Here is a 72,089-nt window from a genome sequence, read left to right as displayed (position 1 = left end):
TTTATAGTACTAGGTTTTTGTGGGAATGACCTAATATTCCCCTTACATGATTGGCTGGGGAATGGGAGAAGGACACGTGTCCTTTCTCCTTACAATTCTCTGATCCCCTGTAGCAATAGTGGGCTATTTGGGCCTATTGTGCTTAGTAATTCACTTGGGATACATACTAATTAAGCCCTTTTCCAGGTATAGGTTTTATACGTACATTTATACATACTTAAATACATATATTGTAGATACCTAGATTAACACTCATGCCCCGGAGTAGACTTTGCATGATTTCTGCTTAGGGGGCGCAATACGTGCCAGGTGTCACATCTTCATTGGTGCACGAAGGCATGGTAATTTTGCCCACAACATTTGCCCCTCAAGAAGGGCATTTCTGGAAACACTTTCCGGGTATCGCTTCTTGATCTTTGATTTGCATCTTCATCTTTGGGTCAGGTGTTGAGGGGGTGACACGTGTCACCTTTCTCTATTTTGCCCCTCCCTATATATAGAGGGGGGGGGGTAAATTTCATTTTTTTTTACATTTCGTTTTCACAGAGCTCTCATAGGCGATTTCCGGCGTGTTCCTACCACCATCAGGCGATTTCCGGCCACCACGAGACTCATCCTTTTCCTCATCAAACTCATCCTGTTCTTCGCGAAATTCATCCCGTTCTTCGCGATACTCATCCTGTTCTTCACCAAGTACTTCGCAGATCTTTCAAGGTTAGTTTTCGCCTTTCTTGTTTTTGTTATCCTCTCGTCATTTTTCTCTTTGTTAGCGGCCGACCTCTTAGTACTAGGTAAGGGTTTAAAGGTTTTATTTAAGATTTTTCCGCCGTTCATCTTTTGTCGGGGCGGACGTCCAATCGCGTCTTTTTCTTCATTGTTGGTCACCCCTAAGCCGTGCTTCGTTCACTATGCAGAAGGCATGGCTAGAACCAAGCAAACGGCAGATCCTACGCGCCTGCGCTTGCGGGAAGGAGCATCGACACCTCCTAGGGAGAGATATTCTTCCACCGCCTCGGCAGTCGACGAAGAATTTGCCGAACTCTTTCAAGAGATCGACGAGTACGTCGAGGCGGGGGAGCAGGCGGCAAGCTCGTCGGAGGGTACAGCGAGCCAGGCAGTGGGGGAGCCAAGCGTCGCTCCATTGTCATCGGCCGCCGAGGAGCAAGAAGCTGCTCCCCAGCTTATTAGGCCCCGAGGACGGGAGGAGGCCCAATTGCTTCCGTCAGAAATTCACCCAGACGTGGGCTGGATGCGGTGGCTAGACAGGCACGGAGCCAAGATGAGGGATGACCTCTGCGTGGGGGAAGGGTACCAAATGCGCGTGCCGGCCGGTCTGGACTCGACCGTCAGCCTGCTTGCCGAGGGAGAATTCCCTGTGTATGCCGCGTCAATCAAACTTGGCATGAGATTCCCTCCACACCCCTTCGTTGTGGAGGTGTTAGATGGTTTTAATATTGGGGTGGCCCAGCTGACCCCCAACTCATGGGCGGATATCTTTGGCTACATTGCCAAATGTGCGCTGAACGACGTGGAGCCGTCCTTCAACGCCTTTCTGCATCTGGTCTCCCTCTCTCGTTCCCCCAGTGCCGCCAAAGGGTGGTTTAACCTGAGCAGCCGTGGTACCTACCAGACAGTGGTCGGCAAGCTCAGCAAGTGGCATATGTGGAGGAAGAGGTGGGTCGTGTTTTACACGGACGACCAGGAGATGTATGAGCGAATGAGCCGTTGGAACTGCAACGCCAACTTCATGGATCGTGACGAGCCCCTTCCACCCCTTACTGCCGAAGAGTGGGATCAGATAATGGTCCTGTTCAGGGCCAACACTTACCACTTAACAGTGGATAAGAGTTTCCATGTGCCGGCCGAGTGGTTGCCGCACATTAGCCAGTTTCGGAACGAGGCTTTTCTAGCGGCCGTAGGCTTAGGATATTCCATGACTCGAGGTTGTATGCCAATTTATGTGCCGCTCTGCCTTGGTCTTATTCATTTTTCTAACTTTGGATTTCTTTTGTTCTCAGAGGAAGGAATGAGCAAGTTGTCGGCGGCGGATACCGGGAAAGGCGATATGACCGATTGGATGGCGGACATCTATGAGGCCAAGATGCAGAAAGCCAAGGCCGAGTTGGAGGAGAAGGTGAGTATTCTTTTAGGTTGTTTTTTGCAAGTTAAGCTTCCTCCGTCCATTGTCTATAGTGGACGTCTATTTAGTGACGAGCCGATATCCTGACATGTGACCCATGTTTGCTAATGTTGGCCTCGTCACTTTTTAATGACGGGCCCCTTTGTGAGTGTTTTTCCTGTGGTTGCCAAGGTGCGCCTCGTCACCTTTTAAGACGGGCCACCTTCACCCCTTTTTTACAAGTGACTCGTGGTTGATAGGGTACGCCTCGTCATTTTTGAGATGGGCGTCCTTTTTAATGACGAACCACTGTTCTGTGAGTGACTTGTGATTGATGAGGTACGCCTCGTCATTTTTGAGATGGGCGTCCTTTTTAATGACGAGCCACTACATGGTGGGTGACTTGTGATTGATAAGGTACGCCCCGTCATTTTTAAGATGGGCGTCCTTTTTAATGACGAGCCACTACATGGTGAGTGACTTGTGATTGATGAAGTACGCCTCGTCATTTTTGAGATGGGCGTCCTTTTTAATGACGAGCCACTACATGGTGAGTGACTTGTGATTGATGAGGTACGCCTCGTCATTCTTGAGATGGGCGTCCTTTTTAATGACGAGCCACTACATGGTGAGTGACTTGCGATAGATGACGAGGCCTAATTTTTGACTGTCCTTTCTTTTTTAGCAAGCTAAGGACGCGGCTAGGGCGTCAGGGAAGAAGAAGGGGACGACTCTGTCCCAGCTGAAGAAGAGAGCTGTGCCGGCTGGCTCGGAGACTCCGAGTACCTTCAAGAAGCCAAAACCCCTACCTCGCCGTCTCGTGAAGAAAGACGAGTCGAAGGTTGCTGAGGGGGGAAGCCCTGATGACGAAGAGATGGGCGTGGACAAGCCGTCTCTGGTGGTGGAATTGGTGTCCAAATCGAGGTCCGGTGGGCATCCGGACGAGCTGGAGGACCCTCTTTCGGGAATCCCGGCCGACGTCCGCTCTCAGATACCGGCGGAGGTGGCCCGCCGAGCTAGGTCTTCGGGCGGTAAGTATTATTCAAACGTCGTTCAGACGTATCGAGCCTCCTCTGGCAGTTCTTCTTACTCTCCGCGTCATCCTAAGGCCGTTGTTTTTCCTATAGCCAAAGACAAAGGGAAGGATGCAGCTGCTGCCGAGGACGAGAACGTACCTGCTACTCCCCACTATTCGTCAAAGGATAGGGTGGCTATATGCCGCAAAGTTTTTAAGGCCGTCCCCGCAGAGTATGTTGCTTCTCTTCCTGGCCGCAAGACTGACGCCCAGTTTGGTGCGATCCAGGCCACTCTTCTCGACGTAAGTCTATTTCCAACTTGCTTGTACTTGTCTTCTCTTTTAGAGTCATTTACTAATATGTAGCTTCTTTTGCAGTTGTTCTGCCGCATGGAATTCTGCAAGAGTTGGAAGACCCGCACTGCTGAGGAGCTCAAAGCTCAGGTGGCTGAGTCCACCCACCATGGCGACTATGCGTTCAAGTCCATTGAAGAGGTCCGCCTGCAGATGCAGACGACCATAGACCTTTAAGCGAAGGAGGTGGCTGCGTTGAGATCTGACAAGGCCGAGCTGCTTAAGAAGATCTTGGCGCAGGACAAGGACATGGTGGCAATGGTCGAGGAGGCCAAGACGGCGGCGGCGGAAATACGGGCGCTTCAGGACCAGTTGCGGGAGTACCCTCAGGTCAAAGAGGCGGCTGAGGAAGCCGAGCATCTTCGTGGGGAGCTGGAGACGGCCAGATCGCAAGTTCGCACCTTGCGTGAGCGTCTTCTGGAATCCTATGATCAGGGGGAACAAGCGACCAAGGACGCTGTTAAGCACGCCTGGGAGAGCCACATGTCAGAGTATGATCTTGGGTGGTTCCAGCGGCGAATGGAGCACAGTGCCGCTGTGTTGGCTGCTGAACGTCTTGGTCAGCCGCCCCCTGAGTTTGTATCATCTGATGACGAGGACGATGCGGCCGCTCCCTGATTTGCTTCCTTTCCTGCTTTTTTTTAAAACTTTATTCAAGCGTTCCCGTGCCTAAGGGCAAAAACAATTATGTTGTAAAGTTTTGGCGCTGATGGCGTCTTGTATCATTGTGGCTGCTGAGCACACAACAATTTTCTTTCTTTTTTCTGGTCAAGAATTCTGAGCTACTTTTACACGCCTTTCTACGGGCGTTGTTTTATAAGTAAATAGGTTTTTTGATGCTTCTCTTATCTCGCATTTACTTGCTCTTCATAATTTGATTATTCCTTAATCAATAGGCTTAATCAATAGGTATGATTGCCAAGGTGCAACCGAGTGTACACTAAGCACGTTGATGCCGCAGGCAACTGAGTATGCGCTAGGCCCTACTTTGGTCGTCACTTTCTTTGGCGAGCGTGTCTATAACGATATTGATTGACGCAAGTCAATCAATAGGTATGATTGCCGCTAGACATGCTCGTCAAATGGACTGTACGGCCAAACGTTCGTGCCGCCTAACTTTGAACAAACAACCTTTGTTTCGAGGTTAATCGTGCCGCTGAACTTTTGAGCGGACAACCTTTGTTTCCAAGTGGTTGGTGCCGCTGGCAACTGAGCATGTGCTAGGCCCTACTTTGGTCGTCACTTTCTTTGGCGAGTGTGTCTATAACGATATTGATTGACGCAAGTCAATCAATAGGTATGATTGCCGCTAGACATGCTCGTCAAATGGACTGTACGGCCAAACGTTCGTGCCGCCTAACTTTGAACAAACAACCTTTGTTTCGAAGTTAATCGTGCCGCTGAACTTTTGAGCGGACAACCTTTGTTTCGAAGTGGTTGGTGCCGCTGGCAACTGAGTATGCGCTAGGCCCTACTTTGGTCGTCACTTTCTTTGGCGAGCGTGTCTATAACGATATTGATTGACGCAAGTCAATCAATAGGTGTGATTGCCGCTAGACATGCTCGTCAAATGGACTGTACGGCCAAACGTTCGTGCCGCCTAACTTTGAACAAACAACCTTTGTTTCGAAGTTAATCGTGCCGCTGAACTTTTGAGCGGACAACCTTTGTTTCCAAGTGGTTGGTGCCGCTGGCAACTGAGCATGTGCTAGGCCCTACTTTGGTCGTCACTTTCTTTGGCGAGCGTGTCTATAACGATATTGATTGACGCAAGTCAATCAATAGGTATGATTGCCGCTAGACATGCTCGTCAAATGGGCTGGACGGCCATATTTTCGTGCCGCCGCACTTTTGAGCAAACAACCTATGTTTCAAAGTTGTTCATGCCGCTGGGCTTTTGAGCGAACAACCTATGTTTCAAAGTTGTTCATGCCGCTGGGCTTTTGAACAAATAACTTACGATTTAAGTTTATTCGTGCCGCTGGCGCTTATTATGCTGTACTGGACGGCCAGCGGCTTGCTTATATTGGGAGGGGAGTTGGATAGGTGATCAGCCTACAACTTGGTGCTAATCTGGGCCACTTCTTAGGCTTTAAACAATTAGTCTTGCTGAGTTTTTGCTAATCTGGGCCACTTCTCAGGCCGTCATACAATTAGGCTTTGGTTATGCATAGGAGTGTATATTTTTATATTCATTGTGCGAGCAATAAATATTACGAGACAAATAGAGTAGTATTATTTATAACTTTGCAAGGCGAATTTAGCCGGTTACAAAAGTAATTACTACCCTACTATGACCATTAGAGGCCGCCCCTTGGGCAATGGATCGTGGTAAGTAAGACAAGGCTTAGCACATATCTAGAAGAAATATTTCTTGAGATTGTCGGCATTCCAAGTGCGCGAAATAGGGCGGCCTTGCATGTCTTGAATGCGGTAGGTTCCATCTCTAACTTCATCATAGATCTCGTAAGGTCCCTCCCAAGTGGGCGTCAGCTTACCGTGTTCATTTGCTCGTCCTGTGGACTCCATTTTTCTGAGGACAAAATCTCCCACTTTGAGCACTCTATTAGAGACTCTCTTGTTGTATTCTCTTGCCATCCTTATCTTGTACAGCTGTTGTCTGAGCGCTGCATTTCCTCTAACCTCGGGCAGAAAGTCCAAGGCTGCTTTCATTGTCTCCCAGTTAGCATTTTCGTCATACAGCATGACTCTCAACGTTGGCTCACACATTTCTATGGGTAGGACAGCCTCGGCGCCGTAGGCTAGCAAGAAGGGTGTTTCACCGGTTGAATTCTTAGCCGTGGTGCGGATGGACCATAAGACATTTGGCAGCTCATCCGCCCACAGACCTTTGGCTTCGTCAAGCTTCTTTTTCATTCCTTCGGAGATAATTTTGTTGAACGCCTCAACCTGACCATTGGCTTGGGGTCGTCCGACTGATGCAAAACAAGTGTGTATACCGTGATCTGCCAGCCACTCTCTCAGCTTAGGCGTCTCAAACTGGGGCCCATTATCAAAGACGATAGCCTGTGGAATCCCAAAGCGAGTCATGATGTTCTTCCAAATGAATGCTCTCACATCAGTAGTTTTTATGTTTTTGAGCGCTTCTGCCTCCACCCATTTGGTGAAGTAATCAACAGCAACGATGACATAACGCCTTCCTCCTGGTGCGGTCGTAAATGGGCCTAGAAGATCCATCCCCCATTTAGCGAATGGAATTGGGCTTGTAATGGGCGTCAGAACTCGTGCTGGTTGGTGTATTAGGTGAGAAAAGCGCTGGCATTTGTCACACCTCTTGACCAGTGAGATTGCGTCCTCCTTAAGAGTCGGCCAGTAATAGCCGGTTCGAAGTGCCTTTTCAGCCAAAGCCCTTCCACCAATATGCGAGCTGCACAACCCCTGATGAAGGTCTTCTAGAATTTCCTGCCCCTTCTCAGGTGTTACACATCTTAACAAAGGACGGGAGTAGGCCTTTTTATAGAGGGTGCCGTTCCACATTTCAAACCAAGAACATTTCTTTTGAAGTTTTGCCGCTTCCCTTGAGTCTTCGGGCAAGACTCCATTCATTTTGAAGTTCACTATGTCATCCATCCATGTGGACGTTCTGTCAAGAGTTTCCACCTCCATTTGCTCAACACTTTTGTGCTCTTTTACCTCCCAAAACACGTGCCGAGGGGTATCACAAGACGCGGAACTTGCCAACTTTGACAGGGCATCAGCTTGGTTATTTTCCGAGCGAGGGACTTGCCTTACTTCAAAACTTTTCAGTGGTTCTACTTCCTGACGGACGGCCTGCATGTATTTGACCATAGTCGGATCCCTAGCTTCGTAGGTCCCATTAACTTGGCTCACAATCATTTGGGAGTCAGATAGTGCTACAATCTCCTCGGCGCCTGCCGCCTTACACATTTTAATGCCACAAAGCAGGGCTTCATATTCGGCTTCATTATTTGACGCCTGGAAGTTAAATCGCATAGCATATTCAAAAGTATCTCCTTCTGGGGAGTGACAGATTATCCCTGCTCCACATCCATTCTGTGTGGATGAGCCGTCTACATACACTGTCCACACTGTGCTTGTATTCTTGGCAAAGTCTGGCCTCGTCATTTCAACAATGAAGTCGGCACATGCCTGCCCCTTGACAGCTTTCCTCGGCTCATAGGTGATATCAAAGGCGTTCAGCTCTATTGCCCAATTCAGCATTCGTCCTGACGCCTCCAGCTTTGTGAAGGGCAGTTTGAGCGGCTGATCGGTGTAGATCACTATTTTGTGAGCTAAGAAATAAGGACGGAGCTTTTTGCTGGCCATGAACAGAGCTAAGCAAAACTTTTCCACTGTAGGATATCTAACTTCAGCGTTTTGAAGAACATGACTGACAAAGTATACCGGCATCTGTATTCCCTCCCTCTCTGTCAGTAGAACGGCACTCAACGAGTGCTCGGACACGGCGAGATACATGTACAAAGTCTCTCCTAGCAAGGGACTAACAAGACGAGGCAAGGTATGCAAGTGCTCCTTTAATCTGACCAATGCCGCCTCGGCCTCGTCCGACCATTCAAACTTGGCCTTCTTTCTGACAGACCTAAAAAAGTAGTGGCACTTGTCTCCAGCCCTGGAAAGGAATCTGCCCAGGGCGGCCAAGCAACCTGTGAGCCGCTGGACCTCCTTCACTGTCTTTGGTGAGCTCATATCAATTACTGCATGGATTTTGTCTGGGTTGGCTTCAATTCCTCTTTCATCAATCAAGAAACCTAAGAATTTGCCTGCCGTCACCCCGAACACACACTTCTTAGGATTCAACCTCATGTTGTAAGCTCGAATAGTCTCAAATGTCTCTCTGAGATCAGTTATGTGCGCCGCCCTCAGCTTACTTTTTACGATCATATCGTCAATGTAAGCTTCAATATTCCTGCCGAGCTGCTTAATGAACACAGTGTTAATAAGACGCTGAAAGGTGGCCGGTGCATTTTTTAACCCAAACGGCATCACCTTGTAGCAGTAAAGGCCTTGTTCAGTAACAAATGACGTTTTTTCCTGGTCGTCAGGCCACAACGGAATCTGGTGAAACCCTGAGTAGGCATCCATAAAGCTCATCATGGCATGCCCCGCTGTAGAGTCGACGAGCCGGTCAATCTTGGGCAATGGGAAACTGTCCTTTGGACATGCCTTATTGAGGTTGGTGTAATCAACACACATTCTCCAGGTACCATTAGGTTTTTTGACGAGGACCACGTTAGCAACCCAGTCGGGGTACTGACTAGGCCTGACGAACCCAGCCTCCATCAACTTCTGTATTTCCGCGGCTGCCGCCTGATTTCTATCTTCCCCATGGTTCCTTTTCTTCTGACGAACCGGTTTAAAGTTTGGGTCCACATTCAGCTTATGGACGGCCACAGCAGGGTCAATACCCGGCATTTCATCCACCGTGAAAGCAAAGATATCTTCAAATTCTCTCAAAAGGTGGACCAGCTCTGCCGCCAGCGGGTCGTCAGGAGAAATCCCGATGGGCACTACTCTGTCAGGTTTGTCTGTGTTTAAAACCACATTGAAATGGGCCCCAACAGGCTCTGGGCGTCTCTCTTCCATGTGCCCTGCTGAGATAGTTAATGTTTCTTTGACGACCTTGGGTTGCGTGTCGCCACATTTTCGTTTGTTGCTCGACGTCCCTTTCTCTTCACCCGTCCCCCATGCTTCTGGACTCAAGGTGGTTAGGTAGCAATCTCTAGCTTGTTGCTGGTCACCATGTATAGTGCTGACGCTCCCATCGTCACAAATGAACTTAAGAAGCATCAGATGAGTCACAATGACAGCCTTTGCCCTGTTCAACGTGGGACGCCCCAAGATGATGTTATATGCCGTCAGATCTTTCACTATGAGAAAACGGACATCCATTTGCCGAGATTCCTTTTTATTTCCCATCCTCAGAGGAAGGGTAATTATGCCGACTGGGTGGATGACACTACCTCCGAAGCCTATAATGGGATAGTGGATTTTCTCAATTTTTGAGGGATCATGTTGCAGCCGATTCAAGCACTCTAGACTAATTATGTCCGACGAACTTCCTGTATCAACCAAAATACGCCTAACCCTTAGGTTAGCAACTTTTAACTCAATTACCAAAGGATCGTCATGCGGGGTGGAGATTTTCCCACGGTCGGCCTCGCCGATTTCAACTTTTGGAAACGGGTCAACTGTGGCCTTGCCGGACAGCATCACTTGCCCCAATCGCTTGGCATAATCCTTCTGGCCCCTCATGGTCGGCCCGCCGGCGGCCAATCCTCCTGAGATGACTGCCACGCACTCTGGGTCGGTACGATTCCCATCTTCCTCCGAGGGAGGGGATTTGTTTTTCTTGTAGAAGGGTTTGCCAGAACCTCCCGTGTTCCTGCTGATATAACTTTTTAAGAACCCCTTGGTGGCTAGGCCGTCCAATGCCCTTTTCAAGCTCTTACATTCATTGGTGTCATGCCCAATGTCACTGTGAAAGTGACAGTACAGTTTGGGGTCCCTACTTTCTGGTGGTGACTTCATGGGAAATGGACGATCAATGTCATATTTGGACCCGACGTCCATCAGGATTGTGTACATGTCTGTGTTATACTCGAAACGCTCCCGATCATAAGTTCTGGGCCGTTTCTGACCTGCCGCTCCGGGGGCCCTGTCTGATTCTTTTGCAATAGCCCACGTCCCGTTAGGCCGATTCTTCTTTTCAAATTTCTCCTTTTTTGCCGCTAGCTCGGCGGTATCACTTCCTCTGGGGTCTTTCGGGACGCTGCAAATCTCTGTTGCATGAATGAAGGCCTCCGCCTCATCCAGCACTTCTGCCATTGTTCGGACGCTTTTCTTTACCAGATCAAACTTGAAAGAGCCCTTTTTAAGCCCTCGAATGAAGTTATCGAATGCAACACCATCTGGCAAATCCGGAATTTGCCCTGCCTCTAGATTGAATCTCTTCACATAACTCCTCAGGGACTCGTCCTTCCCTTGCTGGATCCTACTCAGATGCATGCTCGTCTTCTTCTCTTCCTTGTGAGCCATGAACCGAGTAGAGAACAATAGCTCGAGCTCCGAAAAAGAGCGAATAGTTCCGGCTGGAAGTCTCTCGAACCACTTAGAGGCTACTCCTTTGAGTGTGCCCGGAAAATACTTACACCAGGTTGAGTCAGTTGTTCCTTGGACATACATGTGATGCCGGTAAACCAAGAGGTGCATGTCCGGATCTGTGGTACCATCGTAAGCATCAATGTTGGGCGGCTTGACTTTGGGTTCCCTCGGGGCTCTCATGATGGAGTCTGCAAAAGGGGTGGTGTGCCCTAGGGCCATGTTGGACACCCCCTCCTGAATGTGATATACAGGGTCTTGACGCCTGGAGTAGGGTAGCCGCAGGGAGGACTCGCGTCCGCGAGTTTGACGGGTTGGACGGGTGGCCCCTGGACGTGCCTGGCTCAGATGCGTATAAGTGGGATGAGGGAGAGGTCTATCCGGCATGACGGGGGTTGACCCAGTGTCAGAAAGTTCAGACTCAGAGTCGGGCAACTGCTCTGCGCGTGGCTGCTCACGTCCTCGGGACGTTTTTCCGATCAGCCGCCGTGGCATTCGGCGTGGTAGGTAAGACATTGCCTGATTGGGCTGACTTGTTGGCGGCTGTCTCCTTAGGTCCTCGCCTGTCAGCCTAGTCCAGACATTTGGGGGGCGCAAAGAAAGTGTTGGCCTATTGCTTGCCGGCCTCTCATGATTTGCAGCCACAGCAGTGGTGTAAATCAGCATACTCTTCTGTACCTCAGCATTAACTGTCTTCCCCACATCAGCTTGGAACTCAGCCAGAATAGCCCAAAGAGCACCCACAGAGACAGGCATATCAGGGTTCTCCTCTATTACCGTATCCACCCGAGGATCCAGGTGTCCTCCAGGAGGGGTGCGATTGGCCTGGTCGTCCTCCTCGCTGAGCACCTCTACCTCGGCAGTGTGACGAGGGGTGTGCCCGGCCGCAAATGTACGTGCGGCATCTTCAGTGATTCTTGTGGCCGGCGTATGATGTTCAGTCGGCATTTCTCTTTCGAGGGGTGGCCGCTCTACGCGCGTAGGCCGCCCAGCATCGTTGTCCTGTCGTTGATCTTCCATGTTACCGTACCTCCCCACAGACGGCGCCAAATGTTGTGGGGTTTTTCCGGTGAGATACCTTGGAGGTTTCTTGGTAACTTTTAACGATTAAACAAGATTGTATTTTTATAGAGAGAGAAAGTAGAGAGAAGGCAGAGCAGCAATTGCTCTAGAATGTATTGATTGTGACCCCTTTTTCTAGGGAAGTGGGAATATTTATAGTACTAGGTTTTTGTGGGAATGACCTAATATTCCCCTTACATGATTGGCTGGGGAATGGGAGAAGGACACGTGTCCTTTCTCCTTACAATTCTCTGATCCCCTGTAGCAATAGTGGGCTATTTGGGCCTATTGTGCTTAGTAATTCACTTGGGATACATACTAATTAAGCCCTTTTCCAGGTATAGGTTTTATACGTACATTTATACATACTTAAATACATATATTGTAGATACCTAGATTAACACTCATGCCCCGGAGTAGACTTTGCATGATTTCTGCTTAGGGGGCGCAATACGTGCCAGGTGTCACATCTTCATTGGTGCACGAAGGCATGGTAATTTTGCCCACAACAAGAGGGTCTCGTATCCCCATTCCAAAGTCCATGATTATGTTTGTTTTGGAAAGTTCAGTTTAATTTGTAATACGTATTGTTCATTTCAATTCAATTAACTATACTTGAATTAGTTCAGTTTAGATTATTTCATTCCAAACTTCCAACGTAATAGGGTCTTAGCCTATTATAGAGATTAGTTATGACTCATAAGCCATATGTGCGTACATAATACATTTTTAGAAAAGAAATAAATTTCTTCTATTACTTTCGATGATGTCTTATTTTTTTAGATGAATTTTGTGAATAGTTTTTTGAGTGTATTTTTTGCGATGATTAGTTGTAATAACACGATTTTATTTTTTATATGTATACTCCGGCATGCATCGCGTACATATAAGACTAGTGATAAATAGTCCGGAGAAGCACATTGCATACAACTTGAATTTATCTCAAAAAATTTTGACAGCTTTTATGGCAACTTGTAACTCAACAGAAAACTTGCAGGCGGCTCTGTTATAGCATCAGCAGTGGAGTGCTCTAAGGACCTGCTAGCAATTAAGGGTAAAATACTAGCTACAAGGTTTTCCACTGCTGGAAATTAAAGGTTGTAGCTCTCCTCAACCTTGTTGCTCTGTGGATCAACATATGTTTTGGAAAATTCGTGGGCCCCATACCCCACATGTTCGCAGGTTTTCAACATAAATTACCCTACATTTCATGTTTTATACTTCCTCTTCACTGTATAACGTCATATATTGTTCATTTTTTTGTATAATTTGCACTACATTTCATGCTCTTAAAAAACTCACTACCTCATGCTACTGATGGTGTAACAAATCTCACAAACTCACAAATGGAAAATACTCAAGATCATTCTAATCGTTATAACTCTTATTTAGAAAATTCCTCAAGCTTAGAAAATCAAAACTCTCAAATTACATCTCCTCAAATATTTTCGGATACTCAACCACCACAAAATCGCCCAACTCAACGGCCTTATTATGATCCAAATTATCCGTTTCCCCCCGACCCTCAAACATATTACTATCCCGGGTACTATTACCCTCCAAATCAAGGGTTGGGTAATCATCCATTCAGACCGAATAATCATCAAATTAGTCTCGGATACTACCGTTGACCTCCTTATCCTTATATGGCTCATGAAAATACAAGAAGGGGGAGTATAGAGGGTTCTACCACACACCATGAATCTCCGTATCCATCTCCGTTATCGGTTGGTGAGTCTTCAATTTGTGAAAATGAAGTCGATGAAGACGAAAACATTCAAGAAGTACAAAGGAGCTGTAGAAGTAGAGGTAGAGCAAGAGTCAGGACCCGAGGAAGAGGCGGAGGGATTGCATTAGCAAGGTTCAAGTGGAGCCATGAACAAGATACACATTTATGTAGGAGTTGGTTGACAATTTCAAATGATGGTATTACTGGGAATGATCAAACGTACGGAGACTTATCGGCTAGAATCGTTCAATATTTACAACGATTGGAAGAAAGAAGGTCCAGAAGTAGATATTGAAAAAGCCTCTAATCATTGGTACAAAATGAGTGCCGAGGTATCCAAGTTCGATCAACGGGGCTTACATTAGTATAAAAGATAGTCAACCAAGTGGCCACGATGAAGATCAAGTGATATCCATGGCTATGACACTTTGGAATAGTCGCAACCGAACTAGTAGAAGTTTCCCTTACCTACATAGTTGGAAAATCCTTCGAAATGAACCAAAGTGGCAAGAGTTTTCTTGTAAGGAAAGTCATTCATCAAAGAGATTAAAAAAAATTTGTTTCGGGTGCGTACACTTCGTCAAGTTAAAATGCCGATACAAATGAAACTACCGAAAGTGTATACATGATGGATGTGCGTCCTCCGAGCCAAAAAGCAGCTAAAGAAGCAGCAAAGGGTAAAGAAAAAAGACAAACACGAAGGTTAAGAAAATGCTACGCAAACTTGGAGTAAGTTTGAAGAGATACAGACGAAGAAATTAGCCATGTATGAAGACCGTATTCGTGTTACAAATTCTGAGTTTCTTTACAAAGATACTTCAAGCATGGACGAAGAAACTCTAAGCACTCACAAACAAGTTTGCTCTATTAAGGCCAAGTATAACATGTCTTATTTTAAAATTCTCTACTGTTTTATGTAATGTTTCGAAAAAATATGTCTTCTTTGATGGTTTAATTAGTTAAGGTTTTAGTTATATACTAATTCATAGAGGAACTATTTCCAATCTCATATATGTTTTGACAAAAACATATCAGACCAAAAATGGTACTCATAAGTTCAAATATGGTACTCATAAGTTCAAATATGGTACTAGGAAGTTCAAAAAGGGTACTCGGAAGCCCAAAAATGGTACTCATAATCTCAAAATTGGTGTTCATTTAGCCGTTGAAATTTTAGCCGTTGGAATTCAGTTGTTAGAATTAGTCATTGGAATGTAGTATTGTGTATTTGAAACTTGCTTGCAATATTCAATTTTAGTCGTTGGAATGCAATAATGAACCCACTAGCAATAGTGGAATGTAGTAATAATGAACATGCTAGACATTTCATGTTTTGGAATCTCACGTTTTAACAAAAATCCAATAATGAACCTACTAGTATATATACTTGAATTGTAACACCCTAATAATTCCTTGCTTTGTATAAAACATTTTCCAACTTAAAACAAAGGAATTACCAAGATATTACCGCCACCATGATAACGGCTAAGGCTGTTTACCAGAATTACGCAGCTGAATTTAACTAGCTTTCATAAGTCGTCGCTTTTGCATTTGTCCAAGTTCTAAGTGCGCGTTAATGTGTCTAGGCTTCAAGAAAAGCCTTGGCTTCGACAACAAAGGGAATAACGTAATAGCTATTAATTAGTTAATGGTCATTAAAACAACTTGGAACCATCAAGGCCCAAACCAAAGTATTAAATAACTTAAAATCCATTAACTATAGTATAAATAAATTAAGTAGTAGTCATGACTAGAATAAAAGTAGAGTTTATAAAATACGAAAGAAAATTAACTCTCAAACACGATTCCCATGATAACTTATCCCGCAAGTTATCTCTACAACCTGCTTTATCAAAATCTACTCCCCAACAACGCAAACGCAATGATGGATGATCATAGGGTCATTAAGGCGAAGGCCATGACCAAAAGACATGAAGCACGAAGTCAGCAAAAGCTGAGTACGAACAAGCTAGAATAACATTTTATCCTAACATGCTTCACTCAACGAATTAATAATCCACATGCAAAAGCCATTTAATAATCAAGTAAACATGGAGACAAGACTCAACACTTGACACGACTCTTGACTCACAGTTTAATAAAGAAGTAGCTTCGAACGAGTAAGTAAAGTATCCTCAAAAGGAAAGAAAAGGGTGATGGGAGCCAACCATACACCAAATAATAATAAGTCGGACTCCTACTGACAGTCGGGCCATATCGACGGAATTCCAATGCATCTCTATTATATAAGCCAAGAGCTGAGGTCAAATAAGTAAATACACTTTTCGTGTCCACTTGCAAAAAGACTAAAATACCCTCATGTGTCGTTGCTCATCACTGCTAGCTGAGACTCTCCCCCCTCTCACTTTTCTCTCTCCTCACTTTTCCCTCACTTCGTCGCCGTCGTTCTAGGGTTAAACTTCTAAACCAAACTTTCGTCTCTTGCTTCCGATTTCTACTCCCAAAATCTTCTACCCTAAAAATTGGAGGTTCTTGCAATTCTGATTCACCCTCCTCTCAAAGTTATTATCTCTTATTTTAATTTTCTGAGTTTTAATTGTTTATTAAAATTCGAAATTGAGTTATGTGGGTTGATTGATTGTTCATCTTTTTTTCTGGGTTGCAGTTGATGATAGTCAGGGAAGATCATACATGTAAACTCTCAACAGGGAAAAACGCCGGCAAGGTGGGGACGAGTTGGGCCGTCGACGACAAAGAATAGAGAAATTGGGTAAGATAAGAACCTCTTAAATCGAAAATTCCGATCAAGAAAAAGTATGAAAATGTAAGAATTATTAAGAAAGCAAGTATTAATCCTGCTTTTTTGTACATTTGCTTCTCACAATTGCTCTTTTTTTTATTTGGGTTTTTATTCAATTGTGTTGTTTTCGGAAGTTGGTGTTCGTAATTTGGAAAGAATTTGGTGGGTTTTTGAGATCGGTTGGAAAAGAGTTGTGGGATTTGGTGAATTGCAGTTTGTAGATGAGCATAATAATGGGAAAATGGTAAGAATTTGGGATTACAATTCCTCTAGGGGTCTCTTAATGATTTTTGTTGATTAAGAAATCACCTGCAAAAATAACCAGTACTGATTGATATCAAATACTGTACGAATTAAGCAATTAATTGTTCCATTCAAATCAAATAAATTACTTATGATCTTATAAAAATGATGAAATGCACCCTCGATAAAAATCAAGAATCAACCACCAACAATCAAATTTGAAAATTTCAAGTTTCTCAGGAATTATAACCTGTAATTTCCTTCATTATTTCTCCCATTTTCCAAATTCTTGAATCAATCTGTTTCAAATTTCTCTAATAATTAACATGTTTCTGGGTGTGTACAAAGATTTTATATCGAAGTTCGTGAGTTTTAGCCATAATTAAATTCATTTTTGCTTGATTTCTGTAACTTTAAAATGGATATTTTCTATGTTTTAATCGAGTTGTAGATTTCAATCAAGTGGCAAATCGTGCTCAACAGTTAAGGGGAGTAGTTCTAGGTATTTCCTGACTCTCAATGATACGAGTTTAAAAACTCGTTGTATAAACAAGGATAGTTGATTAACAAGCTAGACCTTTAACTCGTTGATCGTGAATGCAAGACAAGACCTATTGACTCACAATCAGTTCTTTGAATAGGAAACGCGTCCAAAACAAAGAAAAAGGCTGAATTATAAACTATAATTCGAAATGTAACAAACAAGTGTTTTAATCATCCAGTTGGTTGTTTATTCCAATCAAGAAGCTGACTATAAATAGCCAAAAACCAACAGCTACAAGAGCTTTAAACGGCTAATTAAGAGCCATTTAAGAGCCTTTAAAACTGGCAGTTACAAGCTCTAAAGCCTCCTAATTCAGTCACTAAATTGGAGGTTACAAAGGCTTAAAACTCTCCTTACAAACAGCAATAATCAAAGCTAAGTAATGACTGAATTTAAATTGGGGATTTAAACAAATATCCCTTTATTAAACCGACTTTAACCAAAGCAATTAAAAATAATAAGTGCGTACAATCTGTTTAAACAAGCGGACCAATGTGATTAAACGGACCAGTTTGATTAAGGTACCACCTTGATAATAAGGACCATATAACGAGCTCACTCAATCCAAGTCACCATGCACACAAAATGAGCCATTGAACCCAAATCAGTTTTAGTTCCAATTGCTAGCATAAGACTATCACTTTCATCCATAACCGTATCATCCCCTCCCCCTTTAAAAGGAATTGACCTCAATTCAGCAAGGCCATCATCATCAAGATAAGGTGAAAGATCACCTACATTGAAAGTAGCATGGACACCATAGTCTCCCGGAAGCTCAATCTTGTAAGCATTATCATTCACACGTGCAACCACCTTGTAAGGACCTTCAGCCCTAGGCATAAGCTTGTTCTTGCGTTTGCTTGGAAAACGCTCTTTCCTTAAATGAACCCAAACCAAATCACCTTCTTCAAACAACCTCTGTTTGCGATTCTTATTTGATTTCTGTTTATAAGAGGCATTAATAGCTTCAATTCGCTCACGAACTTGTTGGTGCAGTTTCATCATAGACTTTAACTTAGCATCGGCATCCTTGTGAACCAACTCATCTTTTGGTAATGGAATTAAATCCAAGGGCAAGTATGGATTAATCCCATATACTACCTCAAATGGAGAATGACCAGTAGCATAAGTAGGAGACCGATTATAAGCAAATTCAGCGTGAGCAAGCTTGACATCCCAATCCTTTTGCGTTTTACTTACCAACCCTCTCAATAGCGTTCCCAAGGTTCGATTTGTCACCTCTGTTTGCCCATCAGTTTGAGGGTGATGTGAAGTGCTAAACAACAACTTGGTACCCACCTTTCTCCACAATGTATTCCAAAAGTAACTCAAGAACTTGGAATCTCGATCAGAAACAATAGTCTTTGGAATTCCATGCAAACGAACAATCTCCTTAAAATACAAATCAGCCACATTACAAGCATCATCCGTTTTGTGACAAGCAACGAAGTGAGCCATTTTTGAAAATCTATCCACCACGACCATAATAGCATCCTTACCTCTTTGAGTACGAGGCAAAGCCACTATAAAATCCATGGATACATCTTCCCAAGGGCGAACTGGAACCGGCAAAGGTGAGTATAAACCGGGTTTGAAAGAACTCTTGGCCATATGACAAGTCACACATTTATTCACAATGTTCGTTACATCACCTAACATTTTAGGCCAAAAGAAATGTTCTCTCAAGATTTCCAAGGTCTTGGCTATGCCAAAGTGACCAGCCAATCCTCCACCATGAGCCTCACGCACTAGTAACTCACGAATTGAATGCTTAGGAATACAAAGGCGATTACCTTTGAAAAGAAACCCATCTTGCAACATGTACTCCCCATAAGCACCAACTGCACATTTCTCGAATGCAACTCCAAAATCACCACCATCATGATAATAATCTTTTAAGGTCTCAAACCCCAACAAACGAACATCAACTGTAGCAAGCAAAGTGTACCTTCGTGATAATGCATCAGCCACCACATTGCTTTTACCATCTTTGTATTTCGAAGAAAAATGAAAGGATTGCAAGAACTCTACCCATTTAGCATGCCTTGGGCTCAATTTTTGTTGCCCATTAATATACTTCAAAGATTCATGATCAGAATGCAAAACAAAGTGGCTATAACGCAAATAATGACTCCAATGATCCAAAGCTCTAACAATGGCATAGAACTCTTTATCATAAGTGCAATAATTCAAACGAGCACCCCCTAACTTTTCCGAAAAATAAGCTATGGGACGCTTACCTTGGATCAAAAAAGCACCAATCCCCACTCCACTAGCATCACACTCGACCTCAAAAGGTTGAGAGAAATCTGGCAGCGCCAAAATAGGAGCAGCACACAAACGCTCTTTAATCACATCAAACGCCTTTTGAGCATCCTCTCCCCATACAAAAGCACCTTTCTTCAAGCAACTAGTGATAGGACTAGTAATAGTACTGAAATCACGAATGTAACGTCTATAAAATGAAGCAAGACCATGAAATGAACGCACCTCACTTATAGTTTTAGGATTAGGCCACGATTTGATAGCCTCGATCTTGGACTGATCCACGGACACTCCATCTTTCGAAACCACATAGCCCAAGAATACAACATTGTCAACAAGAAATGAACACTTCTCTAGCTTCCCATAGAGTCTTTGTGCTCTAAGTGTTTCAAAAACATCCCTCAAATGAATCAGATGCTCCTCTTCATTCCTACTATACACCAAGATGTCATCAAGATATACCACAACGAATCTGCCCAAAAATGATTTAAGCACTTCGTTCATTAGCCTCATAAACGTACTAGGAGCATTAGTGAGACCAAATGGCATGACGGTCCACTCATACAAACCATGTTTTGTCTTGAAAGCCGTTTTCCACTCATCTCCTTCACGCATCCGAATCTGATGATAACCACTTCGCAAATCAATTTTTGAGAACAACTTCGAACCATGGAGCTCATCTAACATATCATCAAGTCTCGGAATTGGAAAACGATACTTGATGGTAATGTTATTCACAGCCCTACTATCAACACACATTCGCCATGTTCCATCTTTCTTAGGCACAAGCAACACCGGAACAGCACATGGACTCAAGCTTTCTCTAACATAGCCTCGATTCACAAGTTCATCAATTTGCTTTTGTAATTCCTTTGTTTCCTCCGGATTGCAACGATAGGCAGCCTTATTAGGCAAAGAAGTTCCTGGAATAAGATCAATTTGATGTTCAATACCACGAATAGGGGGCAAACCTGGTGGTAATTCATCCGGAAATACATCCTTGAACTCAAACAGCAATTCGGCAATGGGACTGCCTTCTTTCCAATTTTGGCCTTCAATTGGACTCTCCTTAGCCACGAGCAAATACCCAACTCTCCATGATCAAGAGCTTGCTCAATTTCTCGTTCACTAGCCAACATGGTGAGATTCGGCTTTTTCTTTTGTTTCACACTCATGGATCGAACCGCTTGAGATGACATAGGCTTTAGCACAATTTTCTTGCCTTTGTCTCTCAATTCATACTCATTGCTTCTCCCTTTATGAATCACGTCCCTATCAAACTGCCAAGGACGACCCAACAAAATATGACAAGCATCCATAGGAATAACATCACAAAGAACTTCATCCACATACGAACCCATAGTCAAACCAACCCTTACTTGCTTCGACACTTTTACACTATTACCATCATCAAGCCAATGGAGTGCGTATGGCCTAGGATGGGCAGTAGTGATTAAGCCTAATTTTGACACCATTTCACTAGAAGCAGCATTGGTACAACTCCCCCCCATCAACAATTACACTACACCACTTATCTTTCACTAGACATTTAGTATGAAACAACTGATCTCGTTGGTCTAGATCAGTAGGTGAAATTTGAGTTTGTAGCGCTCTAAGAACCAGATTTGTGTCATAAATTGGAGCCTCATACCCTTCCTCTTCCTCCTCATCACCACTCTCATCAAACACAAATACGTCCCCCAACCTCTTTTCCTCTTCAAACAACTCCTCACGACATTCAACAGCTTCTCTCAAGGTCACTACTCGTTTATTTGGACACGCATTTTGATAATGCCCAAACCCTTGACACCTAAAACAACGCACCTTGGACAGACTTGTTTCTTTGGTTGGGTTAGATAGTTTAGGGGCAGCCGTAGAATTACTTGAACCTACGGTACTAGGTGATGTGTTTGGTTTCAAGCTAGGTTCGGATTTAGCCCAAGACTTGGCTTTACCATCCATACTAGACCCTCCCCCATATTTTGCCTTCCCTTGATTTTCCAATTTTAAACAAAGTCCACAAAGAGTGTCAAAATCAGAATATGGATAAAGGTCTACGGTATTGGCAATATTATAATTTAGACCCCTTAAAAATCTGGACAGTTTTTGTTCCTCAATTTCCTCAATTTCTCCCATTAAGGACAACTTTTCAAACTCATCAATATATTCAGCCACACTCATTTTTCCTTGCCTCAATTCGGCAATTTTACGATAAGTTGTTATTCTATGAGTTGTTGGCACATACCTTTTACGTAGCTTACGTTTCAAAGACTCCCAAGAGGTAATTTTCTCCTTCCCTTCACGTATTCTCTTGGATTTCAGTCCCTCGAACCACAATGAAGCCCCTCGTCCTAGCTTCAATATGGCATATTTGCAACGCTTCTCATCATCAATGTCCTTGAAATCGAACATTCTCTCTATTTTGCGCTCCCACTCCAAATAGGCTTCCGGATCTGTTCCACCAACAAATTCAGGAAGTTCGGTGACTTTGAATTCATCCATAGCCCGTAGATCACGCCTAGGAGGCCTACGATACCCCCATCTCTAACGTTCTTCAAGGCTTCTTGGAGATGTTGTAGAAAGTCAGGATCATCAAAATCCATATTTCAGTTTGTAAGAATTACGAACAGCAGCTCTTTTTTTTTTTTTTTTTTTTGGGCGGATCACACGAACATCAGCTCTGATACCACTAATGATACGAGTTTAAAAACTCGTTGTATAAACAAGGATAGTTGATTAACAAGCTAGACCTTTAACTCGTTGATCGTGAATGCAAGACAAGACCTATTGACTCACAATCAGTTCTTTGAATAGGAAACGCGTCCAAAACAAAGAAAAAGGCTGAATTATAAACTATAATTCAAAATGTAACAAACAAGTGTTTTAATCATCCAGTTGGTTGTTTATTCCAATCAAGAAGCTGACTATAAATAGCCAAAAACCAACAGCTACAAGAGCTTTAAACGGCTAATTAAGAGCCATTTAAGAGCCTTTAAAACTGGCAGTTACAAGCTCTAAAGCCTCCTAATTCAGTCACTAAATTGGAGGTTACAAAGGCTTAAAACTCTCCTTACAAACAGCAATAATCAAAGCTAAGTAATGACTGAATTTAAATTGGGGATTTAAACAAATATCCCTTTATTAAACCGACTTTAACCAAAGCAATTAAAAATAATAAGTGCGTACAATCTGTTTAAACAAGCGGACCAATGTGATTAAACGGACCAGTTTGATTAAGGTACCACCTTGATAATAAGGACCATATAACGAGCTCACTCAATCCAAGTCACCATGCACACAAAATGAGCCATTGAACCCAAATCAGTTTTGGTTCCAATTGCTAGCATAAGACTATCACTTTTATCCATAACCGTATCATCCCCTCCCCCTTTAAAAGGAATTGACCTCAATTCAGCAAGGCCGTCATCATCAAGATAAGGTGAAAGATCACCTACATTGAAAGTAGCATGGACACCATAGTCTCCCGGAAGCTCAATCTTGTAAGCATTATCATTCACACGTGTAACCACCTTGTAAGGACCTTCAGCCCTAGGCATAAGCTTGTTCTTGCGTTTGCTTGGAAAACGCTCTTTCCTTAAATGAACCCAAACCAAATCACCTTCTTCAAACAACCTCGGTTTGCGATTCTTATTTGATTTCTGTTTATAAGAGGCATTAATAGCTTCAATTCGCTCACGAACTTGTTGGTGCAGTTTCATCATAGACTTTAACTTAGCATCGGCATCCTTGTGAACCAACTCATCTTTTGGTAATGGAATTAAATCCAAGGGCAAGTATGGATTAATCCCATATACTACCTCAAATGGAGAATGACCAGTAGCATAAGTAGGAGACCGATTATAAGCAAATTCAGCGTGAGCAAGCTTGACATCCCAATCCTTTTGCGTTTTACTTACCAACCCTCTCAATAGCGTTCCCAAGGTTCGATTTGTCACCTCTGTTTGCCCATCAGTTTGAGGGTGATGTGAAGTGCTAAACAACAACTTGGTTCCCACCTTTCTCCACAATGTATTCCAAAAGTAACTCAAGAACTTGGAATCTCGATCAGAAACAATAGTCTTTGGAATTCCATGCAAACGAACAATCTCCTTAAAATACAAATCAGCCACATTACAAGCATCATCCGTTTTGTGACAAGCAACGAAGTGAGCCATTTTTGAAAATCTATCCACCACGAAAATAATAGCATCCTTACCTCTTTGAGTACGAGGCAAAGCCACTATAAAATCCATGGATACATCTTCCCAAGGGCGAACTGAAACCGGCAAAGGTGAGTATAAACCGGGTTTGAAAGAACTATTGGCCATATGACAAGTCACACATTTATTCACAATGTTCGTTACATCACCTAACATTTTAGGCCAAAAGAAATGTTCTCTCAAGATTTCCAAGGTCTTGGCTATGCCAAAGTGACCAGCCAATCCTCCACCATGAGCCTCACGCACTAGTAACTCACGAATTGAATGCTTAGGAATACAAAGGCGATTACCTTTGAAAAGAAACCCATCTTGCAACATGTACTCCCCATAAGCACCAACTGCACATTTCTCGAATGCAACTCCAAAATCACCATCATCATGATAATAATCTTTTAAGGTCTCAAACCCCAACAAACGAACATCAAGTGTAGCAAGCAAAGTGTACCTTCGTGATAATGCATCAGCCACCACATTGCCTTTACCATCTTTGTATTTCGAAGAAAAATGAAAGGATTGCAAGAACTCTACCCATTTAGCATGGCTTGGGCTCAATTTTTGTTGCCCATTAATATACTTCAAAGATTCATGATCAGAATGCAAAACAAAGTGGCTAGAACGCAAATAATGACTCCAATGATCCAAAGCTCTAACAATGGCATAGAACTCTTTATCATAAGTGCAATAATTCAAACGAGCATCCCCTAACTTTTCCGAAAAATAAGCTATGGGACGCTTACCTTGGATAAAAAAAGCACCAATCCCCACTCCACTAGCATCACACTCGACCTCAAAAGGTTGAGAGAAATCTGGCAGCGCCAAAATAGGAGCAGCACACAAACGCTCTTTAATCACATCAAACGCCTTTTGAGCGTCCTCTCCCCATACAAAAGCACCTTTCTTCAAGCAACTAGTGATAGGACTAGTAATAGTACTGAAATCACGAATGAAACGTCTATAAAATGAAGCAAGACCATGAAATGAACGCACCTGACTTATAGTTTTAGGATTAGGCCACGATTTGATAGCCTCGATCTTGGAATGATCCACGGACACTCCATCTTTCGAAACCACATAGCCCAAGAATACAACATTGTCAACAAGAAATGAACACTTCTCTAGCTTCCCATAGAGTCTTTGAGCTCTAAGTGTTTCAAAAACATCCCTCAAATGAATCAGATGCTCCTCTTCGTTCCTACTATACACCAAGATGTCATCAAGATATACCACAACGAATCTGCCCAATAATGATTTAAGCACTTCGTTCATTAGCCTCATAAACGTACTAGGAGCATTAGTGAGACCAAATGGCATGACGGTCCACTCATACAAACCATGTTTTGTCTTGAAAGCCGTTTTCCACTCATCTCCTTCACGCATCCGAATCTGATGATAACCACTTCGCAAATCAATTTTTGAGAACAACTTCGAACCATGGAGCTCATCTAACATATCATCAAGTCTCGGAATTGGAAAACGATACTTGATGGTAATGTTATTCACAGCCCTACTATCAGCACACATTCGCCATGTTCCATCTTTCTTAGGCACAAGCAACACCGGAACAGCACATGGACTCAAGCTTTCTCTAACATAGCCTCGATTCACAAGTTCATCAATTTGCTTTTGTAATTCCTTTGTTTCCTCCGGATTGCAACGATAGGCAGCCTTATTAGGCAAAGAAGTTCCTGGAATAAGATCAATTTGATGTTCAATACCACGAATAGGGGGCAAACCTGGTGGTAATTCATCCGGAAATACATCCTTGAACTCAAACAGCAATTCGGCAATGGGACTGCCTTCTTTCCAATTTTGGCCTTCAATTGGACTCTCCTTAGCCACGAGCAAATACACCAACTCTCCATGATCAAGAGCTTGCTCAATTTCTCGTTCACTAGCCAACATGGTGAGATTCGGCTTTTTCTTTTGTTTCACACTCATGGATCGAACCGCTTGAGATGACATAGGCTTTAGCACAATTTTCTTGCCTTTGTCTCTCAATTCATACTCATTGCTTCTCCCTTTATGAATCACGTCCCTATCAAACTGCCAAGGACGACCCAACAAAATATGACAAGCATCCATAGGAATAACATCACAAAGAACTTCATCCACATACGAACCCATAGTCAAACCAACCCTTACTTGCTTCGACACTTTTACACTATTACCATCATCAAGCCAATGGAGTGCGTATGGCCTAGGATGGGCAATAGTGATTAAGCCTAATTTTGACACCATTTCACTAGAAGCAGCATTGGTACAACTCCCCCCATCAACAATTACACTACACCACTTATCTTTCACTAGACATTTAGTATGAAACAACTGATCTCGTTGGTCTAGATCAGTAGGTGAAATTTGAGTTTGTAGCGCTCTAAGAACCAGATTTGTGTCATAAATTGGAGCCTCATACCCTTCCTCTTCCTCCTCATCACCACTCTCATCAAACACAAATACGTCCCCCAACCTCTTTTCCTCTTCAAACAACTCCTCACGACATTCAACAGCTTCTCTCAAGGTCACTACACGTTTATTTGGACACGCATTTTGATAATGCCCAAACCCTTGATACCTAAAACAACGCACCTTGGACAGACTTGTTTCTTTGGTTGGGTTAGATAGTTTAGGGGCAGACGTAGAATTACTTGAACCTACGGTACTAGGTGATGTGTTTGGTTCCAAGCTAGGTTCGGATTTAGCCCAAGACTTGGCTTTACCATCCATACTAGACCCTCCCCCATATTTTGCCTTCCCTTGATTTTCCAATTTTAAACAAAGTCCACAAAGAGTGTCAACATCAGAATATGGATAAAGGTCTATGGTATTGGCAATATTATAATTTAGACCCCTTAAAAATCTGGACAGTTTTTGTTCCTCAATTTCCTCAATTTCTCCCATTAAGGACAACTTTTCAAACTCATCAATATATTCAGCCACACTCATTTTTCCTTGCCTCAATTCGGCAATTTTACGATAAGTTGTTATTCTATGAGTTGTTGGCACATACCTTTTACGTAGCTTACGTTTCAAAGACTCCCAAGAGGTAATTTTCTCCTTCCCTTCACGTATTCTCTTGGATTTCAGTCCCTCGAACCACAATGAAGCCCCTCGTCCTAGCTTCAATATGGCATATTTGCAACGCTTCTCATCATCAATGTCCTTGAAATCGAACATTCTCTCTATTTTGCGCTCCCACTCCAAATAGGCTTCCGGATCTGTTCCACCAACAAATTCAGGAAGTTCGGTGACTTTGAATTCATCCATAGCCCGTAGATCACGCCTAGGAGGCCTACGATACCCCCCATCTCTAACGTTCTTCAAGGCTTCTTGGAGATGTTGTAGAAAGTCAGGATCATCAAAATCCATATTTCAGTTTGTAAGAATTACGAACAGCAGCTCTTTTTTTTTTTTTTTTTTTTTGGGCGGATCACACGAACAGCAGCTCTGATACCACTAATGATACGAGTTTAAAAACTCGTTGTATAAACAAGGATAGTTGATTAACAAGCTAGACCTTTAACTCGTTGATCGTGAATGCAAGACAAGACCTATTGACTCACAATCAGTTCTTTGAATAGGAAACGCGTCCAAAACAAAGAAAAAGGCTGAATTATAAACTATAATTCGAAATGTAACAAACAAGTGTTTTAATCATCCAGTTGGTTGTTTATTCCAATCAAGAAGCTGACTATAAATAGCCAAAAACCAACAGCTACAAGAGCTTTAAACGGCTAATTAAGAGCCATTTAAGAGCCTTTAAAACTGGCAGTTACAAGCTCTAAAGCCTCCTAATTCAGTCACTAAATTGGAGGTTACAAAGGCTTAAAACTCTCCTTACAAACAGCAATAATCAAAGCTAAGTAATGACTGAATTTAAATTGGGGATTTAAACAAATATCCCTTTATTAAACCGACTTTAACCAAAGCAATTAAAAATAATAAGTGCGTACAATCTGTTTAAACAAGCGGACCAATGTGATTAAACGGACCAGTTTGATTAACGTACCACCTTGATAATAAGGACCATATAACGAGCTCACTCAATCCAAGTCACCATGCACACAAAATGAGCCATTGAACCCAAATCAGTTTTAGTTCCAATTGCTAGCATAAGACTATCACTTTCATCCATAACCGTATCATCCCCTCCCCCTTTAAAAGGAATTGACCTCAATTCAGCAAGGCCATCATCATTAAGATAAGGTGAAAGATCACCTACATTGAAAGTAGCATGGACACCATAGTCTCCCGGGAGCTCAATCTTGTAAGCATTATCATTCACACGTGCAACCACCTTGTAAGGACCTTCAGCCCTAGGCATAAGCTTGTTCTTGCGTTTGCTTGGAAAACGCTCTTTCCTTAAATGAACCCAAACCAAATCACCTTCTTCAAACAACCTCGGTTTGCGATTCTTATTTGATTTCTGTTTATAAGAGGCATTATTAGCTTCAATTCGCTCACGAACTTGTTGGTGCAGTTTCATCATAGACTTTAACTTAGCATCGGCATCCTTGTGAACCAACTCATCTTTTGGTAATGGAATTAAATCCAAGGGCAAGTATGGATTAATCCCATATACTACCTCAAATGGAGAATGACCAGTAGCATAAGTAGGAGACCGATTATAAGCAAATTCAGCGTGAGCAAGCTTGACATCCCAATCCTTTTGCGTTTTACTTACCAACCCTCTCAATAGCGTTCCCAAGGTTCGATTTGTCACCTCTGTTTGCCCATCAGTTTGAGGGTGATGTGAAATGCTAAACAACAACTTGGTTCCCACCTTTCTCCACAATGTATTCCAAAAGTAACTCAAGAACTTGGAATCTCGATCAGAAACAATAGTCTTTGGAATTCCATGCAAACGAACAATCTCCTTAAAATACAAATCAGCCACATTACAAGCATCATCCGTTTTGTGACAAGCAACGAAGTGAGCCATTTTTGAAAATCTATCCACCACGAAAATAATAGCATCCTTACCTCTTTGAGTACGAGGCAAAGCCACTATAAAATCCATGGATACATCTTCCCAAGGGCGAACTGGAACCGGCAAAGGTGAGTATAAACCGGGTTTGAAAGAACTCTTGGCCATATGACAAGTCACACATTTATTCACAATGTTCGTTACATCACCTAACATTTTAGGCCAAAAGAAATGTTCTCTCAAGATTTCCAAGGTCTTGGCTATGCCAAAGTGACCAGCCAATCCTCCACCATGAGCCTCACGCACTAGTAACTCACGAATTGAATGCTTAGGAATACAAAGGCGATTACCTTTGAAAAGAAACCCATCTTGCAACATGTACTCCCCATAAGCACCAACTGCACATTTCTCGAATGCAACTCCAAAATCACCATCATCATGATAATAATCTTTTAAGGTCTCAAACCCCAACAAACGAACATCAAGTCTAGCAAGCAAAGTGTACCTTCGTGATAATGCATCAGCCACCACATTGCTTTTACCATCTTTGTATTTCGAAGAAAAATGAAAGGATTGCAAGAACTCTACCCATTTAGCATGCCTTGGGCTCAATTTTTGTTGCCCATTAATATACTTCAAAGATTAATATCCATTATTGCTTCCCTTGTTGGATTGCCCGACGGGAATAACGTAATAGCTACCATGGAGGGTTAAGCAACCCTTTCCAGCACATTAATTCTTGAAAATGTTTTATATGTTCCCAATTTACATTGCAATTTAATGTCGGTGTCACAGTTAATTGATGATTCTAAATTATTTGTCCAATTCACTGAATCTCTTTTTGCTATACAGGACCAACATTCAGGGAGCCTGATTGGGGCCGGTTAGCGGAAGGATGGACTCCACTATTTCCGGGAAATACCTACAGTGTGTGCGGTGACAGTTCCTGGAGTATCTACGTTTCAATTATGGCATCGTCGACTGGGGCATCCGTCTGATAGAGTTCTCAAGTTAGTTCCTGCTATTAAGAATTGTACTCGTAATATTCCAAAGAAATTAAATAAAGCATGATGAATTTGTCCACAAGCTAAGCACATCGTGAAAGTTTTCATGTTAGTGATAGCAAAGCCAATAGAATTTTTGAATTAATACATTGTGATTTATGGGGGCGAAACTCTATTCCTTCAACTAGTGGTGCGCATTATTTTTTGACATTGGTAGATGATTTTTCAAGAGCAGTGTGGGTATATTTATTGCATTCGAAAACAGAAGTTTATAAAGCTTTTCGCTCTTTCTTTGCTATGATTGAGCGTCAATTTGAAACGACTGTTAAATTCGTTCGTAGTGATAATGGCACTGAATTTAGATGTATGTTGGATTGTTTTGATGAAAATGGGATCCTCTTTCAAACTTCGTGTGTTGGTACTCCTCAACAAAAGGGTTGGGTCGAACGTAAGCACCAACACATTTTAAACGTTGGCCGAGCCATGATGTTTGAGGGAAACCTACCTATTTCTCTGTGGGGTGAATGTATTTTGGGTGCAGTTTATCTAATTAATCGTACATCGTCAGGCTTGTTACAAAGTAAAACACCGTTTGAGATTCTGTTTGGCAAAGAACCTGATTTGGATCATTTGCGTATTTTTGGTTGCTTGTGCTATGCTTTTAATCAAAAATCAAAGGGACATAAATTTGCTTCTCGGAGTCGGAAATGTGCTTTCGTTGGATATCCTAATGGAAAGAAAGGGTATAAAATGTATGACATGGAAACATCTGAAATATTTGTATCTCGGGACGTCAAATTTCATGAAAACGAATGCAAACCCAAATGATGAATTACATGGAGATAATTTGTTGAGTTCTGGAAATGTGGACGTTGATATTAAGTTTTTGGATGACTTGGAACATACTTTGGATGACACTCATGGATTAGCAGGGCCCACGGTAGTTGTACCAAATCTTGGTGAGACATTACATGCTACTGAGAATGCAGAGATGTTTGACCAATCACCTTCATCACTGACCCAGCGGTTGTTGTTCTAGGGCCAGGCCATTTCGTTTGCCCCACCGAGCTCCTCTTCGGTTCAACAAGTTGCCTCTCCTATTGTTCCACGGGAGCAATATACTCCTATTTCTTCTATTGGGCCACAGGAGCAACGTACTCCTTCTACCTCTATTGGGCCACGGGAGCAGCATGCCCCATCTTCTCCTATTGAGCCACAAGAGCAGCGTCCTTCATCTCCTCCTCCCGACATGGACGTTGATGGCCCACTTGGTCTGGGCAAAGGTTGTCGCCTTAAGCGTCCATCCGTTCTCCTCAAAAATTTTGTCACACACACTATTCAAGTTGCGAGTCCATCCAACCGTTCATCATCCTCCACTAGCTCTTCAGGTACTCCCTGTCCTATAGAACACTTTGTGAATTGTGATAAATTTTCTTTGCGACATCGTGTATTTCTTGCAGCTATTCTTGGAGGCATTGAGCCTCAGACCTTTAATGAAGCAATGAAAGACTCTGGCTGGAGGGAAGCAATGCAAAAAGAAATTGGGGCACTGGAGGATAATGAAACATGGGTCATGGAAGAACTACCACCCGGAAAAAAGGCTCTTGTTGCAAATGGGTTTATAAGATCAAATTTCATGCAAATGGCACAGTTGAGCGCCTGAAAGCGCGCTTAGTAATTTTTGGGAATCATCAGGTTGAAGGCATTGACTACAATGAGACATTTTTCCCGGTGGCCAGGATGGTTATTGTTCGTGCCTTCCTCGCTATTGCGACAGCTAAGAATTGGGAATTATATCAAATGGATGTACACAATGCATTCCTCCATGGTGATCTCGTTGAGGAAGTCTACATGAAATTGCCCCCGGGATTCAATGTGGGTAAGCCAGGAATGGTTTGTATTTTGAAAAAAATCTCTCTATGGCCTAAAAAAAGCACCTTGATGTTGGTTTGCTAAGTTAGCTGCATCATTGCGGAACTATGGTTTTCTTCAATCTTACTCGGACTACTTACTCTTCACCTTTGTTTAAGGAATGACTCAACTCAATGTGCTTGTATATGTTGATGACTTAATTATATCTGGTAATGATTCTTCCGCTATTGCCTCTTTTAAAGCCTATCTGGGCGAATGTTTTCATATGAAAGACTTGGGCGTCCTGAAATACTTTCTTATCATTGAGGTGGCCCGTAGCTCGGAGGGGATCTTTCTGTGTCAACGAAAGTATACTCTTGATATTATCGCCGAAGCAAGACTCTTAGGTTCAAAACCTATGGGATTTCCAATTGAACAGAATCACAATCTTGCTCTTGCAACTGGTGCTCTCCTTGAGGATCCGGAATCATACAGACGCCTAGTCGGCCGCCTAATCTATTTGTCTTTTACTCGGCCTGATCTAGCATACACGGTATATATCCTGGCCCAATTCATGCAAGCACCGCGCCAGGAACATTGGGATGCTGCCATTCGAGTCGTGCGATACTTGAAGGGGTGTGCGGGCCAAGGTATTCTCCTTCATGCCGATTGTGATCTTATATTGTCTGGTTTGTGCAACTCTGATTGGGCAAGTTGCCCATTAATAAGACGAGCTATAACGGGTTGGCTCGTCTTTCTTGGTGGCTCTCCTGTGTCTTGGAAAACCAAGAAACAACATATTGTTTCTCGCTTGTCTGCAGAGGCCAAATATCGGGCTATGGCGACCCTTACATAGGAATTGAAATGGCTTAAGGAATTGCTGCAGAGTGTTGGCGTTGCACACTCGCGCGCCATGCCCTTATTTTGTGATAGTAAGTCCGCTCTCCACATTGCCCAAAATCTTGTCTTCCACGAACGCACCAAGGACATTGAGATCGATTGTCACTAAGTTCGAGATGCTATTCAAGAAGGCATCATTACTCCTAGCCACGTCTCTATCGATATTTAATTGGCCGACATCTTCACAAAGACATTGGGCAAGCGTCAGTTTCTTTACTTACTTAGCAAGTTGGGCATTTGTGATCTCCACGCTCCAACTTGAGGGGAGGTATTAGGGCTTACATATATATATTCTTTGGGCTTGAAGGTTGTATTGGTATTTATTGTAGTTAACCTAAAAGCCCTACCTTAGAAGCTGTATATATAAACATACGTCATTGTGAAATACAAGCAAGAAAACTATCTACCCTAATTAATTTGTCATCGTATTACCAAGTTATAATTTAAATACTACAAAATAACCGCAAAATATAATTTAATCTGTTTTTTTTTCTGATTTACTAAATTTAATATTTATGATATTAATTTTACAAAGCCATTACCTAAAATTAGAGTATTAAGTAAAATATTTTATATGGAGTATATTTCGAGACGGGCGGGGTGGGGCGGGTACACCTTAAGTTCCATACGCACCCCACCACTCATGTCAGGTATTATTTTTGTCTGCATCTCCACCCTATCTTTCACAAGACCTTCGTCCTTCTTACCTAATTGGGGTTGATGCGGGACGGATCTCGCATTTAACCCGGCAATTAACATTTCTAAGTATTTGTTCATAAACCATTGATGCAATATAAAATACTCCCTCTGTTCCTTAATTCTTACACCATTTTGACTTTTTGCACTATTTACATAATTCACTTTAATCCTATTTTATTTCTTGTATATGAAAACAAATGTTAGTATTTAAATTATAACTTGATAATACGATTTCAAAATATATATTTTTCATCTTAATATATATTTTCGAAATATTAATATTTTTATAAGTTTTATAATATAAGTTAAAAGATATTGGTGGTCAAAGTTGTGCATTGACAAGCGTATTTAGTCAAAACGGTGCGAGTATTAAGGGACGGTGGGAGTACTTTTTAACGTGAAACCAGTACATTATTAAACCCAAATATACATTTCGTATACGGAGTAATAGCTTTGGTTGTTTGATATTTAAAGTAAGGGAGAATATAATAAAGTGAAAAGAAGAGGAATAGTTGGGATATGGTTATTGTCACTTAAAGTATGAAATTGTTTTGACATTGTCCACCTGTCTTCTTGAGGCGTTACGTATTACTATAATCTTAGCAATTCGATTCAATAACACCTTAAATAACATTCCTACAACTGTAATCTTTCACATTCACCACTATGATTGGTATGGTATATCCGGATATGTATAAAATATTGGTTTAAGATTTCAGAATGCAAAATTTTAAGCTTTAACCAAAATATATATAAGCTGAAATATTAGACCAACGAAGTCTTAGATTAATGATTAAGATTACGATAAGTCACAACTTTAAATCCCAAAATAAGTAAATTATTAGCTCAAATGTTGACTTAACAGGTTATGGTTAAGTTTTTTGTTCTTCTCTCATTCAGAAAGCAAATGATTAAATGAGCAGATAAATTCAGAATATAGCCTAAAATATCCCATCACCCTGAATTAGTTCAAATGTGATTAAAAAAACATACACCAAATTCTTTCAATAAATTTTTGAAAAATATTATTTGTTCGTGTTATCTTTCCCTCTAAACAAAAGTTATTTGTATATTATAATTTTTTGTAAAACCGTTTATTTAACTCTCACATCATATATTTTCACACATGTCATTTGTCAACCATTTCCTACCAACTTTTTAGAGACGGTATGACGGTTACGTAAGGTTAAGCTGTGAGAGCAACTCTAATAATTTTAAAAATTGACTTGCTTGCAAAGAGTTAAAATATACAAGCACGTTGCACGTAGTCAACCGATAATAAAGAAATTACGTAACCAGCTATCAAAATAGAAAAAGTGGAATAACTGAATATTGTATATAAAATAAAATATCATTTGGAGCTAGAATGTATAATAGTCCACCAATAAAAAACTTTTAGCTTAAAAGAATTATAACTAGAAATTTGATGTGGCATATTTAACTACACCACCTTGTAACTAACCATTGTAGTTGACCAATTATTCTAAGACGCTAAGAGCAACTCTAATGATTAGCAACAAAATGGGCTAAAATCTACCACAACAAAAGATATAATGTTTATAGGCTATAAAGTTTTTCATCGATGGGCTCTCTATAATATTTTATTTATTATAATTTTTATTTATTTTACTTTTGTTTCAACTTTGTCTTAAGCTACATGCTCACAGACCTACAATATTTTGATTGTATCTTAAGTATTTATGTACCAACGATTTGCTACCAACTCGTATATTTTTATTTGTTACGAGCAGGTCATTTTTAAGATTGGAGTTGAACTTCTTCTATCCTTTTATTATTTTCTTTAAATCAAAATAATATACTCCCTCCGTTCTTAAATATTAATCCCCTTTTGATTTTTTAGTCCGTTTCAACTCAATATTGTACATTAAATAAATATAAAAGTTTGACATTGATAACCTACACATGGAGACAAATAAAACAAGATCTCACGTAAATATGTTTTGAAATACGTATTGGAAAAAAGTTGGAAGATTTTCTTCCATTGTAAATAGTGTCAAGATTTCAAAAAGGACTAATAATCAAGAACAGGGTACTGAGTATATATATAAATAATTATAAAACCAAATGAATTTCAGTAAAACGGAATTAAATTTTGAAAGAAAGAAACGATATTATTATCGGCATATCAAAACCACATCTCCAGCAGTTTCTTGATTGGATGTTTAGAGATGAATCAAGAAAGAAAACCGATTACTTGTAAATTCCATCTAATTTTTTTACTCCATATTTATAATTAAACGATCATTGTTAATCTGATAATCAGGCTACTTAAACCCTAAATCACATAATGAACGACTTGTTTTTTCTCAAAAAAACACAATTGATTGCACCTCTAGAGAAAAAACGGAAGCCCAACTACGAGTTAGTGTCTTAAATAAACTACCAATTTAAGGTTTACGAGAAACAATTTCAAAACAAATTAAAATAAATGAGACGATGAAATAAGTCCAAACCTGAGTATCATTAGAAGAGAGGAGAAAATCACGATGTTGAGTAGCAAAGAGAGACGATAATCTTGAAATGGTACCATTATTCATTTCATCTTTTCTTTCTCTCTCTACCTCCATAATCTTCTCTCTCTACAAAAACACTAATTAGTGGAAGATCGAATGAAAAGAGTGTTTAATTCAATTAATCTTGAGTTGAAATTTTTCAAAAAATAAAGACGGAGATTCTTTAATTGAATTACCTGGAAAATTTTCTTTCGAAACGAAAAATGGGAATACTAGTATGCATCACTAGCTTACCCCACCCAATATAAATTGCGCACATAACACGTATCATTTGCGCTTTTATACTCACGCTTTCTCTCTCTCTCCTCGGGGTTATTATCTCCTACTTCTCATGTCTAATGTCTTTACTTTATTGGCTCCCGTTCGATTGGAGTTTTTTGGACGGCTTCGATTAAATGGATAACGGTGAGGAGCGGATAACTCTGCACGTGTTTACTCATTTTGAAATTAAAAATTCGGATAAGTTGAGGAATGTTTATTTTGATTTATTTTAGTAAATCTCCTAAAAAATTATTTCATAATTATTACACAAGTTCTTATTTACATGGGTATACGATAAATATTGTACACCGAAATTAAAGTTAATGTAGTTATCTATTTTTTACTGATAATTTTTTTCAAAATGACTAATAATGTATAAAATTATCATTTAGCCCTTTAAAATTTTTATCTATTATTTTTTTAATAATATAAAAGTTAGAGAAAAATGAGTAAAAGTTATGTTGGTGTATAATAAATTTATTGTACACCTTATACATGCAAGACCTTTTGTAACTATTAATGTCGTTAAAAAGAAGTTTTAGTTCAGCAAAAACTAGTTTTTCAAACAATTTATATTCAAGTTTTTTCATAAAAAATATATTTAGATAATTTTAGGCCTTGTTCGGCAAAAGTAGCGGTAGCGGGTAGCTATTAGCGGTTGAGTAGGGGGTAACGATGAATAATAGCGGGTAACGGTTAGCTGTCAAAGTAGCGGCTAACTAACATGAGTGTTCGGTAAAAGTAGCGGTAGCGAGTAGTGGTTAGCGGTTGAGTAGCGGGTAGCGGTTGGAGTAGCGGGTAGCGGTTAGCTGTCAAAGTAGCGGATAACTAACATGAGTGTTCGGTAAAAGTAGCGGTTGATATTGTAACATAAAATAAAAGCTCAAATATTATTTAAAACTTTACTATAAATTTGTCAAACGCTACCTTCTGCCTTAAATGCTACTTGTAGGAGATAATACTGTAAAATCCGAAAATGGTTATGTAAACATGGGCCGAATATTTGATTTATGTGTGAAGCTGTGACGTGTTAGACAACACTGTCTTAGAAGCAAAATTCGCCCCGACAACGGTGCAATCGAAATAGGCGTTACACCCCAAGATTTTACACAGCAATTCATCTTAATGTGCACTCAAATAAGACGAACTTAGGAACTCATAATATGCTCAGAATAACATGGTTTGGAAAACAGGGAGGAGAAGGTGAATTAGAATATTTTTGGTGTGTTCAAATGAGCTCCCAAAACCTGTTTATAAAGGCAGCATCATTTGTTACCGAAACCAGAAATCAATTTCAGAATCAAAACGTTTGTAACTGAAAATCAGAAGTTTAATTTTGCAATCAAAACGGAGACGAGAATCAAAGAAGCGTTTTCGACAGTTACGACGTTAATTAAGAAGGTGGAATGAGCTTGCGTAACTGAACGGTCTCATAACATAACTGGACCGTCAGTTACGCCTTGGCCCAAAAAGGAGGCCCCACCACACCGCGCAGGTGTCACTTGTCATGAACTGGTTGGACGACGGGGGCGGCGCGCGCGTGGGAATGCCCCCTTCTAGCCCAAACCACTTGGGGAAGTACTTCAAAGTATAAACTATACTTCCCTATATTTAAACAAAGGGAGAACTCCATTTTCTTTCCATGTGGACAAAGCACTGTTCTTTAAATACTACACTTGAAATCCCCACTTTTCATTTCTACCAATGTAGGACATTTTCACAAAATGGAGAATTAAAACTCATTCTTTGCATTGTTTCCAACAATCCCCCACAAATGCAAAGACCCATTTGAAAAACCAAGAAAAATATTTCTGAACATTTTTAGAAGGTTAGATACTTAAATGTTGGTGTCTTGCGATTGAACCAACACATAGTGAAGATTAGGCAATTTCTTTATTGAGAGAGTGAACAAATCTGGAACTATCCCAACCAAGAAATAAAACATAATAACACATACCATACCTTAGATCATTATGAGTTCCGCGATAGCCAATCTACAACGGCCATTATTCCTGGGATCCTCATGAGTGCTCTAGAAAAACTTGCCCAAGTTTTCCATAGAAGGTGGCCAAACCTTCACACTCAAGTAGGTGATTTCATCAAGTCTATCACATAGACCACACATATCCTGGGATATGAAATCATTAAGGGCTACTGCTCAACCTCTCAATACACATGCGGTGAATTCATCAAGTCCTTCTCATTAGGACCACCCAAACCCTGGGATATGAATTTCATTAAAAGCTAAAAGCTTGACCTCAAAGAAACTATACAAGTCATAGGAATGGGAAGTGTATAAGAACGAGTATTTCCATGGCTTCGTTAGACCACAAGAAACTTTGTGTGAACAAGGTCGGGTGTCTACCATGAATTCCTCAACTTACGGGATTGAGCCCCATTCCCCTCGATGTATCAAGGACTAACCTTCTATTTAGTCCCTTAGTTAAAGGATCTGCTATATTCCTCTCAGATCTCACAAACTCCATAGTGATTACACCACTCTCTATTAGTGTTCTCACATATTCATGTCTCACATGAAAATGTCGCTTTTTGCCGTTATAAGCACTGTTTTTAGACACACAAATAACAGCTTGAGAATCACAATGTAGAGATACAGGTGGAGCAGGACGCCCCCACAATGGAATATCAACCAATAAGTTTCTCAACCACTCCGCCTCTTGGCCGGCCAAGTCTAATGCAATAAATTCGGACTCCATAGTTGACCGGGCAATACAAGTCTGTTTAGAAGACTTCCAAGAGATAGCTGCTCCACATAAAGTGAATATATATCCACTAGTGGAACTTACCTCATCATTACCAGATACCCAGTTTGCATCATAATAACCTTCTAAAACAGTAGGAAATCCAACATAATGCAAACCCCAATCCATAGTACCCCTAAGATACTTTAAAAAACGCCTAAGAGCATTCCAATGATCTCTACTAGGGTTATGGGTATACCGGCTAAGCCTATTCACTGCATAGGTTATGTTAGGCCGAGTGTAATTCATAAGAAACATTAAACTCCCAATTATTTTAGCATATTCAGATTGAGACACACTATTTCCTTTGTTATTTTTCAAGTGTATGCTAGCATCATAAGGAGTTTTAACTGGCACAACATCAAAACTGTTAAATTTCTTTAACACTTTTTCCATATACTGAGATTGAGACAAAGAGAAACCATTACTAGTTTGGTGACTTTAACACCCAAAGTTACATCAGTTTCACCCATGTCTTTCATTTCAATTTGAGAGGATAGAAACATTTTAGTTTCATTAATAGCATCAATAAGTGTACCAAAAATCAACATATCATCTACATATAAGCAGACAATAACACAATCAGAACCAAACATTTTTAAGCACACACAAGCATCAACATAGTTCAAAATAAATCCAAAACTCAAAATAGTTTTATCAAAATTTTCGTACCATTGTTTTGGAGCTTGTTTCAAACCATACAAAGATTTCTTTAACTTACACACTTTATGTTCCTGTCCTGGAACTAAAAACCCAGGAGGTTGAACAATATAAATTTCTTCTTCTAAGTCGCCATTCAAGAAAGCAGTTTTTACCTCTATTTGATGCACAATTAACTTATAACTTGAAGCTAAGGCAAGTAAAGCACGAACAGTGGCAATCTTAGTTACAGGTGAGTAAGTAAAAAGAAATCAACACCAAATTTTTGTGTGAAACCTTTAATTACAAGTCTTGCTTTGTACATGTCAACTGCACCATCAGTTTTCCTTTTCCTTTTAAAGATCCATTTACAACCAATGGCTTTACTACCTTTAGGTAATTCAACTAAGTTCCCATGTATGGTTAGACATAATTGATTCTATTTCACTGTTAACCGCCTCTTTCCAAAAACTAGCATCAATTGAACTCATGGTCTCATCAAAAGTTTTAGGATCATCATCAAACAAGTGAATAAATACAACTAATTCATCTATTTCATCCACATCATTGAGTTCAGACAAAAACACAGTTAAAAAATCAGGACCATAGCTAGTTTCAGTTTGGTGCCTCTTACTTTTCATAGGTTCTAAAACAGCAGGTTGAACAACAGGAGAAGATAAAGGCATAGAAGATGAAGAGGAAACAGAAGTAGAGACATCATGTGAGGCATCATGGGAATTACCACATGAATCAACATTATTCTTCAAAGGGAAAATATGCTCAAAAAATTCAGCATCTCTAGATTCACACATTGACCTATCACTCAAGCACATGAACCTATAGGCTGCACTATTTTCAGCATAACCAACAAACAAAACATCAAAGGTCTTTGGACCAATGTTTTCCCGTTTAAAGGAAGGTAGTCCAACCTTAGCTAAACACCCCCACACTTTCAAATATTTTAGGTTGGGTCCATGCCCTTTCCACAACTCGTATGGGATTTTGTCCAACTTCTTATGAGGTACTTTATTCAACATATAATTAGCAGAAAAAGTACGGCCTCCCCCCATCAGGTAAGCCGGAACTAATTAGCATTGCATTCATCATTTCCTTAAGGGTTCTATTTTTCCTTCCAGCAATGCCATTTTGTTGGGGAGTGTAAGGAGCACTTAATTCATGAATAATTACATTTTTCTCACAAAGTTTCTTTAGAAAGGTTGTACCATACTCACCACCTTTATCAGACCTAAACCTTTTGATATTACAGTCAAATTGATTTTCAACTTCTGCCTTATAAATTAAGAACTTTTGTTCTGCCTCATCTTAGGTTCTTAAAAGATATACTTTGGTATACCTAGAATGGTCATCTATAAAAGTGATATAATTCCGTTTGCCGCCTCTTCTTTCGGTATTCTTATAGCCAGCTAAGTCTGAGTGAATTAATTCAACCAGTTCTGAGGTGCTTAGCAAAGGAAAAATTCTCCTAAAGCTGAATTTTGGAAAATCTTTATCTTTGCAAAATGTACTATATGTCCCTTCTCTTCGAAGGAACTTAATTTCTGGTGCTCTCCTTAAGAAAGCTGGTGTGAAACTTGTTTTTGAGGGTGATAAACTTGTTTTATCTCGTAATGGGGAATTTGTGGGGAATGGATATTTGTCTGGTGGTTTATTTATTTTAGAGACTGTATCTGTTGTTGCTTATATGAATAAGATTTCTTCTTCTGCTTACTTGCTTGAGTCTGTTGATCTTTGGCATGGTATATTAGGACATGTCAATTATGGCTCTTTGAAACGTTTGCAAACAATGTCTCTAATTCCCAATCTGAATAGTAATGGTCATAGTAAGTGTGAAATTTGTGTTGAGGCTAATAATTCTAGAACTCACTTTAGACCAGTTACTTCTAGACAAACTAAACTGCTTTAATTTCCCATAAAAACCTGTTCACCTCCCATACCTTCTTTTAATTCTACAAATAGTTCCTTATCCCAACAGAAGTGCTTAGTTGCACCTGTATCAATGATCCAATCAGTTATATTATCAACTAAATTAATTTCAGAAATTACAACAGCAATAATTTCATTAGGATCTTCAACAATATGAACCTGATTCTTGGTTTGATCCGGTTTCTAGCCATTGCTTGGAACATCATTGCGTTGTAGCATTGCCAAGCCTTATGGACTGAATTACCACAAACATAACATCCACCAAATCCTTTCTCTGACTTCCCATTTTTCTTGAAGTCTCCACCTTTTTTGCCTTGAACACCAAGTTGTATGGTATTCTGATTCTTCTTCTTGAAATTTCCAGAATTCTTGTTTTGTTTATTTAACCCGTCAGATTTTGGGAAAGAAGATTCCACAATGTTAGCTTTAACAGAAAGTTCATAAGGAGAAGAATCCTTATTGTTGTGGGAAAAATTACCATGCCAGCTGTGCCACTAAGAGAGTGACATGTGGCCGGAATCACGCCACCTGGAAATATTACTCAGGATGTTAAACAGTATGGTGACGTGGCTTACCTACCCCACTGAGAGGCTGACACCACGACACCTGGCCTGGGCCCACTTCCACTTCTGTTCAGGTTTGCTGATTGTAGATATAAGGAGAAAGACTGATTTGCTTGATTAATGACACAAAGGCCGAAAGGCCCATTTATGTCCATATTAGGCTGACTGCCTTTATTTAGGGACACGTGTCAACTTCTAAATGCCCAACTAATCATATTGGTAGGATTCTAGGTCATTCTTTCTAAACCTAGTACTATATAAAGAACCAAATCCCAAGAACAAAGGACAATTCAGAACCACCACAAATATTTTATGCTCTGCCTTCTCTCTAGTTTCTCTCTCTAAAAATCCATACTTACTTAGGCATCAGAGGGAATATTTCGAGAGGAATATTCTTGTTTTGCAGGTCGGAGCTGAGATCGTGCTGTGTTCTACCGGAAACCTCTTGTCATCAACTGATCGGAAAAACCTCACAACATTTGGCGCCGTCTGTGGGGACGTACGGTATTATGGAGGAGCAACAACCTGAAAATGAATCTGGGAGGCCTGTTCAAGAGGAGCGGCCACCCTAAGAAAGGGAGATGTCGTCTGAGCAACAACATACGCCTATCCCAAGAATCACAGGGGATGCCTCATGAACCTTTGCAGTAGGGCACACACCTCGTCATGCCGCCGGGTTGGAAGTGTTCAGTGAGGAAGACGATCAGACGAACCACCCGCCCGCTGGAGGACACCTGGATCCTCGAGCGGAAACGATAATAGAAGAAAATCCTGACATCCCTGTTTCTGTAGGTACCCTGCGAGCAATCTTGGCCGGCTGAAGAGGACGCCAGGAGGCGGTTACCATGGAGTCAAGATAATCTGATTCGATCCCACCTGTCGCGAGGCTGCCCCAGCGAAAGATCGGAGAAACGTCTCGAGGACGTGGGCAACCATAGGCCGAACTGGTACCTGACTCTGAGTCCGAACTCTCTGATACGGGTTCTACCCCAGTTATGCCGGATAGACCCTTACCTCATCCAACTTACACACATTTGAGCCAAACACGCCCACGGACACCCCGTCCAAGTTTGCATACTTGCCGTCATGAGCCTTCTCAACGGGAGCCGTACTCACGGTACTAGGATCCTGTGTACCACATTCAGGAAGGGGTATCCAATCTGGCCATCGGACACTCCACCCCTTTTGCAGACAACATCATGAGGGCACTCAAAGAGCCTAAAATCAAGCCGCCCAATATCGATGCCTATGACGGAACCACAGATCCAGATATGCACCTTCTAGCTTATAGGCTGTTAGGTTAAGATACATATGACAAAACATAAATCATGCGGAAAACCTTAATGCCAGGAAACATATTATTTACACATAATCATTTAGCATAATTCAGATGCATACACTTTGTAGCGTGCCCTCCCTAGCTGCGCCTGAACCGAACAAGAACAAGTCTTTAGGACTCCAAGTGTCGTCTCTCTGTAGATAGTCCACAGCACGTCCGGATCCGCCTTAAGCTTGACCAACTAGAATCGCCCTTAAGGTTCTAAGAATTTCGGCTAATAGGCTACAAGTGTTTGGCTGATTTTGTTCCAAAATCTTACCTTTGAATACTTCAATTCTCGATGTAAATATGTGACCCTAGGCACCTATTTATAGAGTTTATGGAAAGGAATTATAATCCTATTAGAATTTAAATCTATTTAATTATAATCCTACTAGGACTCTAATTAAACAAACTTTATCTATTAGGATTAGATTTAATCATATTATGAATCTCGGTAGCCTTAGGATTCCGAGTAACACATACGAGTGGCAATGCACCGCACGCAGGCCTTACGGCCCACGCACAACGCACGACCCACTCGTCGCAGCCCCTTGCTCCGCATGCGCGCGCGCCCAAGGCCTTGGCTGGGCCTGGACTTCGCGTTGGGCCTGGTCTTGGCTTTGGCGTGTGTTTGCGCTTTGGCTTGCTGGGCGATGGCCCGGCTTCGTGCTGGGCCTTCGTCTGGCAGGCCTCGTCCGATGCTAATTCGTACGATAGGCTTCCGATTAAATTCTCGATTCCGGAATTCATTTTCGATACGAACAATATTTAATATTTCCGATTCCGGAATTAATTTCCCTTTCGAACAAATATTTAATATTTCCGTTTCCGAAATTATTTTCCGATTTCGATAATATTTCCGATTCTGACAATATTTCCGTTTCCGGCAATATTTCCGATTCCGACAATATTTCCATTTCCAATAATATTTTCCGATACGTACCATGTTTCCGGTTCCGGCAACATCTACGACTTGGATAATTTTATATTTCCGATACGATCCATATTTCCGTTTCCGGCAATATCATCGTTTCCGGAGTATTAACTTGCTTGCCTTTGACGATCTTAGCTCCCACTGAAACCAAGAACCGTCGATTCCGAATATCCATAGATGGAGTATTTAATGCCATTAAATACTTGATCCGTTTACGTACTATTTGTGTGACCCTACGGGTTCAGTCAAGAGTAAGCTGTGGATTAATATCATTAATTCCACTTGAACTGAAGCGGCCTCTAGCTAGGCATTCAGCTCACTTGATCTCACTGAATTATTAACTTGTTAATTAATACTGAACCGCATTTATTAGACTTAACATTATATGCATACTTGGACCAAGGGCATTATTTCCTTCAGTCTCCCACTTGTCCTTAAGGACAAGTGTGCATTTCCTAATTCCTTTGTCGCTCGATGCTTGCTCTTGAACATAAGGTATGAGTTGTCATCCTTATTACGTCCAGAGGTATTTCTCGGTTTCAGAGTTCAACTGATCAAATAAACAGATAATCATAGCCTATGATTCATCTGAGCACGGCCATGCATTTTACAGTTTCTAGCTCTCCGAGTGGCCTTGTACAACTTGTAAGCATCTCATCCCGATATATGGGAGGACAATCCCAATCTTGCTATCTTGAGATTAGACTTCGTTTGATAGGTGATTACCTGAGCGTTGCCTTTATAGCCTCCTTTTACGGTGCGACGGTTGGTCAACGTCAAAGTAAGCAGTTCTCAAACAAGTAATCTCAAATCACTCATGTATTGAGGATTTAGTGTCTAATAATTTTAATGAAATTTACTTATGACAGATTTTCATCTCTTATAGTAAAGTTTCATAGGTCTGTCCGATACTAGTTTTCCCAAAGTAAGTATCTATGCAAATGACTATGACATTGCCATGTCCTCATAGTTCAAGAAACAGAACTACTAGTCATCTTGGATTCTAGTCGTCTAACGTTTTCTATGCGTCCATCTTTATAGAAAACTCCGACCAGGGACCATTTTCAACTTTTGACATTCAAGTTCACTTGATAGACATTTCTTAGTCACGGGACTGGTCCTGACAGTCTATCTTGAATATATCGTCAAATTGAAGGAATCGTCATTTAATACTAAACCAAGATTAAATGGAATATGAAAATACATTTCATATATGATAAATGTTCAACCCCAATGTTTTACAACCATGGGCCTCAAACCCATCTTTAAAACAGTTCGTGGAATTCAAAGCTATGCTTGATTTCCAGTGCCACAATGTGAGTGTTGTTTCTCACTTGTTGCATAGGTTTAGTTATCATGCTTTGCCAATCTTAATATTCTTTTCATCGAATGTTTTTCGAGATAGGATGATAAGATCTTTTGAGTTTGTTTATTATGTGATCTAGTCTTTCTTACTACATTAGTGGTTCTACGCATTTTGTAATGAAGAACCATTAAGTCAACATACATGTGATCTTCCCAAGTTCAATGAAGAACTCATTAATATAAACAACTATGTTTTATTGCTTCTTAGGCAATAAGTACTTTTACTTCAATTGTTTAGGTTGCTAGTGATGCTTTGTTTGGATTTACTTATCCAAGCAGTTCATAGATATGCGGAAGACTTTCCAACTATATCTTAGAACATAGAAATTAATATTTAATTTCCCACGCAACAACCCATGGTCTCCAATCCATGTTGTCATTTCAAAACACGATGCTCTTTAGCTCGTCTTTGTCAATGGTTAACTCCAAAGGAACCTTGCTTGATCCTTTGCCTGTGTCTATGCGTGTAGCATCAATACTTAGCATATCTTTATTTCCTTGAATCAAGAACTATTCCTATGTACCTTTTCAAGTACCATAAGTTTTTCTTGATCTCAATCTAGTTAATATTTACTTAGATCAATAGAGATTGGTATATGTTCGTCATGCCTAAAGTCATACGATACGTTTTTGGCGATCCTCATATTATATTATACATGATAAATTCTTTTGCAGAATTATTCCCAATTGAATTCTATTCATGTAACTTTAGCTCATTGTAGTTTCAGTAGATACTAAATCCAGCTAAATTCTTTGACATATAATATAGGTTAAGAATCTCACTTAGATCCTTTGATGTTTAACTTAGTAAATGCTTATACATAGTTCAAACATTCATTACTTAGATTTATTCATATGGATCGAATATCTCCAATGGAGTCTTTCGTGTTTGATTTAGTAAATGTCATTACTTAATCCAAAACAATATCATAAGATCTTTGTAAATAGATCTTAATACCCAGTATGTACTAAGTTTCGCCTTGGTCCATCATTGATGAATAATTTCAAACCTAACCTTTTAGCATTTGAATGTTATTTCACAATAGAGAGATATGTGTGTGATACACATAGGACCAATTAAGTTTTATGTACTCCCACTCTATCTATAAGAATCATGTACATTTTATGAAACTAAAATACTTATTAGCTTCACTAAAATACAATTCCAATTCCCAATTGCTCGCTTAAATCTGTACTTAGATTTCATAAGCTAGCATTCATTTCAAGCATTATTTGGATCCACAAATCCTATGACATACCATGTACATAGTTAATTCCAACATTTTGATTGAGGAATACGTTTTGTCATCCAATTGCCATATGTACCAATATGAAATCATTGCTTGAATTATAGACTTGAGCATTACAATTATGCATGAGGTTTCAACACAATCGATGCCATAAATTTGCTTGTAACCTTTAGCAACTAATCTAGCTTTGTGTTGTGAACACAATCCCATGCTTGATGGTTTTTATCCTTAAAACAGACTTGCAACAAATAAGTGTGAAACTATTCTTGCAAATCAACAAAATTTCAATTTTGTCATCAAAACATTGGTTATGTTTTATGGCCTTTAACCATCTAAAACATTTGAGTCTATATATGGCCTCTAACCATTTTGGGGAATTTGGATTTCGTCATAGCTTTCTTATAGGTCACAAACTCATTAACCTAAATGATAATAGTTTGACTGCAAGTTGTAGGTTTCTTCACTATCTAATAGAAGAATCTCATAGTTTCAGTGACTTGAACTCTATGCCTACTTGGGTATAGAACATCAAACAATAGAATATCAATAGCCACTTGAAAGTCCTTTGAATATTCTGTTCTCCTTGAAGCACTTGTAAAGTCTTCTAAGAGATGTCTATTCTTTAAAACACTTCTAAAGTCCTTTAAGAATAAGCGTTCGGATTTTCTGAAGCACTTCGAAAAGCCTCCGGAATGTCCGTTTATGTTTGTTGTTCGCCTTGAAGACTTTCGAGGTCTATTTTCTCCCACTTGTCATTTTGGAAATGAATCTCCAAAAGGACACTATTTCGAGCAAACAAACATTATGTTCTCAAAAATTCGTGGTAGAAACAGTACCCTTGTGTCTCATTTGAATAAATCACAATGAAACATATATCTATACTTGGGCCTTAGTTTGTCGAATAACAAACACTAAGCTCCCACTGAGTTTTGCAACTCTTTAGATATATATTATGAAAAGATATACTGAAATTACTTTTCAATAGCTTTGACGAATTTGGTTTAGTTTGGTGGTAGTTGAGCATTTTGTTTTAGAAATTATAGGAAACCTCTTTATGATTCATCATTGATCAAATCAAGTACTAATTGACTTCGATCATTCCAACTTAGATATGCCATATCTTATGGAGTTAGCTCGTGAATTTTACTACGCACAATCATTGATGATCATTCCTGACTTAAGTAATCATCAACATGATCTAACCTAGATCTTTATGATTTCTTGCCAAGTGGGATTTATACTTCTGAATCTTTGAACTAGCCAAACAGATTCAAACTTATATCACTTTGAGTAAATAAACCGATATTCACTCAAATCTAGGTGAAATAATAAAGTCATAAAATCTCTTTCTTTAGCTTTGAACTCTGTCGTTTAGGCGTTCTAACAATAGTTCATATCTTTTGTTACTTTCAACAAGTAAGACTAGCTTGTCTTGAATTCATCTAGAAATCAATCAACTTTCAAAAGTCCATCAAAATAGAGCTTATGAATGTTAACTTGTTGATATGGTCTAAGCAACAATGCCAAAGAATAGTGGAACTCAAATCAAGGGTTTGATTTGAACCTAGTAAAGTTTTTATTGTTAAAGAGTTGTTTGTTTTAATCAAGCATATTGACTCAACCCGTAAATGACCATTTCATTCAAATAAACAAACAAACATTGTTTTTGTTCTTCTGAATGTATGTCTTTCTGTGTTTGAAAACAGAAATTTAGGTATGCTGATTGTGGAACAAAATAGCCATTAAGTTCCAACCTTTGAAAGGACTTAAAACAAACTAGATGACCCTACAACTAATGTAGCAATGCCATGCTTCATTTGCCACTTGTAGGCCATTAGTGTAGCCTAGCTTCCATTGTTTGAGTTATTACCGAAGTAAGAACCTCATGCGGTATATGATACCAAGGAAGTTTGATTGCTAGGACACTTTTCTTTAAACATAAACTTATAGGTAGAAACGGAATCGTAAATTCCTTTCATTTGTTCCTTGTTTTCCTATTTCTTGTACCCTTTCTTATAGTCTTAAGAATTGAATTCTTTAGTGTTGACTTTTACACTTTGTTAGACATGTCCAATGTCACTCCAACAAAGTTCTTACCATTTATGTTGAATATTCTGTTTCAACTAGATGATCTTACCAGAAGCTTCTAAAGTTCTCTAAGCATCGATCTATTCGAATGTCTAGGGACTAGACTCATTCGAAAAATAAATGGACAGATATTAGGTTGTTAACCATTGGTAAAGCTGAGCGTTTAAACTCAATGCTTTATGATCTCAAAACTACATTGTATTTTGAATTCACAAGCACCAATTGGTTCGCAATTCGATTTTGATACTCGAAAAACAACCATAAAAGTCGCTAAAAGAAACGTACATTTTAAATTGCTCATTTTCTCTTATTTCCGTGAATCGTTCTTGGATTCATTACCAATCGAGGAAATTTACTATTACCTTTCTAAAGGATTTATTGCAGTAAAATATATTTAATTATAAAAAATAATTAAAACATACATTGAAGCATGCAAAGTCTAAACATTTATCATGAATAATAAATTGAAATTAAAGCAATCATGCAATTTAAACAAGTCATTGGCATTTTATTCGAATTTATTGTTCCGGCAGGTGTGAATAAAATGATTCCAAGACCCTAAAAACCATTGAAGAATTAAGCACATTATGTATTTAGACTCAATTCTAAAATCTTTTAGGTAAGCAAAAGCCTTTTCCTAATAGTCTAGAAACTACTCTTGGTTAATAGGTACGTCTAAGAGCTTATTAGGTAAACCTATCAATTTTGCCACGACATAAAAGGACTCCTTACTTATATCGTTGAGTTTCACCAAAACTAACATGTACTCACAATTATTTGTGTACCTTACCCCTTTAGGATCAATAAGTAACACCTTGCTGAGCGTAAAACTATTACTAGATTGATGTAAAGGTTATCCAAGTAAGTGTTATTTTGGCATGGCACCTTTTAACTCAATTTTTAAGTTTGGAACTTAAGGCTCTTACTATGTTGGTTAGATTTTAAGTGAACTAAAATCCTTAATCATGCAACATAATCAAGCCACAATCTCATGCATATTTAAGACATATTTAAAAGCAATAAATAACTTAAAGCATGCATACGATAAATGTGATCTAGTATGGCCCGACTTCATCTTGAAGCTTCAACTTCAAAGTCCGTCTTGAAAATGGATTGGAAACTCCGTCTTGAATTTCACCGTGGGAGGCGCCATTTTCTTCAAACAGGATCAGCTATAATTAAACTAATTACAACTATTTGATGGTACGCAAAACATATTTGAATTTAAAAACAAATTTGGTGCATTGGACCAATTACATTCAAATTAATGGTACACAGACCATATTTTCTATCCTATTTGGGCCATACTAGTCACTTCATAACCTGCAAAACAGTACATATACAATATATACCATTCACCCATTCATTATCATGAATGGCCCACATAGCTGGTTAGTAAAAACACATTGTATGCATTACATAAATATTTGCAGCAATTAATCAAGGGCACCAATAATCTACCAATTATTCAGTCCTTATTAATTCTAATCAAGTTGTTTAAACTTAAAGGATTTGTAGACCTAATCAAGAGTTTATGACTAAAATTGCTCCCACTTAAACCAATAAATTCATATGCTTTACGAATTTTAAACATAAAAATGTATTTCTAGTCTAACCGGAAACATACAAATTTAATTAAAATGTAAAGCTCATATAAATTTATAATCGAATCCATTTAATTTAATTTAATTTATTTTCAGTTGATTTATATGAATTTAAATTAATTCAAGGTTTAATTTTAGTAAAATAATTAGTATAAATAAAAATTTATAATAATTATAATATTCGAAATTAAAATCCGAGAACACAATTTAAATTATTAATTTTAAAATTATAATTATTTCCGAACTGAAAATTTAAAATTAAAACTTAAACGCATCAATAGTTTGCAAGACGAGGCACTTGGGCTTGCGCCCAAGCTACATCGAGCTACGAGGCCCATGCCCCGTGCCATTGACCGTTGCACATTGCCCGCACAGCCATACGCACGCACACCCCATGCCACGCGCACACGCAGCCTTGCGGGCTACGCTGCGTGCAGCCTCGTGTTGCGTCGTGGCTGCTGCCCCTTGGCGAGCTTGGTGCGTCGTGGCGCAGCGCATTGCTGCCCACACTCATCGTGCTTGTTGCTATGTGCCATAGCCCTCGCCCATCGCCCTGCACGCACGCCCAGGCGTAGAGCCTTGCGTGCCGCATAGCTCGTTGCTCGCTGCATTCGTACCGCTCGGGCGACGAGCTCCCTTGCTCGTCGTCGCGTGCCCGCACTATACAACACCCCTTAAGGGTAACACGTAGCTTCCATTGCTTTGTGCGTGCAACATTTATGGGCGTTTTCATAAAAATTTAAAAATTTTAATTTAAAATTAATTTAAAATTAATAAATCATATTAATTTCATAATTTTAGGGCGAAAAATCGAAAATTTGTTAATTAATTAATTTCCGATTAACATGGATTCAAATCTAGGTCATAAAAATTAAAAATTTAACATAAATTAACAATTTTTATGGTGGATTTTAATCATGGATACCTAATTAAATTATTAATTAATTATGAAAAACAAATCAATTCTAAATTATTCGAATTTCAACAAATTAATCATAATTACAAATTAGGTTGTATAATTAACAAGTCTAGGCATTAATAATTGTTAAACATATACTGTAGGTCAATCAAAAACTCAAGATTATCAACAAGAATCGCAAATATTCAATTTAACATCTTAAATTTACAAACTTTTGTGTTCGAAAAACTTAAACCTCCGAAAAGTCATAGTTAGGCTTCGAATTTGGGAATTCTGACTCCGGCCGAAAAATCACTCGATTTGGTTGAGTAACGAATATTCTGCCGAAAAACTGCGTACATATAATTAAATAAACACAATTTGCAATTAATTACGAAAACTAATCACCCCTTTAATTCCTTGCAAATTTGTAAAATTTAACCATATTCATGCAATTTAGATTATGAAAATAATAAGAGGCTCGTGATACCACTGTTAGGTTATGATACATATGACAAAACATAAATCATGCGGAAAACCTTAATGCCAGGAAACATATTATTTACACATAATCATTTAGCATGATTCAGATGCATACACTTTGTAGCGTGCCCTCCCTAGCTGCGCCCGAACCGAACAAGAACAAGTCTTTAGGACTCCAAGTGTCGTCCCTCCGTAGATAGTCCACAGCACGTCCGGATCCGCCTTAAGCTTGACCAACTAGAATCGCCCTTAAGGTTCTAAGAATTTCGGCTAATAGGCTACAAGTGTTTGTGATGTAAAATCAGATACCAATCCACAAGTGTTGCTAAGTACTAATCTTAATCACAATAAAAGAGAGATCCATGGCCTAAAGATTAGTACTAGTGTGCTCGTATTAAGCAACGAAGGAAATGAAGCTAAGTAGGTGAAGCAAGGAGGTCCTGATGGGTGTTGGTAAGTACGGAAGCATTTTTGGACGTGTAAAACAAGGTATAATAAGCTCACAGCTTATTCATAGTCTGGGCCAATTTGGGCCAATTCTAAGCTAGTTGCAGAAGCTAGTTGCAGAATTTGGGCCAATTCTAAGCTTTCCTTCCTAGCTAGGAAAGCTTCCCATTTGCTTAACACAAAAGAAACCTTCCTTTTATTCTGATTTGGGCAGGAGGCTTTTTGCAGCAAATCAAAGATTTCTTTTCTTGGTTGGAGATGTCTTCATGTATAGGAAAGGTTCCTATAGGTTCCCTACTTTACAAATTCGTCCAATGAAGAGAAGGAAGCAAGCAAGTGGAAGGTGGGCTGATTTCAGTCAGTTTTAGGAGATATTTTGTAATTTCTTTGCTTTATTTATTTCCTTAGTGTGTAAGGCTTAGTTTCTGATGAATTAAGTCTTTTAGCTCATGTAATATATATTGCAGCTTGGTTTGCTGGGCGACGGCCTGGCTTCGTGCTGGGCCTTCGTCTAGCAAGCCTCGTCCGATGCTAATTCGTGCGATACGCTTCTGATTAAATTCCCGATTCCGGAATTCATTTCCGATACGAACAATATTTAATATTTCCGATTCCGGAATTAATTTCCGTTTCGAACAAATATTTAATATTTCCGTTTCCGGAATTATTTTCTGATTTCGATAATATTTCCGATTCTGACAATATTTCCGTTTCCGGCAATATTTCCGATTCCGGCAATATTTCCATTTCCGATAGTATTTTCCGATACGTACCATGTTTCCGTTTCCGGCAACATCTACGACTTGGATAATATTTATATTTCCGATACGATCCATATTTCCGTTTCCGGCAATATCATCGTTTCCGGAGTATTCATTTCTTGCTTTTGACGATCTCAGCTCCCACTGAAACCAAGATCCGTCGATTCCGAATATCCATAGATGGAGTATTTAATGCCATTAAATACTTGATCCGTTTACGTACTATTTGTGTGACCCTACGGGTTCAGTCAGGAGTAAGCTGTGGATTAATATCATTAATTCCACTTGAACTGAAGCGGCCTCTAGCTAGGCATTCAGCTCACTTGATCTCACTGAATTATTAACTTGTTAATTAATACTGAACCGCATTTATTAGACTTAAGATTAAATGCATACTTGGACCAAGGGCATTATTTCCTTCATAGGCATCACATGTATGTTCAAGGAACAAATGAGTCCACATGGTGTAAGTATTTTCCAGGCACGCTGAAAGGGGTAGCGTCTAAGTGGTTCGAGAGGCTCCCTGCTGGAACCATTAGCTCTTTCTCTGAGCTCAAATTATTGTTTTTCACCCGGTTCATGGCTCACAAGGAGGAAAAGAAGACAAGAATGCACCTGAGTCGGATCCAGCAAGGGAAAGATGAGTCATTGAGGAGTTACGTAAAGAGATTCAACTTAGAAGCGGGGCAGATCCTAGATTTGCTGGATGGGGTCGCGTTTGACAATTTTATCAGAGGACTTAAGAGAGGCTCCTTCAAGTTCGATCTAGTAAAGAAAAGTGTGCGGACCATGGCTGAGGTGTTAGATGAGGTCGAGGCCTTCATCCATGCAACTGAAATTTGCAACGTCCGAAAAGAACCTCGGGGAAGTGACACTGCTGAACCAGCGGCAAAGAAAGAAAAGTTTGAGAAAAAGAGCCGGCCTAATGGGACGTGGGCTATTGCAAAAGATCCAGACAGAGTTTCAGCAGCAGCCGGGCAAAAGAGGCCCAGGACTTATGACCGAGAACGATTTGAATATAACACAGATCTATACACCATCCTAATGGATGTTGGCTCCAAATTTGAGATTGATCGTTTGTTTCCCATGAAATCGCCGCCGAAAAGCAGGGACCCCAAGCTGTATTGCCACTTTCATAGTGATATTGGGCATGACACAAAGGAATGCAAGAGTTTGAAAAAGAGCACTGGACGGCCTTGCCGCCAAGGGATTTTTAAAGAACTACACAAGCAAAAATAGTGGGGGATCGGGAAAGCAGTTTTACAAAAAGAACAAGTCACCTCCCTCGGAAGATGATGGAAATTGAACTGACACTGAGTTTGTGGCCGTCATATCAGGTGGACTGGCCGCTAGAGGGCCAACCATGAGAGGTCACAAAGACTATGCCAAGCGGCTGGGGCAGGTGATGTTGTCGGGAAAGGCTACAGCTGATCTGTTTCCTAAAGTAGAGATCGGCGAGGCCGACTGGCGAAAAATAGCAACCCCGCATGACGACCCACTGGTGATTGAGCTGAAAATTGCCAATCTGAGAGTTAGGCGCATTCTGGTTGACACAGGGAGTTCGTCGGACATCATCAGCCTTGAATGTTTAAATTGGTTGCAGCATGACTCCTCCAAGATAGAAAAAATTCATTATCCGATTATCGGCTTTGGGGGTAGTGTCATCCACCCAGTCAGCATCATCTCCCTCCCGCTTCGGATGGGAAATAAGAAGGAATTTTGTCAAATGGACGTTCGTTTTCTCATAGTCAAAGACTTGACCGCATACAATGTCATTCTAGGACGCCCCACTCTGAACAGGGCGAAGGCTGTCATAGTTACTCACTTGATGCTTCTGAAATTTGTTTGTGACGATAGGAGCGTCAGTACTATACATGGTGATCAACAGCAGGCTCGGAACTGCTACTTAACCACCTTGAGCCCGAATGCATGGGGATCAGGTGAGGAGAAAGATGTGGTAGGCGATAAATGAAAGTGCGGCGGCACACATTCTAAATCCGTGAAAGAAACTTTAACCATATCGTCGGCACACATGGAGGGACGACGGCCAGAGCCTGTTGGGGCCCATTATGATGTGGTGTTGAACTTGGACAAACCGGATAGGGTAGTGCCCATTGAAATTTCTCCCGACGACCCGTTGGCGGTAGGGTTGGTCCACTTACTGAGAGAATTTGAGGATATCTTTGCTTTTACTGTTGAAGAGATGCCTGACTTTGATCTAGCCGTGGCCGTTCATAAGCAGCTAAATGTGGCCCCAGATACTAGACCGGCCCGTCAGAAAAAAAAAAAAAAAAAAAAAAAAAAAGGAACCATGGGGAGATTAGAAATCAGGCGGCGGCCGCCGAAGTAAAAAAGATGATGGACGCAGGCTTTGTCCGACCTAACCAATACCCAGATTGGGTAGCTAATGTGGTCCTCGTCCCAAAACCAAACGGCGCCTGGAGGATGTGTGTCAATTACACTAATCTCAACAAGGCTTCCCCAAAGATAGCTTCCCATTGCCAAAGATTCACCGGCTTGTCGACTCCACGGCGGGACATTCCATGATGAGTTTCATGGATGCATATTCAGGATTTCATCAGATTCCTCTTTGGCCTGACGATCAGGAAAAGACGTCATTCGCCACAGAGCAAGGGCTATATTGCTACAAAGTTATGCCGTTCGGATTGAAGAACGCTCCTGCCACCTTCCAGCGTCTCATTAACACTGTGTTCAGTAAACAGCTTGGCAGAAATATTGAGGCCTATATTGACGACATGATAGTGAAGAGTAAAGAGTGGGAGGCACACATGGCTGATTTGAGGGAAACATTTGAGACTATTCGTGCTTACAACATGAGGCTGAATCCCAAAAAGTGCGTATTTGGGGTGACGTCCGGGAAGTTCCTAGGTTTCTTAATTGATGAAAGAGGAATTGAGGCCAACCCAGATAAAATTCAAGCAATAATTGATATGAGCTCACAAAAGACTGTCAAAGAAGTTTAGCGGCTTACAGGTTGCTTGGCCACTCTGGGTAGATTCCTTTCTAGGGCCGAGGATAAATGTCACTACTTTTTTAGAGCAATCAGGAAGAAGTCCAAGTTTGAATGGTCAGATGAAGCAGAGGCGGCCTTTGTGAAATTGAAAGACCATTTGCACACTCTACCCTGGCTTGTTAGTCCCTTGCAGGGGGAAGTCTTATTTATGTACCTTACAGTATCTGAACATTCGCTGAGTGCCGTCCTGCTAACAGAGAGGGAAGGGGTACATATGCTTGTATACTTTGTGAGTCACTAGTTCAGAATGCCGAGATAAGATATCCAACAGTGGAAATGTTTGGCCTAGCCCTGTTTATGGCCAGCAAGAAACTCTGCCCTTACTTCCTATCCCACAGACTAGTGATTTACACCGATCAGCCACTGAAACTTATGTTTACAAAATTGGAGGCCTCGGGCCGAATGTTGAACTGGGCCATTGAGTTGAATGCTTTTGATATCACTTATGAACCGAGGAAAGCTATCAAAGGGCAGGCATTTGCAGATTTTATTGTGGAAATGACAAGACATGTCTTTGCTGAGAATACTAAAACGGTGTGCACACTCTATGTGGACGGATCATCCACACAGAACGGGTGTGGAGCCGGGATAATCTGTCAATCACCAGAGGGAGATACATTTAAGTATTCTATGCGCTTTAACTTCCAGGCGTCCAACAATGAGGCTGAGTATGAGGCCATGCTTTGCTGCATCAAAATGTGCAAGGCGGCAGGGGCAGAGGAAATCCTAGCACTATGTGATTCCCAACTAATAGTGAGTCAAGTGAATGGGAATTACGAAGCCAGAGACCCTACAATGATAAAATATATGCAGGCCGTCCACCAAGAAGTGGAAAAACTGAAGGCCTTTGAAGTAAGGCAAGTTCCTCGGTCTGAAAACAATCAAGCTGACGCATTGTCAAAATTAGCTAGCTCCGCATCATGTGATACCCCCTGGCATGTATTTTGGGAAGTAAAGGCCCAGAAAAGCATGAACAGCTCGAAACGACATTTTTTGACAGAACTTCCACATGGATGGATGACATAATTAACTTCAAGATGAATGGAGTCCTACCAGATGACTCAAAACAGGCGGCAAAACTACAGAAAAAATGCTTCTGATTCGAAATGTGGAACGACACAGTTTACAAAAAGGCCTATTCTCGTCCTTTGCTGCGATGTGTGACGCCAGAGAAAGGGCAAGAGATTCTAGAAGACCTTCACCAAGGGTTGTGCAGCTCGCACATTGGAGGAAGGGCCTTGACAGAAAAGACACTTCGAACTAGCTATTACTGGCCGACCCTGAAGGATGATGCAATCTCACTGGTTAAAAGGTGCGACAAATGCCAACGCTTCGCTCATCTGATACACCTGCCGGCTCAATTTATGACACCTATCACAAGTCTAATACCCTTTGCTAAGTGGGGCATATATGGACCTCCTAGGCCCATACGCCACACCGCCTGGAGGGAGACGTTATGTCATTGTTGTTGTGGATTATTTCACCAAGTGGGTGGAAGCGGAAGCATTAAAGAACATTAAAACTTATGATGTGAAGGCATTCATCTGGAAAAACATCATCACTCGCTTTGGAGTTCCCCAGTCGATTGTTTTAGACAATGGATAGCAGTTCGAGACACCGAAACTCAAGGACTGGCTAGCCGAGCATGGTATAGCCGGCCATTTTGCATCAGTCGGAAGGCCGCAGGCAAATGGACAGGTTGAGGCTTTCAACAAAATCATTTCTGAAGGAATGAAGAAGATGTTAGATGAGGCTAAGGGATTGTGGGCTGACGAGTTGTCAAATGTCTTGTGGTCAATCCGTACCACGGCAAAAAACTCAGCTGGAGGAACACCATTCTTGCTGGCTTATGGAGCCGAGGCAGTCCTCCCTATAGAAATGTGCGAGCCAACTCTTCGAGTTATGCTGTACTATGAAAATGCCAACTGGGAAATGATGAAGGCGGCTCTGGACTTTTTACCCGAAGTGAGAGGCAACACCGCCCTAGGGCAAGAGCTATACAAGCTCCTCATGTCTAGAGAATAACAAAAGAGTCTCGAGGCGAATTCTGAAAGTGGGGGACTTTGTTCTTCGGAAGATGGAATCTGTAGGACGGGCAAATGAGCAAGGCAAGCTAACTCCCACCTGGGAAGGACCATATGAGATATATGACGAGGTTTGGGACGGCACCTACCGCATCCAGGACATGCACGGTCGGCCTATCCTCCGGACTTGGAATTCAGATAATCTGAAAAATTACTACTTTTAAAGAAGACCCTAGCGTCAAGTTATAGTAGTTTATTCCACTTCAAACCTAAATGGCCTCAGTAGAGTAGTTTTTTTGTACTTGGCTAAATTCTCCTTGCAAAAATTATAAATAAAATTACTCTACTTTTGCTCGACATTTTGTTACTTCATTGAATGAAAGCCTAATTGTTTAAACGGCCTAAGAAGTGGCCTAGATTAGCACACGTCCATAAAAATACTAATTGATTGAAGCCTAAGAAGTGGCCCAGATTAGAACTAGCTATAGGCTGATCACCTATTCAACTACCACACTCGTAGTATACAAATATCGCTGCGACCGACTTGTTCATAAAAACAAGGGTTGCTTTGTACACTGTCCCGCGGCATACAAGTATTCCCTACTCAGCCGCTACGACTTTCTTGTTCATGAAAATAAGAATGGGTCGGCAAGTATGTCCTTGAAAACAAGGATTGTTTGTATAACAGCCCAACGACGACGTTTCGTGCCTTCCATGAAGTGGCCGTTCATTTCATCTGCCAAGCCTGTCTAGCGGCAATCATACCTATTGATTGACTTGCGTCAATTAATTCTTACATAGACACGCTCGTCAGAAAAAGTGATGACCCTATTTCGTTACTCGCCGCGGCATGTTGATGTCTTGCGGCAAGTATGTCCTTGAAAACAAGGATTGCTTGTACAACAGCTTAACGACGACGTTTTGTGCCGTCCATGAAGCGGCCGTTCATTTCATCAGCCGAGCCTGTCTAGCAGCAATCATACCTATTGATTGACTTGCGTCAATCAATTCTAACATAGACACGCTCGTCAGGAAAAGTGACGACCCTATTTCGCTACTCGCCGCGGCATGTTGATCAGTCTTGCGGCAAGTATGTCCTTGAAAACAAGGATTGCTTATACAACAGCCCAACGACGACGTTTCGTGCCGTGCATGAAGTTGCCGACACATTCATCTGACGAGCATGTCCAGCGGCAATCATACCTATTGATTGACTTGCATCAGTCAATTCTAATTCAGACACGCTCGTCAGGAAATGAGACGACCCTGTTTCATTGTTTGTTGCGGCATGTTGAAGTGCCTTGTGGCAAGCATCCCTTTAAAACAAGGTGTTTGTCAAACAGCTCCCCGGCGACGTATTGTGCCGCCGATAATATCGTTGCATGCCGCCCAGTATATGGCCGTCCACGAGCATGTCTAGGGGAAATCATACCTATTGATTGACTTGCAACAATCACTCCTAATTTAGACACGCTCATCAGGAAATGAGACGACCCTATCTTCTAACCAAAGCGGCTTAATTACTCAGTTTAAAAATGTAGGATAATTAGACTATGAGGCGTGGCGGCAAAGTACCAAGCCTCCCCACAATCATACCTATTCACTTGAATTATTGAAACACAAATAAATATAGAATAAAGGAGGCAAGCTGCACCCCCATTCATTTAAAGACGCCCAAGAGTGGCGTACAAAAGCAGCAAAAAATAAAGTGTTAGTGCTCAACAGGCACAAAAGTACATACGCCAACGACGCAAAACATAGAAACATAAATTGTTTTTGCCCTCAGGCACAGAAACATTAAACTAAAATTGTTTTATATTGAAAGGCACAGAAAGTAAATCAGGAGACAAGGGCATCATCTTCGTCATCAGAAGCCACAAACTCGGGAGGCGGCTTACCAAGACGCTCAGCAGCAAGCACAACAGAACTATGCTCTAAGTGCCGCTAGAACCACGCGAGGTTATACTCCTCCATGTGGTTCTCCCATGCGTGCTTAACATCATCCTTCACATCCTGCTCCCCTTGATCATAGGACTCATGGAGACGCTCCCTCAAAGCACGAACCTGCGACTTGGCGGCCTCCAGCTCCCCCTGCACACGCTCGGCTTGACTGGCCAACTCCTTGACTTGATGATAATCCTCCAGCTGAGCTTGGAGCTCCACTTTTTCAGCCGCGACCTTCTTGTTCTCCGCCACCATCGCCGTTATATCCGTGTCCTGCTGAAGGATCTATTTGAGAAACTCCGCCTTGTTTGACTTTAGTGCCATCACCTCCTTTGCCTGAAGGTCTATGGTCGTCTGCATTTGAAGGCGAACTTCCTCTATCGACTTGAACGCATAATCACCATGGTGAACGGCGTCAACCACCTGCGCCTTGAGTTCATCGGCCTTAAACTTCTTCCAATCATTGCAGAACTCTATACGGCAGGACAATTGCAGGAAGATCTATATGTTAGCAAGAACACCTAACACAATGAAAAGTTAACATAAACAGACACTCACGTCAAGCAAGCAGGTCTAGATTGCACCAAATTGGGCATCAATCCGACCAGGAAGGGAAGCGACGTAAGCTTCGGGGACGGCCTTGTAAACACGGCGACAAATGGCCGCTCTCTCCCTAGATGAGAAGTGAGGAGTAGCAGGGATACGCTCGTCCTCCGCTGGAGCTGCCCCCTTTCCCTTGTCTTCTTGAGCTATAGGAAAAATAATGACCTTAGGATGACGCGGAGAGTAAGAAGAACTGCCAGAGGAGGCCCGATACGTCTGTATGACGTTCGAGTAAAACTTACCACCTGATGATCTTGCTCGGCGGGCTACCTACGCGGGTATCTGTGAGCGAACATTAGCCGGAATGACATCCAAGGGATCTGCACTCTGCATGCACAGTATGGTCCCCACCTGGCTTCGATTTGGATACCAAGTCCACAACCGAAGAAGGCTTGTCCACCACTTGTTCTCCCTCACCAGGGTGAACGCCTTCAAGAGCTTGTGACTCCTCCTTCTTAGCCAAGCAGTGTGGCTTGGTTCGAGGCTTCTTAAATGTGCTCGGCGTCTCCGACTCAGCCGGTGCCGCTCGCTTCTTCAGCTGCGAAAGGCAAGTCCCCTTCGATCTATCGGCCAATTTGGCCGCCTCCTTGGCTTGCTGTCAGAATTACAGACCAAAAATGTTAGGAATCCCCGGTAAATAGAAAACCATAGGTAACTCTCTAAGTAGTGACCCATCAACAAAAAGGGACACTCGTCCGAAATAAATGACGAGGCGAACCTTAGTGATCACAAGTCACTCTCTAAGTAGTGACCCGTCATAAAAAAGGGACGCTCGTCCAGAATAAATGACGAGGCGGACCTTAGTGATCACAAGTCACTCTCTAAGTAGTGACCCGCCATCAAAAAGGGACGCTCGTCCAGAATAAATGACGAGGTGGACCTTAGTGATCACAAGTCACTCTCTAAGTAGTGACCCGTCATAAAAAAAGGGACGCTCGTCCAGAATAAATGACGAGGCGGACCTTAGTGATCACAAGTCACTCTCTATGTAGTGACCTGTCAACAAAAAGGGACACTCGTACGAAATAAATGACAAGGCGGACCTTAGTGATCACAAGTCACCTCTAAGTAGTAACCCGTCATCAAAAAGGGATGCCCGTCCAACATAAATGACGAGGCGGACCTTAGTGAGCGCAAGTCACTTTCTAAAGTAATGACCTGTCATCCAAAAAGGACACTCGTCTGAAATAAAGGACGAGGCGGACCTTAGTGATTGCATGTCATTCTCTAAAACATTGACTCGTCATAAAAAAGAACAGCCCGTCCAAACAATGTAGGGGCATATTCCATTAAACATGTATGACTAACCTTCTCTTCCAGCTCGGCGGTGGCCTTCTTCAGCTTAGCTTCATAAATGTCGGCCATCCAGTCCGTCATGTCTCCCTTTCCTATGGCGACGTCCTTCAACTGGCTCATCCCTTCCTCTGTATAGTAAAAAACAAATCATAGTCAAGACAAAGAAAGAAAGTAAAAGTTGCCGAGAAGAAACAAAGTTAAATTTCCAGGCTAACTATCTAAAGGTGCCACCTCTAGTCATGGAATACCCAAGGCCAGTAGCAGCCAGGAACGCCTCGTCTCGAAGTTGGCTTATGTGCGGCAACCACTGAGCCGACACATGAAAAGTTTTGCCAGGCGTAAGTTGGTAGGTGTCCGCCTTAAAAATGATATTAATCTGATCCCATTCGGCGGTCGACAAAGGAGGGAGGGTGTCACTATCCATATAGTTGGCCGCACTGCTCTAGTGGCCCATCCTATAGTATATTTCCTTGTCATCGGTATGAAAGACGACCCACCTCTTCCGCCACATATGCCACTTAGACAGTTTGCCCACCATCGTCTGGTAGGTGCCACGACTGCTCAGGGTGAACCAACCTTTAGCGGCATTAGGAGATCGAGAAATAGAGACTAGATGAAGAAACGCGTTAAAAGACGGTTGAACGTTTTCCAACGCGCACTTGGCAATGTAGGCAAAGACGTCAGCCTAAGAATTTGGGGTCAGCTAGCTGGGCCACCCCAATGTTAAAACCATCAAGCACCTCCTCTACAAAGGGGTGCGGCGGAAAGCGCATGCCCAATTTAATGGCGACGGCATATACTGGGAACTCTCCATCAGCAAGGAGGCTCACGGTGGAATCCATGTCGGCCGACACTCTCATCTCATACCCTGGGCCGACACACATACCATCTCTAAGCTCGACCCTGTATTTATCTAGCCATTTCATCCATCCTTGATCCGGATGAATGTCTGACGGGAGAAGGTGAGCCTCTTCCTTGCCAGCCGGTTTGACCACCGCCTTGGCCTTGGCCGGCGTCTTCTCTTGCGTTACATGACCTATCAACAACGCTTCATCCACCCTTGCACGGTCAGAGGAGCTAGCCGTCTCTTCAAATCCCTGATCAACATACTCGTCGATCTCTTGAAAAAGGTCGGCATATTCCTCTTTGGGGGACGGCTCGGTAGAAGAGTTTCTCTCAGAGGGCCCCACAGCCTCGTCCCTCAGTCGTAAACGGGTTGGATCTGCCGTTTGCTTTGTTCTCGCCATGCCGTCTCCATAGTATAAAAGAATACGGCTTAGGGAGGGTCGAGAATATGAAAAAAAGACGATCGAGTATATGCTCGGCCAAATAACCAGCGGCACAACGCAAAGAGACTAACCAGCCCATGTCTAAATGCAAGACTGTCGTTCACCAACCAAGATTCAAAGTACTAATGCAAAAATTAAGTCAACAAAAACATACACGAAGAGGACGAAATACTAACCTTAAAGGATCTGAGATGAAATCGGATGAGTTTTGATTGAACTTGGTGAAGAACAGTTTAGGTTTTGTGGTGGCCGGAAATCGCCCCCTGGTGTTTGAAGATTCGCCAATCGCCAGAATACCACAAAGCTCAGTAAATTCAAGAGATGAAAATGTGAAAATGAAAGTTACCCCTCTCATATATATAGAAGGGAAAAAACGAGATGAATGACACTTGTCATCATCTCTGGAAGTTGTGTTAAGGACATCTGGAATACCAAGGGTCAAGAAGTGATATATGAAAGATCTTTTCCAAAAATACCCTTCTTGAGGGGCAAATGTTGTGGGCAAATTTACCATGCCAGCTGTGCCACTAAGAGAGTGACACGTGGCTGGAATTACGCCACCTAGAAATATGAATCAGGCTGTTAAACAGTATGGTGACGTGGCTTACCTACCCCACTAAGAGGCTGACACCACGACACCTAGGTTGGGCCCACTGCCACTTCTGTTCAGAAAGACTGATTTGCTTGATTCATGACACAAAGGCCCAAAGGCCCATTTATGTCCATATTAGGCTGACTGCCTAATATTTAGGGACACGTGTCAACTTCTAAATGCCCAACCAATCATATTGGGAAGATTCTAGGTCATTCTTTCTAAACCTAGTACTATATAAAGAACCAAATCCCAAGAACAAAGGTCAATTCAGAACCACCACAAATATTTTATGCTTTGCCTTCTCTCTAGTTTCTCTCTCTAAAAATCCATACTTACTTAGGCATCAGAGGGAATATTCCGAGAGGAATATTCTTGTTTTGCAGGTCGGAGCTGAGATCATGCTGCGTTCTAACGGAAACCTCCTTGTCATCAACTGATCGGAAAAACCCCACAACACTTATCCTTCAATCTGTTGCCTTCTTCGATCTTCATGTGGCTGACCAATTCTTCAAGTGACATATCTTTCTTCTCGTGATTCAGATGATTGCGGTAATTGGACCATGAATAAGGAAGCTTCTCGATCAGAACATTGGCTTGCATTACCTAACACATCTTCATACCTTCTACCAGAATGTCAGCAACCAGATTCTTGTACTCATGGACTTGATCCATGATTGGGTTGTCATCAACAATATTGAACTGAAGCCACTTTCCAGTAGCATATTTCTTCTTGCCAGCATCATCTGTTCCATATTTATTTTTCAAGGTCTCCTAAATAGATTTAGAAGATTTATTATTGATGAAGAGATCAAAGAGAGAGTTACTTATGTGACTGAGAAGATGACCTCTAACGAACTTGTTGTGGTTCTCATATTTGGTGATTTGTTTGTCAACATTAGGTGTAGCAGTGGCAACATCTGATGTCTCGCTGGTTGGACGTTAAGGACAATCTTGAACAAGGACATAGTCATCCTCCAATTGCTTAAAAACGATCAGCAATTTTTGAGCCCATCATTTGTAATTGGTATCGTCAAGAGGTTCCAATTTGGAGAGATCCAAAAACACTAAAATACCCTTCATAGTTTTACAATTTAATTCAATAACAAAGCTGATTTTTAATGCAAAAGAAAACGCCAAAAACGCCATTCTATATCCAAAAATAAAACTAAAATTCATAATTCAAAGCCATACAAATGCAATCCCCAAGTTCAATTTCTATTCCGAACTTCCAATTCAAAGATACAAACCTTGAGCCAAAATCCTAACCTCAGGTTCCAATTCAAGCCCAAACACATTTCCAAAATAAAATTTCAAAATCCAAGTTCTATCTCAAGAAACAGATGCCACCATCATTCTTTGTGGCACGTTTCCACTTAAAATCGTATAAGGAAAGTCAAATCCGGGCACCAGCTCAAAAAACTTAGCATTTCGGGCGCCGACCCGTAAAACAGAGCGAAACCCGTACAAATCAGCAATCCCAAGAACCTTTGCAAAAATATATCTTTGAAATATATAAAAATCCATTCATTAACCTCCAAGAAAAAGGATGGAGAAGGTACAAAGAGCATCTTTTGCAAACCGCCAAAATACGCAAAAGGACAAAAATAGAGCGCTGGCATGTACCAGCTGTCCTGTATCCGCAACACCGGCGCCTAGCGCCATGACAGCGCATGGCGCCAGGCTCTGATATGCTCTATTCCGATCAGGTTTACGTATAAATACCCTCCTTTTGTCACGAACATACGGAGCAAGAATCACTCAATTCCGAGCAGCGCAGCACAATCCATTTCGAAACTCTTCAATCTTCAAATAATTCTATATTCAAGATTCAAATCTTTCAATTTCAACATAAACTCTCTACAAAAAACATTCACACAAAGTCTAAGGTTCTAATGTCCTAAGGAATTAGGGAGTCCAAACTTGGAGATTAATCAACACCTACATCTAGGTAAATTTTCGAGGACTCTCCAAATCTATTTTTCTACCTTTCTTTTTTCAAGTTTACTAATCCTATGATGTTCATGTGAAGTTCATACTCATTTGAACTAGGAAATGTCTCAAAGGAGTAATCTTTGAGGTGATTTAATTCTTGAAATCCCCCTAAAATGATCTTCCCAACTCTTATTTCAAGTTCAAGATTAATTTTTTTTTTTGCATTATTTTTTATAAAACTTGGTTAAGAAAGTGAGGTTTTCACCATTTAAATTGCTCCTACTAACAACCATGACTCAAGTTTTCAAAAAGATTCAATCTTTATACAAGTTCCATGATACTTAAGGAAGTGCAACCATGACACATGAATCATCAAATTTCATGTACAAATGCAATTTTCAAGTTCAAGTATTAAATGATGTTTTTGTAGGGGTTTATAGTTAAATACATAACATGATAGCGGAATAACCCCAAAGCCAGGAATCATGTATTAAGTACATATCAAGAAATACTTAAGTTTGTAGCGTGTTTTCCCTAGTTCAACGTATCACAAACACGAACAAGAACTCCAGATGTCGTTCCTCTACTTGGTTCATTGACACGTTCAGATCCGTCTTGAGATCGATGGCTTAGAAGTCACTCAAGATATTTTTGCTTTTGGGAAGAACACAATCTTGGAGGAAAAGAGAGAATTAGGGTTTCTCTTTTCCTCCTAGGGTTGTGTGTACAATCTGAATTGTGTGTGTGAAAAACATGTACATAGGTTATTAAAATAATTTAGTAGTAATAATAAGCAATCCAACCAACTTGGTGGGCAAGCCAACCAAGTTGGCCGGCCAGGCCCACACGCAAAGCAAGCAGCAGGCGTGCACAGCTGGGCCGTGGGCCGCGTGCCACTGCTGCTCCCTTCTCCTTTGATCCGCGCGCTCCACACAGCCAAAGCCTTTGGGCCAACGCTGCATTTTCATGCGCGTTGCGCCCATGGGCCTTGCGATTGTGCGCTCCGGCTCATGGGTTGCTTTAGTGTTGCAATTAAATTATCCTTCGACAATTTATTTATCGTTTTGTACTTGACGATCCAATGTTGTATGACACGATTATTCGTCTCGCCTAGCTTACGAATATACTCAATACGATATACGATTTCACGATCTAATGTTAAATCTTATAATTATGTTTTCCGAACTAGTTTCCCAAAAACCTATTAAATGAATTTGCTATTCATGTAATCCGATGATCTGTTACATGCCAATGGTGTGACCTTATAGGTTCAGTCAAGAGTAAGCTGTGAGCCTAATTAGGATTAGTACTCACTGATCGGAAGCATTGCTCTAGCCAGCTGTTCCGACCACTTGATCTCACTGAATTAATTGTTCGTAATTAATCAGAACCTTGGTATTGGACTAATTCACCTTGGGTGAAGGACATATTTCCTTCAGTCTCCCACTTGTCATTCAGACAAGTGTGCATTCCGATTCCTTTGTCTCTTAGTGTTACTTACTAAACATAAGGTAAGATCCAATCCATCCTTATTAGGTCCAGAAGTATTTCTCGAATTACTGAGTTTAATTTATTAAACATTTACAGAAGGTTAAGCCTTAACCGTTCTGAGCACGACCATGCATTTTCACTGTATCTAACTCTTCGAGAGGCCTTGTACAACAAAAACACCATATCCTGTCAAAGATAGGAGGACAATCCCGTCTTGTAACTTATGAACAACTTACTTTGATTCATAGTACGCCCAATAACTGCTTTTATAGTCTCCTTTTACGGTGCGACGTTTAGCGAGCATCAAAGCGAACTAATTCTCAAACAAGCAGCCATAACTACTCAGGTTTTGAGGAATAGATTCCAATCACCATTAATGAGAACTACTTATGACATGACTTTAATCTCTTAAAGTGTTCTCATGGTCAATCGATACAAGATCCAATAAGTATCTATGCAAATGATTTATGACATCCAGTCCATTTAGTTCAAGAAACTAAACTATAAATCAATTTGCAATGTAATCTTCATTAGTCATTGTTCGTCCAACCTTTCAATGACCTGGATTAGGGATCCTTTTGTGACTTCAATATTCAAGTTCACTTATGGGTGTTTCTTTGTCAAAGAATCCATCTTGACATCCCATTTGAATGTTTTGAATCACTTGGACTTCATCATTTAATACTAAACCAAGATTAAATGAAATATGAAATATAATTTCATAAATGATAAATGTTTAAACCAAATGCTTACCAATTTGTGAACCTCTAACCCAAAATCAGGAATTTAATGTTTTTACAGATGTGGGACTTTCACCCAATACTTAAACATTCATGGAACTCAAACTTGATTCCATTTCTGCATATGAGTGTTGTATCTCATTCGATGCAGAGGTTTAGTTTATCATACTTTGCTATTCTTCACATCCTTTCTATTGAAAGTCTTTTGATGTAAGATGAAAAGATCTTTGAATATGTTTATGGAATGGCCTAGTATTTCATTGCTGTTAGAATGATTCTCATATTTAAAATAGAAAGTCACCCAGATAGCAGACTTGTGATCAACCTGAGTTCATTGAAGAACTCCCACTAGAAACAATTCCCTTTTATTTCTTCTTAGGAAATAATGAATTTATTTCAATTATCTAGAATTGCAAATGATGCTTCCCTTTTGGAATACTCCAACAAGTTCGCAGAGATGTGGGAGATACATCTTTCGACTGAGATCTTAGAAACTAATCATTGATTCAGGTTCCCATGCATCACATATGGTTTAGAACCTATGTTACCACCTTTTAATCACGACGGCTAATTTCCCATGTATGTTTGTGGTTTGCCTAACAAAAAGATCCAAATTTTGTTTAGGCTATGCATGCAGCATCAAAACTTTAGTTCATCTTCACTTCCTCTTATCAAGTGCTCATCCTACATGTCCAAATGTATTGGATATTCTTGATATTATTCTAATGATCTTTGATCTAGATCAATAGAGATTGGTATAAACTCGTCATAATCCAACATTTACGAGTTATCTTGGCGATCCATATATCACACTATACATGATTGATTGTAATGCAAATACCATTCGGATTTTAAAATCTATCCATGTAACTTTAGCTTATTCAGTTTCACGAGATACGAATTTTGCTAAAATTTTGGCATTGCCATGTGATATAAAGTGAAGGTTCCTCTACAAGGTCTTCATGTTTTAACTTTAGTAATAACAGCCTAGCTTTATACTTAGTTATAACATTCATTACTTAGATTTACTCATATGGGTTAGGAGTCTCTTTTGAGTCTCTCAATTGTGTTTGATTTAGTAATTACTTTTACAGAATCCAAACAACGCATTAGATCCTATCCAATGGATCTTCAACCTAGTATGTTCTAAGTTTCACCATGGTTCTAATATTGACAAATACTTTCAAACCTAACCATTTAGAATTTGAATGTCATTTTCAATAGAGAGATATGTATCTCATATATATAGAACCAATAAACTTGACTTAGCTGCCCACTAAACTCGTTATCTACAAGATGATCCATATTTTCATAAAGCTATGATTGCTCAATAGCCTTGCTGAAAAATATGGTCCAATTCCCACTTGCATGCTTTAATCTACGAATATATTTCTTAAGCTTGCTCTTTTATTTAGCATCCAAAACTTTTACATTGTGTCATTTACACAATTCCTTTCTACAAGTCCAATTTAGGAAGATGTTTCGTTTTCCAATTGCCATATTGCCATATGCAATGATTGCTAGATTTATCCAAAATAGTTCAAGCATTCCGACTTGGTGAAAAAGACTTCAACATTATCAAGGTCGTGAAGTTGTTTATAATCTTTAACCATCAATCTAGCTTGTCTTTTGTATGTGTATACAATATCATCTTTGTATGTTTTGAAAGCATTTTTGCAACCAATGGGAGTGAAACTTTTATGAAAATCAACCAAATTAAAGACTTGAATCTTTAAGATGAAGATATTTTGGATAAAATGGCCTCAAACCATACTTATGTTTCTGATGGCCTCAAACCATACTTGAGAGTTTTTAATTCGTCGTAGCTAACGTGTAACTCGTATGTCCTTTTTTATCTCGAATTTCGATGTCGAATTCTTGGAGGAGGAGCACCCAACGAATGAGTCTAGGTTTGGCCTCTTTCTTTGCCATAAGATATCGAATTTCCGCGTGATCCGTGTACACAATAGTCTTCGACCCCACCAAATAAGTCCTAAACTTTTCAAAGGCATGCACAATGGCGAGAAATTCCTTCTCGGTCATGGTGTAGTTGGCTTGTGCTTGATTAAGAATCTTAGACATATAGTAAATCACATGAAGCTTTTTGTCCTTTCGTTGACCAAGGACTCCCCCAACCGAGAAATCACTTGCATCACACATCAACTCGAAAGGAAGAGACCAATCCGGAGCTTGAACTATAAGAGTAGAAATAAGGGCACTCTTGATTTTGTTGAAAGCCTTGAGACACGCGTCATCAAAGTGAAAGTCACACTCCTTTTGGAGGAGGTTGGTGAGAGGCCGAGCAATCAATGAAAAATCTTTAATGAACCGCCTATAGAATCCGGCATGCCCAAGAAAGGACCGAATCCCCTTAACATTGACGGGAGAGGTAGCTTCTCTATGACCTCGATTTTTGCTCTATCCACCTCAATACCACGGTGAGAGACCTTGTGCCCGAGAACAATTCCTTCCTCCACCATGAAGTGGCATTTTTCCCAATTGAGCACCAAGTTAACTTTTTCACACCTCTCAAGACACTTTCCGAGATTGATGAGGCACTCATCATAAGTGGCACCCCCACCGAAAAGTCGTCCATGAAAACTTCCATTTCTTCCTCGATCATGTCACCAAAAATACTCATCATGCACCTTTGGAACGTCCCGGGGGCATTGCAAAGCCCAAAAGGCATCCTCCTATAGGCAAATGTCCCATAAGGGCAAGTAAATATAGTTTCCCCTTGATCTACCGGGTTTATGGGGATTTGGAAGAACCCGGAATAGCCATCAAGAAAGCTAAAATACTTATGTTTGGTTAGCCGTTCAAGCATTTGATCAATAAATGGTAAAGGGAAGTGGTCTTTCTTAGTAGAAAGATTGAGTTGGCGATAGCCGATGCACATGCGCCACCCGGTTACCGTCCGGGTGGAAATGAGCTCTCCATGTGCATTCTTTACTACCGTCATCCCACCTTTCTTGGGGACAACATGGACCGGGGACACCCATCGACTATTTGAAATAGGATAGATGATCCCGGCCGCCAAAAGTTTCATGATTTCCTTCTTAACCACCTCTCCCATAGGTGGATTAAGTTTTCGTTGCCTTTCACGATGTGGGACGGCATTGTCCTCCAGCTCGATATGATGCATGCAAAGTGTTGGGCTAACACCTTTCAAATCACCAATGGTGTAGCCCAAAGCCCTTTGATGACGTTTCAAAACATTAGTGAGCTTGAGCACTTGCTCGTCGTCCAAAGAAGAGTTGATAATAACGGGGTAAGAAGATTTGGACCGAGAAAGACGTACCTTAAGCTCGAAGGTAGAGGTTTGAGCTCTACCTTAGGAGCTTCCTTACCGATTCGGCATTCATGATTATCCGAAGCTTCATTTCGATCAAGCACAATCAAGCATTGCTCCGATTGAGCGCAAGGTGAGGTAGAATCCAATAGTTCCTTGTAGTTGGCCTCTTCAACCCCTAAATCACCTAAGCCTTCTCTATTCAAAAGAGCAAAATCAAGTGGATCGCTAGTAGTGACCAAGTGCTCATGCATGCCATGCACTAAGGGATCAAAAGAGTCGACCAAGAAATATTTCTCATTAGTAGAACTAGGATAACTCATGGCCTTATTCAAGTCAAAAAACAAACTATCCTTCCCAACTTTCAAAGTAATTTTCCCTTGCTTGACATCAATAATGGCCCCCGCCGTGGCCAAAAATGGGCGACCAAGAATAATAGGGACATGCACGTCCTCATCTATGTCTAGGACCACAAAATCGACGGGGATCACAAATCCACCAACTCTCAAGGGTACATCTTCAATCTTGCCAATAGGGTATTTGACCGAACGGTCGGCAAGTTGCAATGTAATGTTGGTTGGGACAAGATCACCAACTTCAAGCTTGGCAAACACCAAATAAGGCATTAGACTAACACTAGCACCCAAATCACACAAGGCATTGCTTATTTCAAGCTTCTTAATAAGGCTCCTCTTCTACCACATCATTGTCGCTAGACTCAACGACTCCCTCTTGATCCTTCCCATTGGACTTAGAAACCTTATTAGCTCTAGGAACATCTTCTAAAATCCTCCTACTCCTTGTCACTATGGCATTCATTTGCATTGGAACTTGACTTTGGGATGGGAGACTAGTATGCGCATGATGTTTGATGTGGGCTTGAATATCTCCACCATAAGGCCCAAAGAAGCTACAATGACCAACACAGGCCAGCTGGGCCCAAGCCTAGGAAGTAGGCCCAAACCTTGGTACCTAAACGAAATAAGAGCACAACCTTATTTTGGAAAGCCCACCTTCTCTGAGAAGCCAGGTCCAATTTGTAAAAGGCTCATTATTGTTGGCCAAAAGACACGTGTCCTAAATCCCCAAGGGGCACGCATCCCACAGCTAGGGTTAAGGGATCAATTCCCAAGAAACCCTAGCCCTATAAATAGCTCAGATCTCAAGGTAAGGGCAATCAATTCATTCCTACCAGCCAAAAACT

At 40.9% G+C, this 72,089-nt stretch overlaps 2 protein-coding genes across 2 annotated transcripts; both read left to right on the top strand.

Annotated features, from left to right (window-relative positions):
- The first annotated feature begins 31,081 nt into the window (after nucleotides 1-31,081).
- LOC110779347 (uncharacterized mitochondrial protein AtMg00810-like) lies at nucleotides 31,082-32,048 on the top strand. The gene is made up of 2 exons (XM_021983865.2): nucleotides 31,082-31,220; nucleotides 31,372-32,048. Exons 1-2 carry the CDS (start codon nucleotides 31,082-31,084, stop codon nucleotides 32,046-32,048), a joined length of 816 nt encoding a protein of 271 aa, XP_021839557.2.
- Nucleotides 32,049-53,224: 21,176 nt separating this feature from the next.
- LOC110779178 (uncharacterized) lies at nucleotides 53,225-54,617 on the top strand. Its single transcript, XM_021983712.2, has 2 exons — nucleotides 53,225-53,816; nucleotides 53,983-54,617. The coding sequence occupies exons 1-2, from the start codon at nucleotides 53,225-53,227 to the stop codon at nucleotides 54,615-54,617; spliced, it is 1,227 nt and encodes a 408-aa protein (XP_021839404.2).
- The last annotated feature ends 17,472 nt before the right edge of the window (nucleotides 54,618-72,089 follow it).

The sequence above is a fragment of the Spinacia oleracea genome, chromosome 6 (genome assembly GCF_020520425.1).
Source record: "Spinacia oleracea cultivar Varoflay chromosome 6, BTI_SOV_V1, whole genome shotgun sequence".
In the NCBI taxonomy this organism is placed as follows: domain Eukaryota; kingdom Viridiplantae; phylum Streptophyta; class Magnoliopsida; order Caryophyllales; family Amaranthaceae; genus Spinacia; species Spinacia oleracea.
This window is presented reverse-complemented; position numbering and strand designations above follow the sequence as displayed.

Coding starts and splice junctions, on each gene's coding strand:
- LOC110779347 (XM_021983865.2), top strand. CDS start 31,082: ATGGTTATTGTTCGTGCCTTCCTCGCTATTGCGACAGCTAAGAATTGG. Junction 31,221..31,371: donor GCCCCCGGGATTCAATGTGG/GTAAGCCAGGAA, acceptor CCTTTGTTTAAG/GAATGACTCAACTCAATGTG.
- LOC110779178 (XM_021983712.2), top strand. CDS start 53,225: ATGGCTCACAAGGAGGAAAAGAAGACAAGAATGCACCTGAGTCGGATC. Junction 53,817..53,982: donor TGACACAAAGGAATGCAAGA/GTTTGAAAAAGA, acceptor CCGTCATATCAG/GTGGACTGGCCGCTAGAGGG.